The sequence below is a fragment of the Salmo salar genome, chromosome ssa19 (assembly GCF_905237065.1).
Source record: "Salmo salar chromosome ssa19, Ssal_v3.1, whole genome shotgun sequence".
Lineage (NCBI taxonomy): Eukaryota > Metazoa > Chordata > Actinopteri > Salmoniformes > Salmonidae > Salmo > Salmo salar.
This window is the reverse complement of record NC_059460.1, coordinates 60,515,455-60,578,340: the sequence shown is the minus strand read 5'-3', so window position 1 is coordinate 60,578,340 and position 62,886 is coordinate 60,515,455. Positions and strand designations below refer to the sequence as shown.

Sequence of the window (62,886 nt, the reverse complement as noted above, 5' to 3'; positions counted from 1 at the left end):
CAGATTCGCAGGGAAATTTTAAACCGCAGCACTATCCATGGTGCTGAATCTCCACTGTTGCGGTTTTTGCTAATCTGTTTATTTTAGGGCAGCATCGGAAATGTCACAATAAGCGGGTAGCCTAAAACGAATGTAATTTTCGTAAATTGACGTTTATTGGGATGAGTCTTGTCTTGGAGGCAGAACCGAGCGATTTCCTGCTAGATGGGCCAGCTGCAAAGTCATGATTAGCTATATTGTACACATTTATGAAAACAAAAATTAGCTTTTTGGTTTTAAAGGTTAGGCATTAGGGCAAGCAGTGTTAAAGTTAGGTTTAATGCAGTGCTATTATTATTATTTGAAGTTTACCTCCCGCCCCAGTAATTCACAGCTGGTTTTAAATCAGACTGGAAAAATTAGGTTAAACTATATCGCCATCTAGTGACCACAAGTGAGACAATATTTGGTTCAAGATTCCAGCACTGAAGGTGCGCGGAATCATTTCCTATTTTGGAACCGAGTCTAGTCATAATTTACTGTTGAGAGGTTGAAAAGTGGAACACAAGGTGCAATTTCGAAATGTGGTTGCACATCAGCAGTTTGTTTTCTTGGTATGTCAGTCACTCAATTACCCAATGTCTGCAAGCCTTTAAAAACATAACATTTTAGGATTGGTAAATCTAAACTTGTAGTAATCATGGTCAACCAACTGAGGACCAATGATTTTGTTATTCACTCATTCAGATATCATAAAAAAAAGCACACATTTCTCTACACCATGGCAAAATGTGTAGAATAACTTAAAAATGTTCTCTTCCCTGTCAAGAGGGGATCGAAAATGTTTCTCAAGGTGAGGCCCCCCCGAGGACTGGCGTTGCCCATACCTGATCTAAGCCAACCCGGTGTCGGTTTTGCTGCCAAACAACCGGTCTATGGAGATGGCTTGAATGGTGCCGCCTGTGCTCTCAGACGCCCTAATAGGACAGATACAAAAGTAGAAGTTGTCTAAGTGTATGGTTCCCATGGTCTAACCTCTAGCGAGATCGTGTCAGGAGGACCCTTGCTGAGTTTTGAAACTATTGTATTCTTTCTAGTGCAGCGGGAGTCTAAAGAGTACTGCATTACAGTCCAGGAGTGATAGAACAAATCCAGCAGTGAGAGGTTCTGATCAGGAAATGTTTGAGGTGGAAAAATTGGTTTATTACTCATCTGTTGATTAATGTCATATATACTGCTCAAAAAAATAAAGGGAACACTTAAACAACACAATGTAACTCCAAGTCAATCACACTTCTGTGAAATCAAACTGTCTACTAAGGAAGCAACACTGATTGACAATACATTTCACATGCTGTTGTGCAAATAGAATAGACAACAGGTGGAAATAATAGGCAATTAGCAAGACAATAAAGGAGTGGTTCTGCAGGTGGTAACCACAGACCACTTCTCAGTTCCTATGCTTCCTAGCTGATGTTTTGGTCACTTTTGAATGCTGGCGGTGCTTTCACTCTAGTGGTAGCATGAGGCGGAGTCTACAACCCACACAAGTGGCTCAGGTAGTGCAGCTCATCCAGGATGGCACATCAATGCGAGCTGTGGCAAGAAGGTTTGCTGTGTCTGTCAGCGTAGTGTCCAGAGCATGGAGGCGCTACCAGGAGACAGGCCAGTACATCAGGAGACGTGGAGGAGGCCGTAGGGGGGCAACAACCCAGCAGCAGGACCGCTACCTCCGCCTTTGTGCAAGGAGGAGCACTGCCAGAGCCCAGCAAAATGACCTCCAGCAGGCCACAAATGTGCATGTGTCTGCTCAAACGGTCAGAAACAGACTCCATGAGGGTGGTATGAGGGCCCGACATCCACAGGTGGGGGTTGTGCTTACAGCCCAACACTGTGCAGGATGTTTGGCATTTGCCAGAGAACACCAAAATTGGCAAATTCGCCACTGGCGCCCTGTGCTCTTCACAGATGAAAGCAGGTTCACACTGAGCACGTGACAGACGTGACAGTCTGGAGACGCTGTGGAGAACGTTCTGCTGCCTCCAGCATGACCGGTTTGGAGGTGGGTCAGTCATGGTGTGGCATTTCTTTGGGGGGCCGCACAGCACTCCATGTGCTCGCCAGAGGTAGCCTGACTGCCATTAGGTACCGATATGAGATCCTAAGACCCCTTTTGAGACCATATGCTGGTGTGGTTGGCCCTGGGTTCCTCCTAATGCAAGACAATGCTAGACCTCATGTGGCTGGAGTGTGTCAGCAGTTCCTGCAAGAGGAAGGCATTGATGCTATGGACTGGCCCGCCCGTTCCCCAGACCTGAATCCAAATGAGCACATCATGTCTCGCTCCATCCACCAACGCCACGTTGCACCACAGACTGTCCAGGAGTTGGCGGATGCTTTAGTCCAGGTCTGGGAGGAGATCCCTCAGGAGACCATCCGCCACCTCATCAGGAGCATGCCCAGGCGTTGTAGGGAGGTCATACAGGCACGTGGAGGCCACACACACTACTGAGCCTCATTTTGACTTGTTTTAAGGACATTACATCAAAGTTGGATCAGCCTGTAGTGTGGTTTTCCACTTTAATTTTGAGTGTGACTCCAAATCCAGACCTCCATGGGTTGATAAATTGGATTTCCATTGATTATTTGTGTGATTTTGTTGTCAGCACATTCAACTATGTAAAGAAAAAAGTATTTAATAAGATTATTTCATTCATTCAGATCTAGGATGTGTTATTTTAGTGTTCCCTTTATTTTTTTGAGCAGTGTAGTTCTGTAGAAATCCAAATGTTACATTGTCCTTTAAGCGACTTCCCCTCATATATAAATAAAGGTTTGGCACGTGTGTGAGTATTGTCTTCATCTCACATAGAAGGATCTTATTAATGTAAACTGATTACAAATGTTATGGACAAAAGGCAATTCTTCTTTTCAAAACGCAGAGGCATGAATGTATCACCACAATTTTTGTGATTGATCATCATTCCTTTCAAAAATGACAAGACAAAACTGCATTGTTAATCATTAATTTATTTAAAAACAAAACAAAAAAATGTACTCACAACTGTGCTTGAATATTGTTTTTGTTCTATGGAAGCAGGAACATAAAAAGAGTGACATGTTTTTTTAGTAGCTGGTGACTCTTCCTATGGTAAACTTGTGTTCTTGTAAGAAAATAATGACCTTTTGTTTTTAACGAGTTACTACTCTTACAGTGAGTTCTTTTAGTGGCCATGCTACATGGGCCTCAGCTAACATGCACAACATACACCAACAAAAAAAAACTACAATGTATTAAAAGGCATCATGCTCAAAGAATACAGTTAAGGTTTATTGTCTACAAAAGGTTAACGTCGTTTGTATGCATCCTTTTGGCATCAACATGTTTCCCACATTAGTGACATGATTCAACCACCATGTGCCAAAACTAAACATGTTTGAGTGCCGATTGAGCGAGAGTCTTCCAATTAACACATCTATTTGGGGGAAAGGTAAGATACAGAAGTAACAAACCCAACTTGGTTTCCTACTATCACACACACACACTAGTCTACATCTCTCAGGTTAAGTATAGAGTTCACATTTAGGTACCTATGAAATTGATGGCGACCAGCGGATACATGCACAAAGCCTTGTCTCAATTTGGGCGTGCCACAGGGGTGAGTTTGACTAACTTACAGAATCTGGGTTTATTATTGCTTTAAATACTGGTCTCTTGGAGAGACAGTCTGTACCGAGAGAGTAGATCGTTAGCTGTGATTGTGTTCTTATAGTGTGCGCTGCACACCGGTGTCCACATTCAATATCTGTACCGTGTGGCACCTAGCAAACAAGTTGCTACGAAAGTGTATTTCCCCATGTGTGGTTCCCAAAAGAAACATCCAGGCCCTGGCAACACCAAGTTTCAAAATGAGGATTTGATGCTCTGTGCTCATTTAACTCCCCTTGCGAGCCTCTGCTATTCAATGGCGTCAACTCTATCCTAATGAATACTGAAGACGTGCAATTCAAATGGAAAATGACAGTCCATATCATAATGCAGAGTTGCATTCAGGTCCAACATTTTTAAACAACCGACACCAACGCAGAGTTCCAGTGTTTAATCTAAACAGTTTTACACAACTACACTATAAATACAGGGAAATGGAATCTGCTACATTTGACATTGACTCAAGCTCAGCTTAAAGCATTGAAACTAATTTTGATGAGTTACATATCACTGTGCCTTTGCAGACCATGATTCCCAAATTAATAAACAATATCACAATAGGGATTATACACAAACCCATATTTCTCCACCTTAACACCCTACAACACCAAATTAGTATATTTCTTCAAATCAAAATTGGTAGCAATAGTGTAAACTAGACTGGTCTTGAGACGTTCCGTTTTGTCATCTCTCTAGTTCATCTTTTTCAACGTTTATGTCGTCACAGCCATCCCTTGCACTTTCATTGGCTTCCCCTCTGCTCCCATTACCTCAAACCTTCATTTTCAAACTAACTTGTGCTGCACATCGGCATGAACGACCCCAACGTCTCAGAGACCCAATATTACCAGACGGGGAGTTGGGCCCTGTTCATATACGTCTAGAACATGAATCATTCCTTCTTTCCCTCCTTAGCAAGGATGGATCAGACAGAGTAATAAAGTACAGTAGAAACCTTGCTTTCACAGATCAGAGATGTTCAAGACAGGAGAAATGCATTTCTAAAGTCTTAAAACAGTGCCCCATTATCCAGCCAGAGAGGCTAGTCCACAACAAGAAGGGTCAACACACACTTGTAAAAGGACAAGCCGTGCAGCTGATGGATTATTAGGGTCATACTCCATACCAAAGACAACCAGGAGAAATGGAGTTGGTACATCAATAGTCCCTCTATCCTAACTAGATAAAGCTTTGCGGCTTTACATGAGGCTAAAAAGCAAAAAAGGGAGACAGATCTTTTCCTCGAAGTGACAAAAAATAACCTATTCCAGCGTGCAAAGCTATCTAAGCCAATACCTCCCATCTAACTTGCTAGCTTCAGGAGGACCAGTTAGCTTGTTTGATGAACCAAATTACATATTCATCAGGTATTTACCGTTCATAACCAAAGGTCCTCCTGTGACTATGCTAACGACAGAACCTTCTCTGGAAGTTGTGCGTGGAGGCAACCATGTGAGTAACCAAGTTGCCCTAAGTAAAGTTATTCTACAGTACAGTCTTAACGAGTAAGAACAAGTAAAATTTACAGAGTAGTTTCCCATCCCACCCGCTACAAGGAAGATAAAGCGGGAGACCATAGATAAGTTCACGGAAAATGAAAGGCTAGCTATGCTGATCTTATGCCTTATGTAACTCGTATGACAGGTTTGAGGAAGTGTGCTCTGATGCGTAACATTCATGTAGATGTTGGGTAAACGCACACATCGGATCCCCCACCCCCCGTACCCAAAAATGATTCACGACAAAGTCAAAGTATACATTGCAAGAGCCTTGTATGCCATTTAAGGCTTCCAAGTACATTTAGTAATATACAACACGTGTTGTTTTAGCAACACTAAAATCAGTTATTACATTTGAATCATTTTGTAAAAAGGGTGCCAGCGCTGCAATGACCTACTTGGCTGCACTGTAACCTTTGCATGACTACAGTTTTAATACCTAAACTACATTCTCTCGTGCATGAAAAGGAAGTGCTGGATTTTGCAAGGTATCGTAATGCTTCATGACTCTTGGGAAGAGTATTTATTATTATTCTTTTTAAATATTGTGCAGCAATTAATATTTGTTCATATCAGCTCTCTGCTTTAGTTACACATTGAGAAATTCTAATTCCATTTCGGCAGATGTAAAACACTAACAAAATGTTTTACATGTAGCTACATTGCTGTTCCAAATGGCTATGGAAATCATACAACTAGGTCTTAACACCAGGAATTCATGTTGAACAGCGGTAAGTGCCTTGGAATTTGAGCCACATTTGCCAATTCAGTCAGGAAAAAAAAAGTTTGCGCGACGAGTCTGCCGATTGTCAGACATCAAAGTGGCCCATGTTCAAGGTAACACAAGGGGCAAGTTTCATGTGGTGGTTGCACCAGAATGCCCTTTCATTCATACAACATAGAAAAATAACAACACAGGAGGTTAAAGTCTTTAGAGGTCTACAGAACCATGGGCTGCCTGCTCACTGTAGATATGCCCATGGACTAAACTTGAGATGAGTAACACTTGTATATAGTGAGTTCTTTGACTTGCATGCTTTTTAAAATTTTTATAGTCTTCATTATGTCCGTTTCTAATACGTGGTTTCAGTTTCTAACGTATGGATAGGGGCCTAGCAATGAGAAAATGTTCTACATGCATTCTGGTGCAAAAAAAATGCCCTCTGCCTCTTATTTATTTATTTATTTTTTTACACCAAAGGCATTGTTTTTTTGTGTTTGTAAAGATGACATTCATTTACTGGACTGAGAGAAAAACAATATGATTAGTCCAACGAAGATGAATAAGTATTCCTATAGTTAAATGACCAATCCAATTAAAAACTGACTTTCACTGAAGGACGATTATAGAGTCAGATGAGGGACAGTTTTGTTTTTTTTCCTTTCAATCTAGCTGCACAGTTCTACAGGTGGAAGGGTCTCAACTGGAGGAGGAAGACTGACTTCAAGTCTCTTCTGGCTAATAGTGGTTTCACGAAAGGCACTTCCTGGTAAAGCTTTCCATAGAGTAGCACCTCTGATTGGTTAGAACTAGCCAGTAAAAGCCCTTGTGGAGGGGAGACAGGGTGGGTGGAGCTCGGTGGGAAGGTTGTAGGTCACAGGAGGGTGAAGCCCAGGATGTAATGCAGGAGCTTGTTCCGATTCGCCTGAGGTAGGAAGGTGCTGCTCAGCTCCACCAATGACACATGGTTCTCCCGCCTCTCCTTCAGGACCTGCAGCCATTTAAATTAGATAACACCAGAGATGGACATAAAAAAAACCCACATTTGAACAGCTTTTTGGAATTGAGATTAGAATATCAGCAGAGTTTGTTCTGCAGTGAGCCACCACTGAGTTTAGTGCGTAGATCTTTTCAGAAGTTGACTAACAGAAGACAGTCTTCAGAACTACCAAAACAGAGGGAGGATGGATGCTACATGCTAGAATCTAGCGGTCTCTCACCCCAAGTTCCTTAAACGTTCTCACGGTGTTCTTCACGAGGTAGTGTGTCGCACTTTCACCTAAGAGAAGAGAACAGAAGAGGAGAGAGAATCTTATTTCAGGTTGTTTGTCCTGGCTAAGATGATCAACCTCGGGGGCTGTATGTAGTAGTCTCAGAGTAGTGCCGATTTGGGATCAGTTTAGCCTTTTAGATGACAATGAATTAGAGTCCATAGACGTTGGGAGCTGACCCTAGATCAGCACCCCTACTCTGAGAAGCTTCATACTTATGGCCCCAGGTCTGAACATTAGTATTAAAAGTATTAAAAAGTATTAAAAGCCTTCCCTGTAGCTCAGTTGGTAGAGCATGGTGTTTGCAACACCAGGGTTGTGGGTTCGATTCCCACGGGGGGCCAGCACAGAAAAAAATAAATAAATAAATAAATGTATGAAATGTATGCATTCACTACTGTAAGTCGCTCTGGATAAGAGCGTCTGCTAAATGACAAAAAAAAAAAAAAAAAAAAAGGGGATATTTGGCAGCATTACAGTGTACGATTTGCAGAGCCCCCCCGAGGTCTTTATCTGGTAAAAGCCACAGTACAGAAAATAAAATGTCAAACAAAGGTTCGTACCGTAGGCGGCCACTCCCTTCTCGGTGCGTGTGAGCAGGTATCGGAAGAGCTGCTGCGTGTACTCGGGCTCGGCCATGGGCTGGCTCAGGCTGTGGACAAAGATGGCCGCCCCGCTGTAGGCCTCCAGTACGGGGCTGAGGAGACGCTGCAGGAAGACAAAGAACTCCTGGTGCTCGGGGGATAGGCTCACCTGTGGACACACACAGCAAATGGTCAGAGATGTATTTTTTTTAAGTTTGACACAGCTCAGGATTGTTGTGGACAAAACAGCAGCAGAAACACTGGACCTGGTGCATAAAGGTGTAGGCAATATCAGCGTGTGTAAGGGTGTATGTAGTAGGAGTTTAATGTAAGGGTGTATGAGTCAAGGTATAATTGCAGAATAACAAAAGGGCTGCATCCTATTCGATATGGATAAAAAGTAATAGCACAATAAATTGACATTTTGCTCAATAACAATGCAGCAGTTACTTCCTATTATCGCCAGGGCTCTAGACTAACTTTTTCCACTACCATTTAGTAGTAAGACAAGAAAGAAGTTAGCTATTTGAGCTAACATGATCAGGGAAAGCATGATTGATGTGTAACAAGTCAAAATAGGATCCAGATGGATCCGATTTCTTTTTGGCTCTTTAGAGATTAATATGCCTGCATCTTTTTTAGGCTATTTACCACCTGAAGAAGTGGGAACTAAAAACACATTAGCTAGATAGAGTGAGAGAGCCGACAGCTCAGTGGCGACGCGTCATTCAGGGCAAGTTGGTCTCAGCCGCACCACCATCCAGCAGATACATCGGTTTTGCATGCAATTCTGGCATTCATTCAGGCCACAACATATATCAGTTAGCAAACATGTTTCAGTTTTTTTAATTGCTTGAATAATAAAATCATACACGGCCGCTTCCCAGTTGTACTGACGTTTTGGTACATTTTCTTTGAGTAAGGCAGCTCCTGTATTCAGCTATTTCAGCCTCTTTTGAAGCTGTTACGGAGGGGCTAGCCCTCAGTTTTTCTCCGGTTGCGCGTGATAGGATGCGTGTAATTGGAGCATGCTCAAGGGATTCAGGTGGGTGAGTGAAGGATAGTGTGTGACTGCAGCACATACTGGGAGGTCCTGGCAGCTTTAGCCCCCTTGGGGTGCTGCCATAGAGTTAAATAAGAACTGCCCCACATAAAAAGCCTCAAGGTCATTGGCCACAGATAAATGCACATCTTATCTCTGGTAGCTTTGATTGAACTGAACTTCATATTTGTTTATCACTTCTTATTCAGCTAGCTGAAAAGTCATCATAGATTTTATATTTGCATGTAAAAATATATAAAAAAATAATAAATAAAATATCAGCCACCGCGGCAGCTACAGGGCAGATACTTTCTTTGGTCGGCAGCAGATTAATGCACAATTGTCCACGTGTATGGCGTCGTGTGGGCGAGCGGTTTGCCGATGTCAGTGTTGTGAACAGAGTGCCCCATGGTGGCAGTGGGATTATGGTATGGGAAGGTATAAGCTATGGACAACGAAAACAATTGCATTTTATCGATGGCAATATGAACACACAAAAATACCGTGATGAGATCCTGAGATCCATTTTTCTTTAAGGTATCTGTGACCAACAGATGCACATCCATTTCCAGTCATGTGAAATCCATATATTAAGGCCTTGTGATCCTGTGTAGCTCAGTTGGTAGAGCATGGCGCTTGCAGCGGCAGGGTTGTGGGTTCGATTCCCACGGGAGACCAGTACGAAAAAAGTATTGTTTATGTACTCACTACTAAGTCGCTCTGGATAAGTGTGTCTGCTAAATGACTAAAATGTAAAGAATTTATTTTATAGACGAATTTCCTCATGAACTGTAACTCAGTAAAATCTAATTAAATTAGCTATATCTATCAAAAATATAAATGCAACACATACATACACCACATGGACATAAGCATGTGGACACCTGCTCATCGAACATCTAATTCCAAAATCATTCATATGGAGTTGGTCCGACTTTGCTGCTATAACAGCCTCCACTCTTCAGGGAAGGCTTTCCACTAGATGTAACATTGCTGCAGAGACTTGTATCCATTCAGTCAGCCACAAGAGCATTAGTGAGGTTGGGCACTGATGTTGGGCGATTAGGCCTGGTTCGCTGCCGGCCTTCCAATTCATCCCAGAGGTGTTCGATGGAGTTGAGGCCAGGGCTCTGTGCAGGCCAGTCAAGTTCTTCCACACCGATCTCGACAAATCATTTCTGTATGGACCTCGCTTTGTGCACCGGGGCATTGTCATGCTGAAACAGGAAAGGGCCTTCTCCAAACCATTGAAGCACAGAATCATCTAGAATGTCATTGTATGCTGGAAAGTTAAGATCTCTCTTCACTGGAACTAAGGGGCCTAGCCCGAACCATGAAAAAACTGCCCCAGACCATTATTCCTCCTCCACCAAACTTTACAGTTGGTACTATGCATTGGAGCAGGTAGTGTTCTCCTGGTATCCGCCAAACACATATTAGTCTGTCGGACTGCCAGATGAAGCATGATTCATCACACCAGAGAATGCGTTTCTACTGCTCCAGAGTCCAAATGGTGGCGAGCTTAACACCACTCCAGCCGACGCTTGGCATTGCGCATGGTGATCTTAGGTTTGTGTGCGGCTGCTCAGCCATGGAAACCCATTTCATGAAGCATCTTGACAAACATTTCTTGTTCTCATGTTGCTCCCATAGGCAATTAGGAACTCTGTAGCGAGTGTTGCAAACAAGGACAGATTATTTTTATGCAATACGTGCTTCAGCACTCGGTCCCGTTCTGTAAGCTTGTGTGGCAAAACCACTTCGCGGCTGAGCCATTGTTGCTCCTAGACGTTTCCACTTCAAAATAACAGTTGACCGGTGGAGCTCTAGCAGGGCAGAAATTTGACAAACTGACTTGTTGGAAAGGTGGCATTTTCTGACGGTGCCACGTTGAAAGTCACTGAGCTCTTCAGTAAGGCCATTCTGCCAATGCTTGTCTCTGGAGATTGCATGGCTGTGTGCTTGATTTTATACATCTGTCAGCAACGGGTATAACCAAATACACTAATTTGAAGGGGTATCCAGGTTTAGTGCCAAAATAAAAAAGGCAACACTTGAGTAAATGAGGGATATAAAGTACATTGAAATCAGGTGCTTTCACACAGGTTTGGTTATTGAGTTAATTAAGCAGTTAGCATCCCATCATGCTTAGTGGTCACGTATAAAAAATTTAAAAAAGCCCAGTTGCCCATTATTTTGGATACCATGGCTAGAAGATCTCAGTGGCTTTGAAAGAGGGGTCTTAAAGGAGCATAGTGTGTGTGTGTGTGCGTCTCAGTCACCAGATCTCAACCCAATTGAAGACGTGAGATCCTGGAGCGGTGCCTGAGACGTTTTCCACCACCATCAATAATACACCAAATGATGGACTTTATCTTGGAAGAATGGAGGAGTTGCATCCCTCCAATAGAGTTTCAGACACTTGTAGAATTTATGCCAAGGTGCACTGAAGTGGTTTTGGCAGCTTGTGGTGGTCCAACGTCCTAATAAGAAACTTTATATTGGTGTATCCTTTAATTTGTCAGTTACCTGTATCTGTTGTACTACTTTTGATTGTACTATATAGGGGGAAAAAGTGCCATTTTGGACACCCAAGCTAACTGACTGGTGATCGTTTTCCAAGTTCAGTGTGGCTAGCTTACTTTGAGGTAGCGGTCCCTCTGCTCCTCTGCAAAGTCGCTGTCCTCGTCCTCCTCATCACTCCTCCACGACAGGGGCTCAGGGAACTTCTTAGGCCATGGCTCCTCGGTGGGGCTGGGGGTCAGCTCCTCCTGGTCCTCCTGGATGAATACACAGACACACACAATAACAAACGCGCGCACACACACACACACACACACACGGTTCAGAACATTTGCTAGAAAATTCTGTTAAATATAAGCATTTTCAATCACGATTTCATTTGAGCCTGAAGACCTTGTTTTGGCATTTTGCAGCCGGACAGCATGTAAAACTCACCTCTGCCACATACAGAACTCCATACTGGATCAAACGGCTGACAGCATCGTGGAACACCTGATAGATAGTCTGACAGGGCTGGAGAGGAGACAAAAGGTCACTATCGAGAGAGACACACAGTACAGATCCCACATTGATACAGCTTTCACCCTGGATGAACATGTGATATATTGTGGACCGTTAAGCAACATTTCCCCTTTACGCTCTAGTGACTAGGGTGTATCCAGATTTTCATATCGTCCTCATTCCGGGATTTACGGTATTACCATCTTAGTACACAAGGGGAGCTAAAAATGAAGAAAAAAGAAGCCTATTTAACACATTTTACTAGAGGATTTCCAGAGACGGCTAGCTAAATATGCTAATGAGCAAAAATGAAGATAATGGCAAGGACAGGCAATCCAGCTCAAAGTTACACAAGAAAGTATTCATACCCCTCGACTTATTCCAGTGTTTTACAGCCCATTTTCAAAATTGATTTAAGACATGCTTATTCCCCTCACCAAACTACACACAAAACCCTATAATGACAAAGTGAAAATATGTTTAGACATTTTTGCAAATGTATTGAACATGAAATACAGAAATCTCATTTACATAAGTAATCGCACCCAAGTCAACACTTTGTATTAGCAACTTTGGCAGCAATTACAGCTGTGAGTCTTTCTGGCTAAGTCTTTATGCGCTTTCCACATTTGACAATCATTATTTTCAAAATTCTTCAAGCGCTGTCAAATTGGTTGTTGATCATTGCTAGACAATCATTTTTAAGGTCTTGCCATCAATTTAAGTAGATTGAAGTCAAAAGTGTAACTCAGCAACATTCACGGTCTTCTTGGTCAAGTAACCAGAGTGTAGATTCGGCCTTGTATTTTAGGTTGTTGTCCTGCTGAAAGGTGAATTCTTCTCCCAGTGCCTGGTGGAAAGCACACTGAACCAGGTTTTCCTCTAAGATATGGCCTGTGCTTAGCTCCATTCCATTTTTCCCCCCTGAAAAACTCCCCAGACCTTAACAATTACAAGCATACCCATAACGTGATGCAGCCACCACTTGGCTTGAAAATATGGCGAGTGGTACTCATTAATGTGTTCTATTGGATTTACCCCAAACATAAAACTTTGTATTCAGGAAAAAAAGTTGTGTTTTGCAGTATTACTTTAGTGCCAACATTGGGAAAAAGTAAAACGGGGTGTGAATACTTTCTGAAGGCCCTGTAGGTAGTAGTAGAGTATACGATATACACCGGTATTGATGCATGGACCAGTTTGGGTTTTTACTTCACCTTCCATACCAATATTTCAATGTTTGGCTTGTTAAATGTGATACGCTACTCTGTTGTGTGTAGCATCCATTTGTATTCGTTTACTCCGGTACTTGAGTCACCCCTCTCCTCTCCTGCCCTCTCATTCCACACAGACCGACTTTCCACACAGCTCAGAAAAAAACCCTGAACATAGCCAAAGATTATAAGGTCCCCTAGGAAACACTGCTCAACACTATGGTCCCTACCCTGTCACAATAACAACTCCCTGGCTTTTTTATTCTTCACATGTCAAAAACTATATTCTAAGTGCCCACTATTATATTTTAACTACAGAATTAAAATAGTCATTCTATTTCCATGACTCCAACAGAGGCCCTGAAGGCACGGAGCTCGGCCCCAGTGATGTACTGAGCTGTATGCACTAGCATTTGTAGCGCCTTGTGGCCGGATGCCAAGCAGTTGCCAGCAGTGCAGCGGTGATGCAGTCAGTCAAAATGCTCTCAATGGTGCAGCTCTAGAACTTTGAGAAAATGTGGTCCCATGCAGAATATTTTAAGCCTCCTGAGGGGGAGCCTTTCAAAGCATTTCATGGTTACAGATGTGAGTGCTAACCAAGCAATAGTCATAGACTGGTTACCTTGGTGTTCTTGGGCACAGGGACACATTTTTGTTGAGTTTGGACAATGTGAACGAGAGACATTGTGCAAATTAACAAAGTTGATTTATGCTTGTCTGACATAAAAACAGCACCAGCTTTGGAGCAGCATGTGTTCACGCCGTCTGTGCGGAGACTGAGTCGCTAGGGCAATACCTGCTCAGCTTGGAGAAGGGCCGAGAACGGAGGAGAGAAAAACGCAAGGAAATCAAAATAGCAGTGGCAGCTGTACAGATAACTCATCCAAAGAGCTTTGACTTCTCAAACACAGCAGAAAGATAACACTATAGGATGTCCCGTCTCCTTATTAATTAGGCCACTTAGCTTACAAGCAAGTTAAACCAAATACCAGCTACAGCTTTTTCCCCATTGTGCTATTTAGAAAAACACTTGACTGGCTCAACTGTTCTGGGGAACTACGTTAAGCTTCATAACGTAAACTAATGTGACAGGTGAAATGAAGAATGCAATCTGCTTTATCTCCTAATGTATTGCACAAGTTGTCTACAGGTATTAACTCAAAAAGTAGCTACAAATATATATATTTTTATAATTCAAAATAAATTATTTTGATAGTATTGAAAAACCATCCTGTGGCCATTTCCAAATATCCAGGTATACCACCAGCCTACTCCTGACTCAAGGAAACAGTGCTTTATCTTCCCTGCTAGGTGGTGCAGTTGTATCATAGTTCTATCAAAATGGTAGAAAACACTGGTTTGGCAGAACAGAAATACTGCACAAGCAGTCTCATCTCTTCCATTTAGCACTTACTAAGGAAAACTTGGTATTTGTTTCGTTAGTCCATTGTTGATATAGTCCCAAAATGTTTTGACTGTCAGCAATCAAGTTAAGACATACAAATTATATTTCTTGAAAAGTTTTGGAACTATATCAACAGTGGACTAATGAAACAAATACCAAAATAGTTTTGGGTGTAATTTTCCTATGTACACATTTTGAACAAGATTGCGAGAGAATAACTAAAACGGAGTGGCTGTTCAAGAAGTTGTGTGCGTAAAGTAACACATGCGCAGAATGTTACAACGTTGTTAAGTGAACGGGATAGGTGTACTTGGGGGGGGGGTGTGGAGGAAGTGACTGACCGGTGCAACAGCCACTTCGTTGGTGAGGAAATGGGAGAGGCCAGCGGCCTTCCGGATCAGTCTCTCCTGACTGAGGAGGATGCTGGGCCCGCCCTGCTCCCCCTCCACCTCAGACGCCGCCTGTTCCCGTAGCAATGCCAGAGCACTGCATGCTGAGAGGGCAACATTTTTTTTTTTAAATGAAGAAAAAAAAAAAAATGAAAAAAGGGGGACACAGAACGGATGGTGAGACGTCAAAATGAAACCGGTGTTGAGACATTGATGAAAATAAAATGTACATTAGTGGAGGCAATTCAATATATTCAAGTCATGTCTGCAAATTCTCTACAAAAAAAAAAGATAAGAAATCTGTACAGAACCCAAAAGGGACTGGCCGCAACACACAATTGGGAAACACGGATAAATTGGTGTACTTTATTTCACTCAATACGTTTCCCCATGTCAAAACAGAGTGGCGGAGTACAACGTGTGGTGCCAGTACCTATGATGGCGTCCGAGATAAAGACATGGAAGAGGCCGTTGCTGTAGAAGTTGAGCTCGAACAGCGCCGGCACCGTTTTGCTCGGGGCAATGGTGAACTCCGTGTTGCGGTTGGTGCTGGTCACGTTGACACAGTTGTCCAGGAGGTGGAGAGCGTGCATGACCACGTCCTCGGAGTTGCCGGAGAAGCCCAGATCAAAGTCCCGCGACAGGATCTCCTCCTTCATGTTGAAGAAGTCCTCCACCAGCTTGGACAGTGCAACCCCCTGGAGCAAAGGGGAGACACACAGACGTGGTGAAAAATAATACTTCCACAATGTTCATTCAAAAATGTTCATTCATAAAATACTTGCAAATGTTCATTCTATACTTCCACAAAGTATATACCAAGTATACTTTGAGTAGCAATGTGTAATTTTATTGACAACTTAAAATTGTAAAATCCACATTATGACATCATACCCAGCTAGGAGTAATTCCTTTTTAGATAAAATCAACAAAGTCAAAATCTGCAATGATCGGCTCATCTCGATGTGGGTTATGACTCAAGGCCCTCAAATCAGGAAGAGCCAATAAACAGCAGTCAAGGTAGATTCAAATTATTGTTGTTGACGTCTGTTAGCAGGGAGTTAAGCATAAGCGCATCAAACCATGAATGGGGATAAATTACTTTAATGCAAGGCCTTGAATCAAAAAGTGATCGTTGGATCTTATTCTTGTGAAAAGTAGGGCTGCTTACCTGTCTGTGTCTGTAAAGGAGCAGACAGGCTACAATGTGGGTGGACATGACCGCGGAGGACTTGTTAGCCGCTGTGGGAGGGAAACAGAGATTGCATGTTATCTGACCCGGGTCATAGTCAGGAAGCCCAGATGGATGACCGAGAGAAAGGACAGTAAACAGTGAGAGACTGTCTCTAAATAACATGACAGTGTCAGCTGGCGCTAAAACAGGTCAAGGCCTGTATTCCTAAAGCGTCTCAGAGTAAGGGTGTTAATCTAGGATCAGCTTGGACTTTTAGATCATAATGAATACAATTTCATGGACATGGGGACTTGATCTTAGAACAGTACTCCTACTCTGAGCCACTGAATACGGCCCTTGTGAAATTAGTCCTTTTGAACTCTCAACTAAGTAGACGAGATCTCACGTCTTCAAGTGAGATGGAGCTCTATAAAAAGGTGGAAAATTTGTTAGGGTTTGTGATTTCTATATTGTTCTAACAAAAAGGGACAAAAAAAAAAGGGTGCAAGATAAGAGGACTGGGAATAGCCTGAACATGATAAAGAGGGAGAAAGAGCGAAAGCAAGAGATAATTAGACGTGAGGGAGAGAACTAGACGCAAGAGGGAAAGAGCAAGAGTGTGTGTGGGTTTACAAAAAGGCATCATTTAATCCAATACAGTACAATCTGACTGCAGAGAGGGTGTCTTTAGTGCCTAATCTTGGGTTTAATGTCAGTCTGGGTGTAAAACATTTACAACTGCAGCCACTGATACTGCAATTCCACCCCTGACCAGATCCTCTATCCTCCCCTCGCTGGGATTGGCTGAAAACAACATGCCATATGGCTCTGTAGCAGCTGATTGGCTGACACGAATAGGACTAGCTGAGGAGAATGCCCCTGAATGAAGCTAGGGAGAACCGGTTTGTTTTCAGACCACAGCACAAAGCAGATTGTTGTCGGGGATCATGAAAAATGAAGTTCTAAGGTCATATCCTTCAGTGTAGGTTCTAAGTATAAGGATTTGTTTAGCAAAAAAGGGGGTGCTCTTGGAGAGAGGAGTGATAAGGAAAGTCAAAGTGCAGTAAGCAGATAACAAGAGAACAAATGTGAGGGGGACTAGATAAGTGGAGATCATATGAATAACAAGAGAACAAATGTGAGGGGGACTAGATAAGTGGAGATCATATGAATAACACAGGAAATATACTTTTTACAAATGCACACATTTTACAGGTACATAAGAACACGTGTTATATTATTAAAATAAACTGAATTGGATGAAGAGTCGTGGGCTGAAGAGTGCGCTACTCTAAACCAATTATCTGTATCTGAAAATGTAATGGGAGGCAATTGAACCATCATTTGCTTACGCTTTTAGTTGGTGGCCCCACTGACGGTGCACGTGGAGAGTGGCTTCAATAAATGACTACGCTAGGACTATAATAAAGTGCATACATTTCTTTGTATGCGTTTGTGATCCCTGCAGGAACTGAAACTGCCACTGTGGTGTTGCTAGCATCGTGCTCTTACCAACTGAGCCACACAAAACCAACATAGGACTAAGACCTATAAGAGGGGGTGTTATTGTTACTTACTGAAGAGCACGTGCTTGGCCAGGTTGGCGATGACCTGTCTTCTCCAGGGTTCGTCCGACAGGTCCCTGGAATTGGGCTGCTCCTCCTGCTCGCCCTCAAACTGGGCCTGATCCGGCCTGAACCAACACAGGGAGGGGGGTGGGGGAAAAATTCTAAAAGCTTTAACAAGAGCAAGGTATTGTGTTTCACTTGAAAACAGAATAACATTTAGTAAAAATACATGGAATCAGCACTATGTCCGTAATGTGTATGTTAAATGTTTTATTATGTGGTGGTATGTAAGCCTTTGAACATATTTACTTCCCACTTGGGAATAAAGTTCAATTAAATCCAATGGAATCACGTAGGCCTGGTACAAAAGACAGTGTGTATGTTTACATACTGTGCATCGATGATGGTGGGCACCAAGGTCTGTTCCAGGGAGAGGGTGGGAGGAATATGCCGACTTTTTTGCGTGTCCAGGTACTCCTTAAGGACACAAAAAGATAGGGCGACATCTTGCATGAGTAATTGGCAGTGAGCAAAATAAACATATTTCCAATCAATTGAAAGGTGAAGGCATGGCGTCACGCCGACCCTTGAACAACCGTTGACTAAACTCCTTGTTAAATATTCACCTGTTTAACACACATCATTAACGTTTCCTATTCTAACATTTCCTATGAAATTGTGCTGTAGATTGAGTTTTACAGTATTTTTTGCACAGATCAAGGCTGGGTTTCCAGATAGCGATGGAACATAAGCTAACGAGCGTTTTGACGATGCATCATTCCTACAACGGTTGAAGATGTAACGTGCATTTCCCAAAATCCCACGGAGAGAACGTTCCATAACTGCATCGTTACTTCACAATACTGACGGAGAGAAATCACCTACAGTGCCTTCAGAATCTATTCATACCCCTTGACTTAATCCATTTTGTTATGTTACAGCATGAATACAAAATGAAATACATTTCCCCGTTCATCCATCTACACACAATACCCCATAATGACAAAGTGAAAACATGTTTTTACAATTGTTTGCACATTTATTGAAAATTAGAAATTTCTGTTTTTAATTTACATACACTACCGTTCAAAAGTTTTGGGTCACTTAGAAATGTCCTGGTTTTTGAAAGATGCATTTTTTATTTTTTTAAATAACATCAAATTGATCAGAAATACAGTGTCGACATTGTTAATGTTGTAAATTACTATTGTAGCTGGAAACAGCAGATTTTTTTATGGAATATCTACATAGGCGTACAGAGGCCCATTATCAGCAACCATCACTCCTGTGTTCCAATGGCACGTTGTGTTAGCTAATCCAAGTGTATCATTTTAAAAGGCTAATTGATCAATTGTAAACCCTTTTGCAATTATGTTAGCACAGCTGAAAAATGTTGTGATTAAAGAAACAATAAAACTTGCCTTCTTTAGACTAGTTGAGTATCTGGAGCATCAGCATTTGTGGGTTCGATTACAGGCTCAAAATGGCCAGAAACAAAGAACTTTCTTCTGAAACTCGTCAGTCTATTCTTGTTCTGAGAAATTAAGGCATTTCCATGTAAGAAATTGCCAACAAACTGAAGATCTGGGACAATACTGTGTCCTACTCCCTTCACAGAACAGCACAAACTGGCTCTAACCAAAATAGAAAGAGTGGGAGCCCCCGGTGCACAACTGAGCAAGAGGACAAGTACATTAGTGTGTCTAGTTTGAGAAACAGACGCCTCATAAGTCCTCAACTGGCAACTTCATTAAATAATAACCACAAAACACCCGTTTCAACGTCAACAGTGAAGAACTAGACACTAATGTACTTGTCCTCTTGTATTTGTCCCCTTCTAGGCCAGCGTCCCAGAGATGTCCCCAAAAAATGTTCACGATCATTATTGGGAATTGTATGTAGATGGGTGAGGGAAAATCAATTTTGAATTCAGACTAACAAAATGTGGAATAAATCAAGCAGTATGAATACTTTCTGAAGGCACTGTATATGGCTGAAAATATTAAGGCAGCTAATTCTAACGCTTACCCTAAGCTATAATAACAACGCACTAAAAATCACAGATGTGGCACATCATTGCACACAAATGTATTGAAGGAAAAATTACACCGTAGCCTACAATTAGCAAAATACACTGTTACAGACTGGGACGTGCTGTATCAAAAACGGGTGGTGGCCGATTCTTGATACACAGGAAAATGTTGAGCGTGAAAAACCTGCCAGCGTTGCAGTTCTTGACACACTCAAACCTGTGCGCCAGGCACCTACTACGTTACCCAGTTCAAAGGCACTTTAATCTTTTGTTTTGCCCCTTCACCTTCTGAATGACAAACAATCCATGTCTCAGTCCATCCACGTCTGTCTTAACAAGTGATATCACTAAGGGATCACAGCTTTCACCTGGTCAGTCTCATGGAAATAGCAGTTGTTCCTAATGTTTTGTAACTTAGGTAGCAATGGTTTGGAGCAACAGCTTGGAGATTTATCAATGCTCCTATGATGGTTCTAACAATGAATTTAGCCTTAAGATGCTTTTGGAAACCGGGTCTAGTACTCATGTGTGACAAATTTCACCCACAGTGTTTCACCAACCTTTCCACAAGTCTGCCCCACTTACACAACTTTCTTTAGGAAGTATTTAAGATGAATTTCATCTCCTCTGTGAGCGGATAAGACTGGGACGTGTTGGTTAGGCACCACACGAAAGACGACAGACTGAAACAGGTAGGGACTACCTAGACTTATCCAGTAACAAACGCTAAATATCGTTTTCTATATCGTGCCCTTAACACGACTCTGGTGCACTTTACAATGGGAGTTAGTTGACGTTTGGTAGGTTAAAAGAGGGAGTAGGCTAGTTGACATTTTCAAAGGTTCAGTTAACAGAGGAGCTTCACGGAGGTCTCGCTCTCAGTCCTCACTTTCAGAGAGAACGGCTGGGTGAAGTCCACTCTCACACAGCCGTAGTTCTTCCGCAGCATCCGCAACACTCCGCACGCAACACCCCACAGACTCTCATTCTTCTTCGGCTTCCCCTGAGGGTTGTAGACAGAAATAGAATTCACACATAGCTCTATTATACACATTTAGGGTGGTATTCAGAGATCTCCCCCCCCCCAACTACAAAACATACGCCAACACAAATCCAACACACAGAACCCATCACACACACGCGCCTTTGCCTGCCCCGCCCGCAAACACACGTCCGTACCAGCTGCTCACTGTTGTAGTTGCCCTCAAGGATGCGGTCATAGGAGATGCCCACGGGCACCACCATCACTTCGGGGATGACGCCGTTGCACAGGGCGTCCACGACGATGGAGAGCATGCCGGCGCGTGCCGGGGAGGGCTTGCCGCTGCGGGAGCGCGTGCCCTCCAGGAAGACCTCCAGGAACTGCTGCTGCCTCAGCAACTCCTCTGTGTACTAGGGGGGAGGAAAGAGATTAGCAATATGATAAATTAGCTGTTTTTGAGACATGCTTACACATGGGTTAAATCTACTCATCTAGAACTAAATTGCCAATTTCTACTCCCGGGCGCACAACACACACCAGAACAATGGACAGCCAAGTGCAACCTGGTGCATCTGACCAGAATACCAGCTGATATTTGTTAATTCTGACGATTCTGTGTTGAATTGGTGCAAGTAGCCACTCGTCGGCACCCAGCAGGTGGTCCCTATAACACACAGCGGCGAAAGCAAGAGATGCAACAGCCCCCTACTGCGGTTAACCGACCACAGTTATGGTGTGCGTGAGCTTTTGTCCCCATTCTGTAATAAATGCAATGTGTTCCAACTGGTCAACAGCGTAAAGGCTTTAGGGAAGCGATGCTTTGGCTTTAAATAGTCCCATGACATTTGACAGAGCTGGGAAATAGACCCATCATGAAACAAGAGATGCAATGATGCCAGTGGCCCTTGTATTTAGTCAGTTATTTTCCCTGCACAATTGCTTCCTCCCGGTTCATTAGATAAACAACCAAGCCCTCAGACTACCCTACAATTACAAAGTCTGATTCAACAGCAATGTGTTTGTGTGTATTTTAACAATTCTGACCATGCATTAGCCAAATAGCCTATGGAGGTCTTTGCCCTCATGCTTTTGCATAATTCACATACAGTACCAGTCAAAAGTTTGGACACGCCTGCTCATTCAAGGCTTTTTAAAAAAAACTATATTGTAAAATAATAGTGAAGACAAAACTATGAAATAACACATTTGGAATCATATAGTAACCTCCCACTAAAAGTTTAAACAAATACACAATTAATTTTATATTTGAGATTCTTCAAAGTAGCCACCCTTTGCCTTGACAGCTTTGCACACTCTTGGCATTCTCTCAACCAGCTTCATGAGGAATGCTTTTCCAATAGTCTTGAAGGAGTTCCCTCACATGCTGAGCACTTGTTGGCTGCTTTTCCTTCGCTCTGCAGTCCAACTCATCCCAAACCATCTCAACTGGGTTGAGGTCGGGTGATTGTGGAGGCCAGGTCATGTGATGCTGCACTCCATCACTCTCCTTCTTTGTCAAATAGTCCTTACACAGCCTGGAGGTGTGTTTAAGGTCATTGTCCTGTTGAAAAACAAATGATAGTCCCACTAAGCGCAAACCAGATGGGATGGTGTATCGCTGCAGAATGCTGTGGTAGCCATGCTGGTTAAGTGGGCCTTGAATTCAAAATCAGACAGTGTCACCAGCAAAGCAGCCCCACACCAATCACACCACCTCCTCCATGCTTCACGGTGGGAACCACACATGCAGAGATCATCCATTCACCTACTCCGAGTCTCACAAAGACACAGCGGTTAGAACCAAAAATCTCAAATTTGATTTCCACCGGTCTCAAATTAGATTTACACCGGTCTAATGTCCATTGCTCGTGTTTCTTTGGCCCAAGCAAGTCTCTTCTTATTGGTATCCTTTATTAGTGGCTTCTTTTCAGCAATTCGACCATGAAGGCCTGATTCACGCAGTCTCCTCTGAACAGTTGATGTTGGGATGTGTCTTACTTGAACTCTGTGAAACATTTATTTCAGCTGCAATTTCTGAGGCTGGTAACTGTAATGAACTTATCTTCTGCAGCAGAGGTAACTCTGGGTCTTCCTTTCCTGTGGCGGTCCTCATGAGAGTCAGTTTCACTATAGCCCTATGGTTTTTGCAACTGCACTCGTAGAAACTTTAAAAGTTCTTGACATTTTCCACATTGACTGACCTTCATGACTTAAAGTAATGGACTGTCATTTCTCTTTGCTTAGTTGAGCTGTTCTTGCCATAATATGGACTTGGTCTTTTACCAAATAGGGCTATCTGCTGTATACCACCCCTACCTTGTCACAACACAACTGATTGGCTCTAACGCATTAAGGAAAGAAATTCCACAAATTAACTTAAGGCACACCTGTTAATTGAAAGGCATTCCAGGTGACTACCTCATGAAGCTGGTTGAGAGAATGCCAAGAGTGTGCAAAGCTGTCAAGGCAAAGTGTGGCTACTTAGAAGATTCTCAAATATATTTTCATATTTATTTATTTTTTTAAACACTTTTGGTTACTACATGATTCCATGTGTGTTATTTCATTGTTTTGATGTCGTCACTATTATTCTACAATGTTGAAAATTTTAAATTTTTTTAGAAAAACCCTGGAATGAGCAGGTGTCCAAACGTGACCGGTACAGTACCCCCATACTTCGTTTCACGTGTTCAAGTATCCATCCCCATTTTTAAAGAGCATGTCTCTTCCAATTACCAAAGACAAGGTCCGCCAACATATTTACAATTATTCAGTCCTATATAGCCATATCAACGGCAAATGTACATTGTGACTCGCACATAGTAGCCTAATATATATAAAAAAAATAAATAAAGCTCTGGAGAAGTGTGAATGTGATACGTAAAGCTATTTAGGCTTACATGTTAGGGCTGGGCGATGTATTGAATTAATTCGATACATTTGAATGTATATTTTAGCGCGATGTTCCAAATGCCCGAATCGCAAAAATCAAGAATTTAGCCACAGACTTGTGCTAGCTGTCTAGTCTGGTTTACAAAAATGTGCAATGAGCATAACAATACACATTCATAAGGATTTGGTAAATCATTATCATTCTGAGAAATATGTATCTACTTATCCAGGTAGGCCACTTGATTACAATACCTAAATAAGTTAACAGGCTGTGTTGTCCAACAGTTGGAGACGGACAGGAGGATGTATTCATAACAGTTCAACTGTTCTACCTTGTTAGCAAAGCAAATAAATCCAAGTTGGTGGGACTTAAAATATAAAGATTAGCTGGCTACTCACTAGCACGTGGGGCTTGTGCTTGAGGGATAGAAAATGAATACGGGTCTCATGAACTATAATACCTACTACAAGAAGTTAGTCATTATTAGTGGAGGTGCATTGTGCATGGTTCTGGTTACATTTTTAACAAAATTTACATTTTTCATAGACTTGAAAGCCAAATCAGTGACTATTGCAAAAATGCAGGTTAAACTATTTAAAAAAAAAACTACAATTATTAGTGGGTCTTACGGTTGTGGAAGGCTTATAATTAGCCTAGGTATACTTTAACAATTTATTTGATTATTCCTGGCCATTTGAAATGCCGTGTATTGATCTTTAAATTGAGTAACAATGCTTATTTTTTTTAAACGATACATACCGTAAGTTACAAAGAAAATGGAGATGATTTTTAGACCATATGTCCCAGCCCTACTACATGTTGAAGCCAACTAGAACATTGTGGACTGCAAACACAACAACAATATTAAGCAAATCTGGATGCATTTCACTGTTATTATTAGTTACTGTATGCCATTTAATAAACAGTATCAACCCACAATGTCCTAGGTTGAGAACATTCCGCACCCTCCAGCCGAATTAGAGTTGATGATAACAAAGACCCTCAATAACCTACACAACTTGAGACAAAAATCGCATGCAGTATTTAGCCTCGGAGAACATGTATTGGCCAGTGAGTTGTCAAGCCCTTCACACCAACAATTTATTTATTCATTCATTCATTCATCAAAACCCAGACCTTCGCGTCACTGCCAGCTATTGCGCCCATGATTCCCGCTGTGATAATAGCAGAAATATTTCCGACAACCACTTGACCAGCGCTGCACGGCTGCGCTACGATTGCGCTAGGTTTGTTAAAATAAATCCCTCAATGTCACAAGGGAGACACAGCTAGTGCCAGTTTAGCCAGCATATCCACATTTCACCAAACATGGTATAACAGACTAAAGCCATTAGCAAAGCCCCAGAGGCACTTTACACTAAGGCAGATGACACACACATTCCTTATCTCTCATGGACAGACACACATAGTGCACTGTCAGGCTAATAAGTACCGTAAAGGGGATACCATTATCCTCTGTAGACTTACTACATATAATAGAGATCTGTACAAGACATCCTTCTTTCCGTCTGGCGTCTCGTCGAGTTTTCGCCGAATGAAGAATCCTCCCAGTTTACGTATCAACGTGCTGAAAAAAAACAAGCAAGCCCAGTCGCTCACTGAAACAATACAGTCTAATAAGAAAACTAAACCAATCCTGCATCTGGATGGTATATTTCAAAACAACTCTAATGGCTAGGCTAGCTCAATAACTCCCACATTGCACAGGTGACTTGAAATACATTTTCTTCCAAGTGCAGATCTAGGTTCAGTTTCTCCTACCTTGATTCTAACCTCATCCATTATCAGACCTGAGATCAGCTTTCACCAGGTAGTGCTAGACAGGCACAGATCTAGGATCAGTTTACCCTTCCCAAATCATTAGGCGAAGGGGACAGGAGGGGGTGGACCAAGCTCAGCAAAACAGATCTAGATCAGCATCTAGATCGGTCTTCTAGTTGAAGGCTCACCTGAATATGGGGATGTTGAGGTTGTTGCCGGCAGCGATGTGGGGGGCCTTGATGTTGTGGCAGAAGAGGATAAAGGTGATGAGCAGGTAGTCGATGTGAGACTTGTGCACGGGCAGGAAGACAAGGGGAGCGTTGTACTGCAAAACACAGAAGAAAAAACCCCACAATTTAGGCCATGGTTAAAGGGCATGGTGTTCACCCATAAAATGTATTATTTTATTCAATAGAGAACTGCATCCGAAAAACAATAGTTCAGACCCTGGTTCTCTACCATATATACAGTGTACTCAGAACCCTTCCCTTTTCCCCACATTTTGTTATGTTACAGCCTTATTCTAAAATTGATTAAATACATTTCTCAATCTACACACAATACCCTATAATGACAAAACGAAAAAAACTAGTTTAGAAATGTTTGCTAATTTATTAAAAACAAAAAACAGAAATACCTTATTTACAAAAGTATTCAGACCCTTTACTATGAGACTAGAAACTGAGCTCAGGTACATCCTGTTTCCATTAATCATCCTTGAGATGTTTCTACTTGATTGGAGTCCAAAAGGGTACCAAACCTTTCTGCAGCATTGAAGGTCCCCAAGAACACAGTGGCCTCCATTCTTAAATGGAAGAAATTTGGCACCACCAAGACTTCCTAGAGCTGCCGCCCAGCCAAACTGAGCAATCGGGGGAGAAGGGCCTTGGTCAGGGAGGTGACCAAGAACCTATGGGTCACTGACAGAGCTCCAGAGTTCCTCTGTGGAGACGGGAGAACCTTCCAGAAGGACAACCATCTCTGCAGCACTCCACCAATCAGGCCTTTATGGTAGAGTGGCCAGATGGAAGCCAACAGGCAGCTGTAGACTCTCAGACTATGAGAAACAAAATTCTCTGGTCTGATGAAACCTGGCACCATCCCTACAGAGAAGCATGGTGGTAGCAGCATGTTGCTGTGGGGATGTTTTTCAGCAGCAGGGACTGGAAGACTAGTCAGGGAAAGATGGATGGAGCAAAGTACAGAACGATCCTTGATGAATATCTGCTCCAGAGCAGTCAGAACCTCAGACTTGGGCGAAGGTTCACATTCCAACAGGACAACAACCCTAAGCACACAGCCAAGACAACGCAGGAGTGGCTTCGGGACACGTCTCGAGCCCGGACTTGAGCCAGATCTAACATCTCTGGAGAGACCTGAAAATAGCTGTGCAGGACGCTCTCCATCCAACCTGACAGAGCTTGAGAGGATCTGCAGAGAAAGGATAAACTCCCCAAATACAGGTGTGCCAAGTTTTTTGTGTCATACCCAAGAAGACTCGAGGCTGTAATCGCTGCCAAAGATGCTTCAACAAAGTACTGAGTAAAGGGTCTGAATACCTATGTAAACGTGGTACCTGTTTTTGTCATTTCATAAATTTGCTAACATTTCTAAAAACCTGTTTTTGCTTTGTCATTATGGGGCTGTGTGTGTAGATTTACAAGGGGAAAAAAACAATTTAATCAATTTTAGAAAGGCTGTAATGTAACAAAATGTGGAAAAAGTCAAGGGGTTTGAATACTTTCCTTATGCATTGTACATACAAACAAAAATATAAACTTAGTGTTGGTCCCATGTTTCATGAGTTGAAATAAAAGATCCCAGACATTTTCATTCTGCAAAGAAAGCTTATTTTTCAAATTTTGTGCAAAAATTTGTTTAGATCCCTATTAGCGAGGATTTTAGCATTTGTCGAGATAATCCATCCACCTGACAGGTGTGGCATATCAAGAAGCTGATAAAACAGCACGATCATTACACAGGTGCACCTTGTGCTGGGACAATAAAAGGCCACTAAAATGTGCAGTTTTATCACAACACAATGCCACGTCTCAAGTTTTGCAAGAGAATTCAGGGTTCATTTCTCTATCATAAACCGCCTCCGTCATTTTAGAGAATTTGGCAGTACGTCCAACCTGCCTCACAACGTGTAACCACGCCAGCCCAGGACCTCCACGTGGCTTTTTCACCTGTGGGATCTTCTGAGGGGAGGGGGAGGTGGGGTGCTGAGGAGTATTACTGTCTGTAATAAAGCCCTTGTGGGGCAAAACTCATTCTGATTGGCTGGGCCTGGCTCCCAAGTGGGTGGGCCTATGCCCAGTCATGTGAAATCCATGGATTTGGGCCTTCATACATTTATTCAAATTGGCTGATTTCCTTATATGAACTGTAACTCAGCAAAATCTTTTAAATTGTTGCGTTTATATTTTTGTTCAGTATAAAGCGAACAGACTGAATTTCCATATTTACCCTCCCCGAAAAAAAAATAATCTGTTCCAGTTTGCATTGTGAATTTTGTGAGTCTCCCCCTTTAAAATTGCCATAGAAACAGCCCCTCAACATTGATTGACCGGGGTTAGAGGAATAGAAAGCCACGGATCTGGAGATTAAAATGACGAGGGTGTCAAGCTGACGTTGATTGACCCAAAGCGTGGAAACGCCTAATGTTACCACCTCCCAATGCTGAAATATGGAAGAAATACAGCCAAGAGTAGGGCGATCTAAACTAGCAACGGTCACAACAAACTGACGTTATTATTTAATTCAACACTATTAAGTACAAGCACATTAAAGGTTGTACTATTGTAGAGAACAATCTATTGATTATTTCTATGCGATTCATAATGACAAAGGCTGAAGAAAACTAGGTTTAGACATTAATTTAGTAGCACCCTCTTGAATTTACCCATATTTCACTACATGCTAGAGCAGTGAGTGAACGCCCTATAAAAAAAGGGGAAGTTCAGGATGTTAGACGTTTCCTAACCCTGGAAGTAGTCAAGTGTATTGGCCAGGAAACATTATAATCCATGGTTTGGTTCTTTAAAACAGCCACAAACAACCTCAGCTAACTCTAGCCATCAATAGCTAACAATCAATAGAAGTGATATGGGCAATCAATGATGGTTCAAGGTGGTAAAGGTCGTGTAAACGTCATCTTAGGTTTAGCTGTCTTGACATAAGACTGACGTAGCTTTATCAACAATCAAAAAAGACGGTTAAGGTAACATTGCGGAAGCTCTGTCCCCGGGGTAGACCGTTCTGGTCAATCATGGGACCCTTTCTAAGATTTATATGGTTTAATGAAGCAAGACATTTACATAATTCCATGAACCATACAGTCAACACACGCCAACATTTGAGGTAAAGAACTCAAAATTCCATAGTGTACCTTTAATGACAAATGTTACAGATTATGCATAAAATGTTAAACTATCAAAAAGTTGTTTACGTATTCGAAAACATGAAGACATTCTTCATGCTGGCGCAACAGTATCGTGCCAGCAGTATAAAGTGTTAGCGGTGATTCTAACCTCCGTAGCAGCTTTCTTCACCATCTCCAGCTGGCCTTTGTGGATCTGGATGCTCCAGAAGAAGCCATTGAAGAGCTTGAGAAGCGCCCATCCCGTCAACCTGAAAGACAAAAATGTACAAATATGGCTCATTCAGTGGCATTGTCACTGCCAAAGTGGTGTTTTTTGGTTTTGTTTGTTTATTAACTTTCGTTGTAACAGGGACAAAACGGCATGCTATGGTCTTCCTCATTTGAGCACTGCTTACATTGATTAGAACTAGCATTTGAGGATTGATACAAATCTGTGTTATCTGATTGGCAGCAATATCCATAGACAACCATACATTTGTTTGAAAATAACCACACACTTATCAAGGACATTGTGATTCCTCAACCACGACGTCGCCCATTTTCAAATATTTCAAAAGGCCGGTGGGAACCCTGCCAGTGCCAAAGAACATTAGATGAAGTGATATGAAAGGACGCGCTGAAATGTGCTGTACCTGATGAAGGCTGGTGAGATGTTGGCCACCATCTCTTGCAGGAACCCTCTGGCTTTCCGCCTCACCTTGCTGACCGCTTTATGTTCCACCCCAGCCTCGGTGGCCGCAGGATCCAACTCAGTGGCCACCTCCACAATTGCACTCTCCACCCTGGGACAGAGAAGTACTGTCAGAGACGAGCATTCTTCTTCTACTGGAAAATCAAAAGCTAATGGAGGTTTGAAAGGCATTATACTCAGAGTTTCAAGGGAGCTATGCTCAGGATATGACAGTTTCATGGGTAACGTTCATGGGAAATTACTGTTACAAACGCACTGCTAAACTCATGAGAGTTGTCTGCTTGGTTTCTTTGGCTGTGCACCAATACACGATCTCCTTTCCGTCACTTCACGACCTCTGATATAAATACATTAGAGATGAAACCAAGGGCTGGTTTGTCTTCAAGTCTATGAAGTCAGTTCAAAAGGAGATGAGGAAGTAATTTACTGAATAATCATGGTACATCATTGTCTCTTCTTCCAAATCCCTGCTGGTTCCCTTTTCCCTTCATCCTCCCCGTCCCTCCCTCTGTGTCTCTCTGTGATACCTGCTGTTGTTGAGTACATTGTCAACCACGTTGCGGGCGAACATGTCCTTCTGGACGTCCCTCTCCAGAACAAACAGCACATAGCTGAGCCTGCGGGCCAGCCAGCCCCGATGTCTGCAAGACCACAGGGAACACTCGTCACATACTGTGCATACCCAGTAACCACAACAGACAGAGTGCACCCAATCACAAGTGTATACTATTAACATAGTTACCGTAGCATTACAGAAACAAATAAAATAAAAATGATTACATTGTAACAGCTGGAGTCCACCAAAGCACAGGATCAACTTGGGTGGAATTTAAATGTTTATATTATCTTGTACAGTAATATGGTTACAGTGAAATACTTGTCATTATTTTTTTTTAAATAGCAATTTCTACTTAGTCATTTTACAACCCTACCACCACCAAAATCCACCTGTCATAAGACTCTTGTCAAATGCACAAGTTAGTGTTTTGTTGACATGAACATATATGCATTTGTCCTGTTGTTTTGTAAGGCACAAGGCAGCCATCGCCAACTTTGGGACCACTGAGGTCAGTCACCGGATAGGAGTGGCTGGTGTCCGTTGACAGTCAATTATTCATCCTTTAGGTTTCCACTGTTTCACAGGGACACCCTGAGCTTCATAGACAAGTGGTGAGTACATGTCGTTTGAAGTACAGTACGAGTCCAGCATATCTACTACACTGTACCAGGTGTCAAACCTTCGTGCTTGAAATACGTTGAATGTCGGCACGTGTTGAACAGTGTTTGAATACACCGCCACGTGAAAAAGGTCTATTAAAGAGAGACGATCACTATGGGCTCTGACCAATGACTTAAGTGCTGTGGTGGGCTTACCTGGTGTGTGTCTCATTGATGTAAATCACGTTGCGCAGTCCTAGAGAAGGAATGCTCGAGTTGAAGAGTCTCGCCTGGAAGAAAACAGAGGAGCTCTGTCAGGTAAATCTACTGCAAGCTGGGACACTGAAACGTATGCATAAGTTAATGCTCTGGGGTTCGAAGAAATCAAATATCACCAACAGTGGCTTGGCTCTACCTAAAATGGAGGATGGAGCAGATAGGGGTGAATCATCCATAGAATCTATTCAGTGGAATACTTTTTCCCGTCCTCCAGGTGGAATTAATTAGTCCCTTCCTGATTCAGTCTTTTTCTTCTGTTTGGTGTAATGAATATGTAGACACCAAACAGAAGAAAACCTGAAATGAGTCTTTTCCCGTCACAAAACGTCATGCCCTAATGAACACAACCAAGCAATACTTGGGATCGCCAGGCTGGGGTTTGAGTAACCCAACGGCTAGACTAAAGTAAACTAGACCACGGGACGGCTCACCTGACTTTGCGGCGTGCAAGAATGGCAGCAGCGGCCCACGAACGGCCTCTTTCTGTTCAACAAGCCCTCCTTCCACGTGCTGGTCACACAGCGCAGGACAGACGGACTGGAACTGCGGTCCTGGACACAGACACTTCAGTTTGAGCCATTGTTCAAAACACAAAAGAATCCCATATAGGAAATAGATTTTTGTGCCGTGTCGGTCTTATCACACCCACACTAAAATTCTCAACCAACAGCAATTCTCCTCACTATCAGTGGTCAAGTCTTTCTTAGTGTTTCCTCTATCATTACTGAGCAAGACAGTCCTCCCTAAATTAGCTCCCACCCACCTAAAATAAAAATCCCAGCAACTAAAAAAAAAAAAACGGGGAACCACATCACTACTTCATCGTTCAATCCCATCTTACTGAGTCATCGTTAGGCTGCTTCCAGCGGCTGCCTCCCTGGTCGGCTCCATTGACCTGGAGCAGGCTGTCTGGCCCAATCGTGACGGCCACTTCCATCTCCTCCCTTTATATCACACACCAGCTAGGAATCTGCGGAATCGAGAGAGACTCACAATCACAGATCAACACAAATGCCATGAATAGAGGTCCCCACAGCCATGACCAAGCTCTAAGCCATATGGCGCTTGCATACCTAACAGAGCAGGCCAAACAATTGAGGGGGTTTGGACTGGGGTGACAGATGATAGAATTGGGGTTGTGTCAAATATAAAAAAAAAATGTCCATTTCAGATTGTAGTTATTTTTTAATTCAATTGCGCAGCTAGCAGGAGACCGTTTTCTGGACCACACATGATCATGGCAGAGTTTGAAACAAATCCCCACTGGATTGAGACAAAATGTCATGATATGTCTCCCCTGGCAGAATTATTAGCTAACATTGAATTGAGGTTTTTGGGACAGCCTTTCCATCTACCATTATCATCGCGCACCGCACACTTACAGATGGGCGTTCCTGTGTCATTGCCTCTTCAGAAAGTTGCAAGAAATACAAGTCACTGATGCATTCTGTTCATGTCTTATGATAACTTGGGCAAATAAATGTTCTAATAAGTTGAATTCCTGCTATGTTTTTTTTAATATATTGTTGTCGAATTCCGTTTTATTGCCCGATTTCGGCAATTCCGTCTGCGTCGCAGATTTTATAGGGCCCTAGAGTTGGGACTGGGAATGACAGAATTGGGGGTGTGAGTGACCTCTCCAGCTACTCAAAATAGATCATGGGGCATCACATGGCAAAAAGAGTGGAGATATTTTTTTCCCAGCCCGAGTTCTTTCCTTCACGTCCTTCATGACCTACGTATGCATTACCGCCAGAAACCAACTTGCTGACCTGTGGGCGAGAGCCTTTTCCCCTTCGGTGTCAGGTTATAGGCTACCCAGGCTCTGGCCCCTGAACACCCCCCCCCCCCCACCCCAAATGACACAGACAAATACACGCAGACCCACACACACACGTAAAAATACATGCAGATAAACTCATGTATAAACTAATAAGTTAACCTCTATATAGATTCATACATTCACATAACCGCGCATGTTGCCTTCAAGTCAAATTTATTTTCCAAGCTATAGCATACAATATATTACATACAGCAGAATTTTAAAAGGACCAAAGAGTTTGGGTTTGCTTTGTTCTTTTGTTGCCATGGAAATAGTGATACTGGTATTGTCCCAGCCCTAGTAAGAACAACTGAGCTGGCTGGTTCAGAGTCGAGGGGAAAACACACACCATCTCAGAGGGATATTTGAGGCAGAAGTGTGCGACCAGACCGAACCGCCCCACCCAACACACCTCAAATTAAAAAACAAAACTGCAAAGAATTCCAGTATACCTAGCCCATCCCTAAAGTTTAAGTGAAAGATGGAAAATGTAAGGCATTTAAGGTAGCCAGGCAGGTTGAGCCTGCTCTGTGGTTGACAGGTTAAGGTATTAAAACAATTATAATCATCTAATAGCCTTACATAGGTGCTACACTGTTTAAATGTTTTATTTTACCTGCTACACTGAAGCATAACTTTGTCCGTGTGAGCAGAGCACTATCAACCAGGCCTAGGCATTCGATAAGTATTCAGACACCTTTACATCTTGTTACGTTACAGCCTTATTCTAAAAATGTTTTTTTTTTTTTTTAAATAATCCTCAATCTACAGACAATACCCCATAAAGACAAAGCGAAAACAGGTTAAGAAATGTTTGCAAATGTATTCAATTAAAAACAGAAATACTTTTACATAAATATTCAGACCCTTTGCTATAGGACTAGAAATTGTACAACTTGGAGTCTACCTGTGGTTAAATTCAATTGATTTGACATGATTTGGAAAGGCACACACCTGTCTATATAAGGTCACACACTTGACAGTGCATGTCAGAGAAACACCATGGCATGAGGTTGAAGGAATTGTCCGTAGAGCTCCAAGACAGGATCGTGTCGAAGCACATCTGGGGAAGGGTACCAAAACATTTCTGTAGCATTGAAGGTCCCCAAGAAGACAGTGGCCTCCATTCTTAAATGGAAGAAGTTTGGAACCACCAAGACTCTTCCTAGAGCTGGCTGCCCAGCCAACCTGAGCAATCGGGGGAGAAGGGCCTTGCTCAGGGAGGTGCCCAAGAACTCAATGGTCAGTCTGACAGAGCTCCAGAGTTTGTGTAGAGACGGGAGAACCTTCCAGAAGGACAACCATCTACACAGTACTCCACCAATCAGGCCCTTTACGGTAGAGTGGCCAGACGGAAGCCACTCTTCAGTAAAAGACACGACAGCCCGCTTGGAGTTTGCCAAAAGGCACCTAAAGGACTCTCAGACGATGAGAAACAAGATTTCCTGGTCTGATGAAACCAAGATTGAAATCTTTGGCCTGGATGCCAAGCGTCACATCTAGAGGAAACCTGGCACCATCCCTATGGTGGAGCATGGTGGTGGCAGCATCTTTCTGTGGGGATGTTTTTTGGTGGCAGGGACTGGGAGACAAGTCAGGATCGAGAGATCCTTGATGAAAACCTGCTCCAGAGTACTCAGGACCTCAGACTTGGCCAAAGATTCACCTTCCACAAGAACAACAAACCTACGCATACAGCCAAGACAGCGCAGGAGTGGCTTCGGGACAAGTCTCTGTATGTCCTTGAGTGGCCCAGCCAGAGCCCGGACTTGAACCCAATCTAACATCGAGAGACCTGAAAATAGCTGTGCAGCGACGCTCCCCATCCAACCTGACAGAGCTTGAGAGGATCTGCAGAGAAGAATGGGAGAAACTCCCCAAATACAGGTGTGCCAAGCTTGTAGTGTCATACGCAAAAATATGCAAGGCTGTAATCGCTGCCAAAAGTGCTTCAACAAAGTACTGAGTAAAGGGTTTACTTACGTAAATGAGAGATTAAAAAAAATATATATATATATTAAAACTGTTTTTGCTTCGTTATTATGGGCTATTGTGTGTAGATTGAGGGGGATTTTTTCAACCCATCCATTTTAGAATAAGGCTGTAACGTAACAAAATGTGGAAAAAGTCAAGGGGTCTGAAGACTTTCCGAATGCACTGTAGATCCTTTTGATCCCGGGGATGAGCTGTGTGTCGAAATGTTGAACAAAAACCTGAAGGTAATTTTACATTACAGCAGCGCCGGCCTCTCTCGCGGAGCCGGCCTGCTCATGCCCAGGTTTCGTTTAAATGAATAGGAGAGTCTCAAAACTGAAGAACCATTTTTCACATTTTCAGGCAAGTGACTTATCTTCATGCAACCCCCCCAAAAATACTGCTGACTTGTCTGATGGGCAAGTGCCTTTCAGACTAACGCCAATCCCTGGATAGCTCAACACATTTTACCAGTAAAACGTCCATAAAGCATCTGCATGCCAATTGCCAACAACCATGTTTTGTTTCAATCAAAGCATATATTTGGCCTAATGGCGCAAGCTGCTGAGTTTGGGCCACGAGAGGAAAAATGCAAGCAGACATTGATTCAGTTTTGATCTGATGAAAATACAACAGAACAGACCATGTCTCACACCAGACAAAGACCTCCAATCACCACGGGGTGTGTGAGAACAGGCATGGAGAAGCAGCGACGGGGGCCAGAGCCTGGGTGTGTGTGTAAAGTAGCACCTGCGCCTGATTGGTTAGCTTTCGGGAAGAGGGGTCCCGACACTCCGTATTTATGGAGGGGCATGGCAGAGGCAGGGTCCACCAAACCCACGGGGCTGTGTGTGTCGTGTTTGTGTGCACGCATGTGGCGCTGCTGCTCTGTGTTTCTGAACAACACTGACAGAGAGCCTATTTAGGCTTGGCCCATCATCAAGTTTTATTATAATGTTCGAGCCCTGAATACGGATTAGCTGAAAGCTGTGGTATCAGACCATATACCACAGGTATGACAAAACATGTATTTTTACTGTTCTAATTATGTTGTTAACCAAATTATAATATCAATAAAGCACCTCGGTGGTTTGTGATATATGGCCAATATATCCCGATTAAGGGCTGTAACCAGGCACTCTACATTACACATAGTAAGAGTCCTTAGCCTTGGTATATTGGCCATGTACCACACCCTGCATGCCTTATTGCTAAATATAGCCTAGCCATTAGTGGTGAAAAAATAAAACAGTTACATGTATCGATACTTGGTAGCATTAGCTTGTGCTAGTCGGCTGTATCCGCACCATAACGCCAATATTTTTCATCGTATAGCTTGTTCTCCAAAATCTAGTGCTGAGCGATTCTCCAACATTTATACATTTTTTGGTTATTAAACAACGTTGGTTCCATTTAGTTCGTTTTTTTGGGAGCCCAACATGACATTCCTGTAGAGAAATCAAATCATTCACGAGAGAAATTAAGTCAAGGACTATGTGGGACGCTGGGCTGAAGGGAGTTGTTTTCGTTAAGCAAATATTCAACCCGGTCAGCGCAGAAATGTAGTAATTAACAACTAAGACCCTAATCCATAGTGCCTTTTCTTTCCGGCTCAGATAGAGGTATAGACTTTTACGCACACCCTTAGCGGTGGAAACCCACATCACCATAAAAGCACCATCTCAAAACTATACTGCTCAAAAAAATAAAGGGAACACTTTAACAACACATCCTAGATCTGAATGAAAGAAATAATCTTATTAAATACTTTTCTTTACATAGTTGAATGTGCTGACAACAAAATCACACAAAAATAATCAATGGAAATCCAATTTATCAACCCATGGAGGTCTGGATTTGGAGTCACACTCAAAATTAAAGTGGAAAACCACACTACAGGCTGATCCAACTTTGATGTAATGTCCTCAAAATGAGGCTCAGTAGTGTGTGCGGCCTCCACGTGCCTGTATGACCTCCCAACAACGCCTGGGCATGCTCCTGATGAGGTGGCGGATGGTCTCCTGAGGGATCTCCTCCCAGACCTGGACTAAAGCATCCGCCAACTCCTGGACAGTCTGTGGTGCAACGTGACGTTGGTGGATGGAGCGAGACATGATGTCCCAGATGTGCTCAATTGGATTCAGGTCTGGGGAAAGGGCGGGCCAGTCCATAGCATCAATGCATTCCTCTTGCAGGAACTGCTGACACACTCCAGCCACATGAGGTCTAGCATTGTCTTGCATTAGGAGGAACCCAGGGCCAACCGCACCAGCATATGGTCTCACAAGGGGTCTGAGGATCTCATCTTGGTACCTAATGGCAGTCAGGCTACCTCTGGCGAGCACATGGAGGGCTGTGCGGCCCCCCAAAGAAATGCCACCCCACACCATGACTGACCCACCGCCAAACCGGTCATGCTGGAGGATGTTGCAGGCAGCAGAACGTTCTCCACGGCGTCTCCAGACTCTGTCACGTCTGTCACATGTGCTCAGTGTGAACCTGCTTTCATCTGTGAAGAGCACAGGGCACCAGTGGCGAATTTGCCAATCTTGGTGTTCTCTGGCAAATGCCAAACGTCCTGCACGGTGTTGGGCTGTAAGCACAACCCCCACCTGTGGACGTCGGGCCCTCATACCACCCTCATGGAGTCTGTTTCTGACCGTTTGAGCAGACACATGCACATTTGTGGCCTGCTGGAGGTCATTTTGCAGGGCTCTGGCAGTGCTCCTCCTGCTCCTCCTTGCACAAAGGCGGAGGTAGGGGTCCTGCTGCTGGGTTGTTGCCCTCCTACGGCCTCCTCCACGTCTCCTGATGTACTGGCCTGTCTCCTGGTAGCGCCTCCATGCTCTGGACACTACGCTGACAGACACAGCAAACCTTCTTGCCACAGCTCGCATTGATGTGCCATCCTGGATGAGCTGCACTACCTGAGCCACTTGTGTGGGTTGTAGACTGCGTCTCATGCTACCACTAGAGTGAAAGCACCACCAGCATTCAAAAGTGACCAAAACATCAGCCAGGAAGCATAGGAACTGAGAAGTGGTCTGTGGTCCCCACCTGCAGAACCACTCCTTTATTGGGGGTGTCTTGCTAATTGCCTATAATTTCCAACTGTTGTCTATTGCATTTGCACAACAGCATGTGAAATGTATTGTCAATCAGTGTTGCTTCCTAAGTGGACAGTTTGATTTCACAGAAGTGTGATTGACTTGGCGTTACATTGTGTTTTTTAAGTGTTCCCTTTATTTTTTTGAGCAGTGTAGTTCCACTATGTGAACAGAAAAGGCTTCCACTCCTAAATGTGCAGGTGATGGGTTGTGTGAAGCGCGAAAAAAAACGTTGCTGAACGTGGTGGACCCCTACAAATCAGCCGGGCTAGACAATCTGGACCCTTAAATTATCTGCCGAAATTATTGCAACCCCTATTACTAGCCTGTTCAACCTCTCGTGTCGTCTGAGATTCCCATAGATTGGAAAGCAGCTGCTGTCATCCCCCTCTTCAAAGAAGGGGACACTCTTGACCCAAATTGCTACAGACCTATATCCATCCTACCCTGCATTTGTAAGGTCTTCGAAAGCCAAGTCAACAAACAGATTACCGACCATTTTGAATCCCACCGCACCTTCTCCGCTATGCAATCTGGTTTCAGAGCTGGTCATGGGTGCACCTCAGCCACGCTCAAGGTCCTAAACGATATCGTAACCGCCATCGATAAGAAACAATACTGTGCTGCCATATTCATTGACCTGGCCAAAGCTTTCGACTCTGTCAATCACCACATCCTCATCGGTAGACTCAATAGCCTTGATTTCTCAAACGATTGCGTCACCAACTACTTCTCTGATAGAGTTCAGTGTGTCAAATCCGAGGGCCTGTTGTCCAGACCTCTGGCAGTCTATGGGGGTGCCACAGGATTCAATTCTGGGGCCGACTCTTTTCTCTGTATACATCAATGATGTTGCTCTCGCTGCTGGTGATTCTCTGATACACCTCTACACAGACGACACCATTCTGTATACTTCTGGCCCTTCTTTGGACACTGTTTAACAACCCTCCAGACGAGCTTCAATGCCATACAACTCTCCTTACGTGGCCTCCAACTGCTCCTAAGTACAAGTAAAACTAAATGCATGCTCTTCAACCGATCGCTGCCTGCACCTGCCCGCCTGTCCAGCATCACTACTCTGGACGGTTCTGACTTAGAATATGTGGACAACTACAAATACCTAGGTGTCTGGTTAGACTGTAAACTCTCCTTCCAGACTCACATCAAACATCTCCAATCCAAAGTTAAATCTAGAATTGGCTTCCTATTTTGCAACAAAGCATCCTTCACTCATGCTGCCAAACATACCCTCGTAAAACTGACCATCCTACAGATCCTCGACTTCGGCGATGTCATTTACAAAATAGCCTCCAATACCCTACTCAACAAACTGGATGCAGTCTATCACAGTGCCATCCGTTTTGTCACCAAAGCCCCATATACTACCCACCACTGCGACCTGTACGCTCTCGTTGGCTGGCCTTCGCTTCATAATCGTTGCCAAACCCACTGGCTCCAGGTCATCTACAAGACCCTGCTAGGTAAAGTCCCCCCTTATCTCCGCTCACTGGTCACCATAGCAGCACCCACCTGTAGCACGCGCTCCAGCAGGTATAGCTCTCTGGTCACCCCCAAAGCCAATTCCTCCTTTGGCCATCTCTCCTTCCAGTTCTCTGCTGCCAATGATTGGAACGAACTACAAAAATCTCTGAAACTGGAAACACTTATCTCCCTCACTAGCTTTAACCTGTTGGGGATAGGGGGCAGTATTTGCACGGCCGGATAAAAAACACGTACCCGATTTAATCTGGTTACTACTCCTGCCCAGTAACTAGAATATGCATATCATTGTTTGATTTGGATATGATACACCCTAAAGTTTCTAAAACTGTTTGAATGGTGTCTGAGTATAACAGAACTCATTTGGCAGGCCAAAACCTGAGAAGATTCCAAACAGGAAGCGCTCTGACTATTTCTTGGCCTTCTTGATCATCTCTATCCAAAACAGGGGATCTCTGGCATAACGTGACATTTTCTAACGCTCCCATAGGCTCTCAGAAGGCGCCAGAACGTTGAATGGTGACTTTGCAGGCCATGGCTGAAAAACAGTAGCGCATTTGGATAGTGGTCGATCTGAGAACAATGAGACTGGGGCGCGTGCACGAGCCGACACCATGTTTTTATTTTTTCGTCTTTGAACGAAAACAGGGTTTCCCGGTCGGAATATTATCGCTTTTTTACGAGAAAAATCGCATAAAAATTGATTTTAAACAGCGTTTGACATGCTTCGAAGTACGGTAATGGAATATTTTGAATTTTTTTTGTCACGAAACGCGCCGGGTGCGTCACCCTTCTTTACCCTTCGGATAGTGTCTTGAACGCACGAACAAAACGCCGCTATTTGGATATAACTATGGATTATTTGGAACCAAACCAACATTTGTTATTGAAGTAGAAGTCCTGGGAGTGCATTCTGACGAAGAACAGCAAAGGTAATCCAATTTTTCTAACAGTAAATCTGAGTTTGGTGAGTACCACACTTGGTGGGTGTCAAAATAGCTAGCCTGTGATGGCCGGGCTATCTACTCAGAATATTGCAAAATGTGCTTTCACCGAAAAGCTATTTTAAAATCGGACACCGCGATTGCATAAAGGAGTTCTGTATCTATAATTCTTAAAATAATTGTTTTTTGTGAACGTTTATCGTGAGTAATTTAGTAAATTCACCGGAAGTTTGCGGTGGGTATGCTAGTTCTGAACGTGACATGCTAATGTAAAAAGCTGGTTTTTGATATAAATATGAACTTGATTGAACAAAACATGCATGTATTGTATAACATAATGTCCTAGGAGTGTCATCTGATGGAAGATCAAAGGTTAGTGCTGCATTTAGCTGTGGTTTGGGTTTATGTGACATTATATGCTAGCTTGAAAAATGGGTGTCTGATTATTTGTGGCTGGGTACTCTGCTGACAATCTAATGTTTTGCTTTCGTTGTAAAGCCTTTTTGAAAATCGGACAGTGTGGTTAGATTAACGAGAGTTGTCTTTAAAATGGTGTAAAATAGTCATATGTTTGAGAAATTGAAGTAATAGCATTTCTAAGGTATTTGAATATCGCGCCACGGGATTCCACTGGCTGTTGAGGAGGTTAAAGCAACTTGAATTGTCCTAACGGGCCTCTCTTTGGAGCCATGTTTTTACTGGTCAAACCACAACTGAGCAAGCCAAATAAAACCTTTTGATTGTACCTAATCTGACACTAGCACCTGTATTTCAGACTCTGAAAAGTTGTATTTCACAGTACGCCGTTGTATATTCCCACAGGTTTTAAAGGAATGATTGACCATTTATGGTTATTTAGGGGCGTTTCACAATGCAAATAGTCAAGGCTGTGCAGAAGCACCGAGACCGATTGGTATTTATCAATGGTCATTCCCTACCAGTGTGCGTATGACAATCGTAGGATTGTCTGATAAATCACACTTTCTATGCGTACGAACACTGAACTCCACTCATCAGTAGTAATGTAGAATAGTTTGTTGGCAATATTAATTCCTAGTTTTTTTTTTGTATTGGCTACGTCTCAAGCCACCACATCCACCTGTCGGCCTTCCGCATCTGAAGTGGAAAGCGGCAGAGTTCCAGCGCTGTTTGTCAGCGTAGGAAACATCCCAAAATTGGTCTTCTTACGAAAATGTCTACAGCCTCCAAACGGTTTGGTCCATTCTGTGGAAAGATGACTCTGAAACACAACGGTGTCCTGTTTTGTTCTACGACCCCCACAAGTGTTACTCAACTCATCTGAAGGTAACCCTGTACCAGTTTAGAAAAATGAATGGAAGTAGGTCAGTAGTTTTGTACCATAAAAAAAGGGGGTTAAGTATGTGTATATTTGCTGAGCTTTCTTAGATATAGGACAGTCAATTTAACAGGTTTTGAAATATCTGTTTTCATTTATGAATACGTTATTCAATGCATTTCTATGGGCTATTGTAGTAAAGTTCAAATTCAATATTTTATCAAAGAAATTAAATATATGTTACCTACAGGGGTTCTAAAATTCCAAATCAAATAGCTAAATGATCCATGGTATGACCATCTTAAAACAATTCCATACGTTAACTTCGTAGAATCTCCCCAAGGCTTAGATTTTTAGAGGTTAAAGGGAATGGAAAATAAAGTCAAATAAAAACTATGCAAAATATACCCAACAGAGACAATAGAATATTTTGTGAAATGAATGTTCACCATTTTGGGCTTTGGAATTTCCATTAAAAAGCTTTAAAATAATGTCATTATTTGATAATGTTTTTAAAGCGTTAAATGTGTTATCTAAACCGAAACCTGTGATAACTTTTAGAATCGAACCGATCTAAAAAAAAAAAAAAAAGAAGCAGTAAGCATCTTTTTAAATGGCGAGCTAACATGTTTTTAGAACTTTAATCTCCATGACTCTTGTCTCTCTGCAGTGAGCAAATCGCAATCTATAGAACCGTGAGAATGTTTTATAATGGCGCAAACAGAGGGCTGCCTCGCTTCTAGCTCTTGGGAAACTATGCAGTATTTTGTTTTTATGTATTATTTCTTACATTGTTAGCCCAGAAAATGTGTTATTACATACAGCCGGAAAAAACTATTGCAAAATAGAGTGGCGGTAATTCACCAGCACTACGACTTTCCAGAAGCGGATCTTTTGTTCACACCCCCCAGGGCAATTAAACTGATTCCAGAAGCCGACCATAAACAACGCCGGTGGAGGAGAGGTACTCGGAGTGGTCTTCTAGTCCGACTTAGGCACGCGCGCACAAAATCACTTCTGAGTATATTACTCACTAATGTTCAGTCTCGGGATAATAAAGTTGAGGAGCTCAGGGGAAGGATATCTTTCCAGAGGGTCATCAGGGATTGTAACACTCGGTTTCACAGAAACATGGCTCTCTCGGGATATACTGTCGGAGTCCATAAAGCCAGTTGGTTTCTCAGTTCATCGCGCAGACAGGAATACATCTCTCCGGGAAGAAGGAGGGTGTGTGTGTATGTTTCCTGATCTTACCCCTTTTTTCCTCACCCAATTTCGTGGTATCCAATTGGTAGTAGTTACAGTCTTGTTTCAGTCATGACCTTCGCCTCGGGAGAGGCGAAGGTCAAGAGCCATGCATCCTCCGAAACACAACCCAACCAAGCACTGCTTCTTGACACAATGCACATCCAACCCGGTAGCCAGCCGCACCAACGTGTCGGAGGAAACACCGACCTGGTCAGCGTGCACTGCGCCCAGCCCGACACAGGAGTCGCTAGTGCGCGATGAGACAATCCCTGTCGGCTAAACCCTCCCCAACCCGGACGACGCCGGGCGACAGAGCCTGGGCTCGAACCCAGAATCTCTGGTGGCACAGCTAGCACTGCGATGCAGTGCCTTAGACCACTGCGCCACCCGGGAGGCTTATGTTTCATGATTAACGACTCATGGTGTAATTGTGATAACACACAGGAACTCATGTCCTTTTGTTCACCCAACTCAGAATACCTAAAAAAAAATAAAAAATACAGACTTAGCTCAAGAGAATTTTCTTTGGTTATAGTCACGGCCGTGTCGATCCCCCCTCAAGCCGACACCCCGACGGCCCTCAAGGAACTACACAGGACTTTAAGCAAACCGGAAATCACATATCCTGAGGCTGCATTTATTGTAGCTGGGGATTTTAAAGCAAATGTGAGGAAAAAGGCTGCTGAAGTACTATCAACAGACTGTAGTAGAGGTCGACCGATTATGATATTCATTCGTCCAATTTTTTAAATTTATTTGTAATAATGACAATTACAACAATACTGAATGAACACTTAATATAATACATCAATAAAATCAATTTAGCCTCAAATAAATAATGAAACGTGTTCAATTTGGTTTAAATAACGCAAAAACAAAGTGTTGGAGAAGAAAGTAAAAGTGCAATATGTGCCATGTAAAAAAGCTAAGTTCCTTGCTCAGAACATATGAAAGCTGGTGGTTCCTTTTAACGTGAGTCTTCAATATTCCTAGATAAGTTTTAAGTTTTAGGTTGTAGTTATAAGACTATTTCTCTCTATACCATTTGTATTTCATATACCTTTGACTATTGGATGTTCTTATAGGCACTTTAGTATTGCCAGTGTAACAGCATAGCTTCCGTCCCTCTCCTCGCCCCTACCTGGGCTCGAACCAGAACACAACGACAGCCACCCTCGAAGCATTGTTACCCATCGCTCCACAAAAGCCGTGGCCCTTGCAGAGCAACGTTATTAGCGCGCACCCCAATAACTAGCTAGCCATTTCACATCGGTTACAGCAGCCTAATCTCGGGAGTTGATAGGCTTGAAGTCATAAACAGCTCAATGCTTGAAGCACAGCGAAGAGCTGCTGGCAAACGCATGAAAGTGCTGTTTGAATGAATGCTTACGAGCATGCGGCTGCCTACCATCGCTCAGTCAGACTGCTCTATCAAATCATAGACAACACACAGAAATACGAGCCTTAGGTCATTAATATGGTCGAATCCGGAAACTATAATTTCGAAAACAAAACGTTTATTCTTTCAGTGAAATACGGAACCGTTCTGTATTTTATCTAACGGGTGGCATCCCTAGTCTAAATATTGCTGTTACATTGTACAACCTTCAATGTTATGTCATAATTATGTACAATTCTGGCAATTTAATTACGGTCTTTGTTAGGAATAAATGGACTTCACACAGTTTGCAATGAGCCAGGCGGCCCAAACTGCTGCATATACCCTGACTGCTTGCACGGAACGCAAGAGAAGTGACACAATTTCCTTAGTTAAGAAATTCATGTTAGCAGGCAATATTAACTAAATATGCAGGTTTAAAAATATATACTTGTGTGTTGATTTTAAAGAAAGGCATTGATGTTTATGGTTAGGTACATTGGTGCAATGACGGTGCTTTTTTCGCGAATGCGCTTGTTAAATCATCACCCGTTTGGCAAAGTAGGCTGTGATTTGATGATAAATTAACAGGCACCGCATCGATTATATGTAACGCAGGACGCGCTAGTTAAACTAGTAATATCATCAACCATGTGTAGTTAACTAGTGATTATGTTAAGATTGATTGTTTTTCATAAGATAAATGTAATGCTAGCTAGCACCTTACCTTGGCTCCTTGCTGCACTCGCATAACAGGTAGTCAGCCTGCCATGCAGTCTCCTCGTGGAGTGTAACGTAATCAGCGTCCAAAAATGCTGATTGTTATGAATACTTGAAATCAGCCCTAATTAAAAACCAGCCATTCCAAAAAAAAAAAAAAAAAAAAAACGGTCGACCTCTAGACTGTAGTACACTCGACCACTGCTACTCCAACTGGCAAGATGCCTACAAGGCCCTCCCACACCCTCCTTTCGGAAAATATGACCACGAATCCATTTTGTTCCTCCCTTCCTATAGGCAGAATCTCAAACAAGAAGTACCCATGCAACGCTGGTCTGACCAATCCGAATCCACACTTCAAGATTGATCACACGGACTGGGATATGTTCCGGGTAGCTTCAAAGAATAATATTGACAATTACACTGATACGGTTTACCAGGAAGTGTATTGGAGATGTACCAATTGCCTATTAAAACCTACCCTAACCAGAAACCATGGATAGATGGTAGCATTCGCACAAAACTGAAAGCGCGAACCACTGCATTTAACCATTGTAAGGTGACTGGGATTATGGCCGAATACAAACAGTGTTGTTATTCCCTCCATAAGGCAATCACAGGCAAAACGGCAGTATCGAGACAAAGGAGTTTCAATTCAACGGCTCAGACATGAGACGTATGTGGCAGGGTCTAAAAGACAATTACGGACATCTTGCTTCCGGACAAGCTAAATACCTTCTTCACCCGCTTTGAGGATAGCAGTGCCACTGACACAGCCCACTACCAAGGATTGTGGGCTCTTCTTCTCCGTGGCCGGTGTGAGTAAGACATTTAAGTGTGTTAATCATCGCAAGGATGCCGGTCCCACAAGGGTGAGTGCTCAGCCCCCTCCTGTACTCCCTGTTCACCCATGACTGTGTGGCCATGCACGCCTCCAACTCAAATCATCAAGTCTGCAGACGACAACAGTAGTAGGCTTGATTACCAACAATGATGAGACAGCCTACAGGGAGGTGAGGGCTAGGAGTGTGGTGCCAGGAAAACAACTTCTCACTCAACGTCAGCAAAAGGAGATGATTGTGGACTTCAGGAAACCCCCTATCCACATTGACAGGACCGCAGTGGAGAAGGTGGAAATCTTAAAAGTTCTTTGGCGTACAAGTCACTAACAAACTGAAATGGTCCACCCACACAGATAGTGTGGTGAAAGCGCCTCTTCAACCTCAGGAGGCTGAAGAAATTTGGCGTGGCACCTAAAATCCTCAAACTTTTACAGACGCACAAGTGAGAGCATCCTGTCGGGTTGCATCACCGCTTGGTATGGCAACTGCACCGCCAGCGACCACAACTAAATAAGGCAGTTCTAGTTCTGTATTTTCAATATATTTGCAAACATTTCTAAAAACCTGCTTTCGCTTTGTCATTATGGGGTATTGTGTGTAGATTGATAACATTTATTTTTCCCTTATCAATTTTAGACTAAGGCTGTAACAAAACATGGGAAAAGGGGTCTGAATACTTTCCAAATGCACTGTATCGGCACCTAAGTATCGTGAGGTCCCTGGCAATCCCATGCCCTACTAGCCATAATAACAATATCCTTTGTTGACCCTTGAAATGTCCCTTTCCAAATCTCTACAATACTGGGATGATGACTTGGCAGTCTACTGCTGTTGGGCAAGGTCTTGCCTATGACTCGACATTACATTATCTAATCCGGTAATACACATGGCACGTCCAGAAATCACATTCTAACCATTTCTCTAATGGGTAAACATAGGACTTTTTTAAAATTTCACTCTGCTTTGAGTTCAAATTCAGCGGTATGTCTCATCTGATCCAAGGTCATAAATAGGGGAGAACAGGTGATTGCGTCGATATGGAATCGCCTAACCCTAGGTAAACCCCAAAACACAATTGCTCTTGCAGCTGCATTGCAATAAATGTGTTTTCTTGCTGCATAAAAAAATGTTGTTTACTTAACCCAAACCCCGGGAACCCTGTAGTGTTTACTTTGAAAAATGGCTCTTTGTTTAACAGAAAATATGGACAGAAAAATCTCTCCTCTTTTCCTCTAAAATTGAGCAAAAAAAGGGAGTTAGCCTATTCCAAGTGAGCTCAGCGAAAATACAACAGCGCACAATGAGAATACAATCTCCTCCAATCTGATACGTATCTGTAGCCAAAGTTCTTATCACATTGCCCAGGCAGTCTGGAAAGAGGAACTTTGCACTAAACAAAGAGCAACATATTCTGTACTATTGCCTTTCCCTGTAGTCCTGCAGTCAAATGAACCCACTCACTGTAACATAGCAGCAAGCCAACCTTGGGGTGACATGAGATGCAGTATCATAAAAGCCCATCGTCAGGACTTTTAGCTTGAGTCATCAACGGAACAGTGTTTGTCCTCACAAAAGCCCTTATTGCTGTACGTAAGCCGGAAGCTTAACTTTCTGGAAGAAAGGAAAGCATTCGTATAACAAGCATGAGGTTAGTTGCTACCAACCTATTTACAATGATTTATTCAGAAACGTAGGTCTGGCACAAAGCTATGGGACCGGGTGGAATTTAAGTCAAGTGAACCATCCCCCCCCCTCCTTTCCCTCCGTCACTCCCTTTGTCCCTCTGTTTTTGATGTAGGTCAATGGCAAGCCTCAGTCAGGCTGAGTGACATGTAGACTATTCTTCTGATCATTCCATTTCTTATGTTTGGCAGTTCATGCCAAGTCTATATAAAAACGGTTTCAATGAAGCTGATGCATTGGCTTGAAATACATTTCTGATCCTGAAGCAGAAAGGCTACTAGAGTTCATCAAGCCTATTACTAAAATGAACCTGGCTACAGTATAAATCCATGGGCAATATAATAGCTCAACATTCACTGTGGTAGGCTTATGCTAATCACTGTGCATTGACAAACAAGAAAACTTAATTTGTGGACAGATAGCTTGGGGAGGAATTCCTAATGTAATTAATCGGAAAAATCACGCCATGGGTAGTGCCTTCCAGTTTAGAACTAGGTCACCATCAGACGCTGAGAGAATCTCTTTATAAATGGATAGTTACACCAACAAGCGCGCATGTTTGTAAGTGTGTGAGCATGTATGTGTGTGTGTGTGGGGGGGCTAATCACTGAATAGGACATAAACTAAGCCAAACTGCTCCTGCCCAGCTCAAGCAAGCAATGAATGACATACTGAGCTTTGCTGCATTGTCCCTTTGTGTTCTTGTAGTAGGTGACCTGCACATTGATGACAGAAGTGTGACTAGAATTCTGCTGGGTTTGCAAAGGTCAATGGCCTGCCATGTTCAAACAGGGGTGGTGAGGAAATTATTGATGGTAGGACTACCACCATAACACCAAACACAGGCTTCATAACATTTTTAAAAGTATTATTTTTTTTATTACCTGGCTTCACTACTCCTGCCCCGAAAAAGCAAGGCAAACAGGGGTTTGGGACTTTGCTCATAGAAATCTTAACGCGTATGGACGCGTCACTGATCCGCTTCATTGCCTGTGGCCATCAATATTTACAAAACAATCTAAGAGAGCTATTATCATTAGTCCTATTAACAATGCTTCAATTGAAAGGACGATTGGGTCGGCAGGTAGCCTAGTGGTTAGAGCGTTGGACTAGTAACCGAAAGGTTGCAAGATCAAATCCCCGAGCTGACAAGGTAAAAATCTTTCGTTCTGCCCCTGAATTGGAAATAATAATTTGTTCTTAACTGACTTGCCAAGTTAAATAAAAGGTAAAATAAAAAATGATAGCTGTGGTACATTGACCTTTCACACATCTTGCAAGCTAGGCATAAGCTACTGCACACATCGCTTATTGGACTCATTAGCAGTTATACATATATTAATGTTTTCTTCCTAGAAAGGGACGCTGAGTAGGTCGTTTGCATGCCAAAACATCTTATCCATGCGTGGGTGGCTAGCTAGGTTAATCCGACTCACAAACTGCCTGTCAATCTTCACTAAACAGGTCAAATGAAGCCAGACAAGACAGATGCCATGGTGGGGGATCTTGACATCTTAACAAAAATGATTTCGCAATTTGTTATTGTAGTGAACATAAGTGACGTGTGAAAAACGTGAAGTAGCTTCATGGCTGAGTAAATTGCATAGGCAAGGACAGGTGCAGCGTGTTTAGCTATACAGCACAGGCTAGTTCACATTGTTGCCTGGTCATCAAATCACAGTTGGCTCGGTTGTTTAGATGGGATAGAGCTTTTGTCAAATTACGTCGAAAATCGTTTTTTGCATTTGAGCTAACCCTTTTTCTGACCTTGTTATCCTAATTATCCTAACATAATACGTTAATTATCATAACCTGCTGCGTAAGATAGAAGTTGCCTAGGTAGCGGATAGGAGAATTTACATGCACTAAACCTGTTATTAAAGTACATTTTGACAAAATCTGTATCCCTTCTAGACAAAACCAGTTGAAGCTAAGCTAACATAAGCTAGTACTATGACGCTATTTCATTCAATGGTCAACCTAATTCACTCAGGCTAGCTACCGTTAGTTTAGCTAGCATAACGGCTAGAACCACTATGCAGACAAACGCACCGACCCGTTTCATCAACGTCGTGGGACAAGCCAACACAACATTAGCTAGCGTTAAAATTTAAATAAAAAAGTTTCTCAGTCTTACCTTGTATACGACCTCTAGCTGCACCACCATGTCTTGAGAATATACCCCCGTTGGCGCAATGTTCTTCTTCGAGAGTTAATGGCAGACTATCACCAAAGATTTTTTTAAAGATAGACCAGAGCCTGTCGTTTCCAATGGGAGCAAATTAATCCTAGTTGGCCGAACAAGCAAGGAGGTGGGCAGAGACAAACACGAGAAGTGAGATCCTATTGGCGCGTTCTAGCATTTATTTGCATATTTCCATTAGGGAACGCCTACTATGTAAAGTGCGCGTGTGCAACAACTCAATTCGCCCATGCACTCCTTGTAAACGCCTTTTTTACTTTGGCAAAGTCTTCCAAACTCAGTCCACTCGGTTTGTTACAGATTCTAGTTTCGGAATCAGAAAACTGTACGGAGATCAAATGTTTATTATATGGGAAAATATGCAGAATGTCAGACAAAATCCATCTCGCTCCATCTTCTCCCACTGCCGGCCACTGGGCTTCCGCTCATCACCATATTTGGTAGTGAGTGGAAACGGGAACCGGTTGCTTCACATTTTTACATCCGGTGAAATATCTGGCCCATTGTTTTTTCTGTGCTACAACCTACTGAACAAAGGAGGTTAGTTTAGAAATCTATTTCATACTGGTGTATTGCCGCCACCTACTGTACCGGGTGAACAAGAAGAAGAAAAAAATCCATTGCAGGAAAGATGGCTCCCGCGAGAGTTTGAAAATGTTCCCATTGGTGTGGCAAAGGTTTGACGGTGCTAAATTGTTCCCTACAAGCCCCTGATCAAATTGATATATGATAGAATGCTTCCGTAGAGGCTATGTTTTTCACACCTTTATATAACTTGTTGAATAGGAGTCAATGGTCACAGGCTGATAAAGGCATATAATTAGGAATTAGAATACTTAATAGTAATTTATTAGGATCTCTATGGATAAAGGAGAAAAGTTGGAAAGTTCACATGCTCATTGAAAATTACTGTATCAAACAACAATGGAACATTCTATTGAGTGGATCTCACCTTCAAAACCATGGGATTTGGTAAATGTTTGCCATCAGATCTAATGACTTACCTAGACTGACTCATCATTGAAACAACAGTGTTACAAATAGCAGAACTACATATTTGTTTTATGGAAATTGCTCATACTGGGAAATAATAGTCCATGAGATGCCAATACAGTAGCATCTTAGTTTTCTAGAGTAGTTGCCACCTGTAATAGTCTGTTGTATAGCAATACTCATCATGCTAAAATGAAAGGTGTGCTCTGTCATTTGTTGAGTAGTCCCCAGAAAGATTTAGGTGAACACAAATTATCTCTAAAAAGGAACATTGGTGATTATAATCTACTCTGTCCCTGACCATCATGATCTTAATATTATGCTCTCTAACCGTACATGTTACAGTGAGCTCCAAAAGTATTGGGACAATGACAATTTTGTTGTTGCTTTGGCTCTGTACTTCAGCACTTTGGATTTTAAATGATACAATGACTATGATGTTAAAGTGCCGACTGTCAGCTTTAATTAGAGGGTATTTTCATCCAGAGCGACTTACAAATTGGTGCATTCACCTTATGATATCCAGTGGAACAACCACTTTACAATAGTACATCTATATATTTTTTGGGGGGAGGGTAGGGGGAAGGGTTAGAAGGATTACTTAATCCTATCCCAGGTATTCCTTAAAGAGGTGGGGTTTCAGGTGTCTCCGGAAGGTGGTGATTGACTCCGCTGTCCTGGCGTCATGAGGGAGCTTGTTCCACCATTGGGGTGCCAGAGCAGCGAACAGTTTTGACTGGGCTGAGCGGGAACTGTGCTTCCGCAGAGGTAGGGAGGCGAGCAGGCCAGAGGTGGATGAACGCAGTGCCCTTCTTTGGGTGTAGGGACTGATCAGAGCCTGAAGGTACGGAGGTGCCGTTCCTCTCACAGCTCCGTAGGCAAGCACCATGGTCTTGTAGCAGATGCGAGCTTCAACTGGAAGCCAGTGGAGTGTGCGGAGGAGCGGGGTGACGTGAGAGAACTTGGGAAGGTTGAACACCAGACGGGCTGCGGCGTTCTGGATGAGTTGTAGGGGTTTAATGGCACAGGCAGGGAGCCCCGCCAACAGCGAGTTGCAGTAATCCAGACGGGAGATGACAAGTGCCTGGATTAGGACCTGCGCCGCTTCCTGTGTGAGGCAGGGTCGTACTCTGCGAATGTTGTAGAGCATAAACCTACAGGATCGGGTCACCGCCTTGATGTTAGCGGAGAACGACAGGGTGTTGTCCAGGGTCACGCCAAGGCTCTTAGCACTCTGGGAGGAGGACACAATGGAGTTGTCAACCGTGATGGCGAGATCATGGAATGGGCAGTCCTTCCCCGGGAGGAAGAGCAGCTCCGTCTTGCCGAGGTTCAGCTTGAGGTGGTGATCCTTAGTTTGAGAAGATTGTTCCCTGATAATACAAAATTACATGAAATACCCTCAATCCTGTTGGCCCAACTAACCGCATAGGGGTCATAACATATAATGAATGCATTGATAACCACATTTAGCTAACTTTGATACGTGGCTATCATACTAAAATATGTTACATTTGTCCTTCTGGCCCATGCACTATTGGGAGAGTGTTCAGAATCATTAATTTTTCTTTTGATCAAAGTGATTGCTCATTTTTTTCCCATAAAAATGTTGACGTTAATGTCCGAGTTGTACATTTCCGGTGAAGATCCCTATACTCATGCTGCTTTAGCTGTCACCCATATTGGCTACACTAGCTAACGTTAGCTAGCCTAGTGGTTAGAGCGTTGGGTCAGTAACCGAAAGGTTGCTGGATTGAACCCCTGAGCTAACAAGGTAAAAATCTGTCGTTCTGCCCCTGAGCAAGGCAATTAACCCACTGTTCCCTGGGTGCTGAAGACGTGGATGTCGATTATGGCAGCCCCCCGCACCACTCTGAGGGGTTGGGTTAAATGCGGAAGATACATTTCAGTTGAATGCATTCAGTTGTACAACTGACGAGGTATTTCCCTTGCTGTACAGCAGTGCTCGGCAAATGGGAGCAAAGGATAGTGCATGCTCCCCTCTCCCCATTGATTGTGTAAACTGTATCACAGTCACAGGAGGTTGGGGGACACCTTAATTGAGGAGGATGTGCTCATAGTAATGGCTGGAACAGAATAAATGGAATGGTATTGAAACCATGTATTTGATACCATTCCATTTACTCCATTCCAGCCATTATTATGATCTGTCCTACCCTCAGCAGCCTCCTTTGATCACTGTGCTACTGTCACGTCCTGACCAGCAGAGGGCGTATTGCTTAGTCTAGGTCAGGATGTGGCAGGGGGTTTGTGTTTGTTAAATGTTGGGTTGATGATTGGGACTTCCAATTGAAGGCAGGTGTGTATAGTTGCCTTTGATTGGAAGTCCTATATCGGTGTGTGTGTTTGTCTTTGGGGTTGTGGGGAATTGTTCTGTGTTGAGCCTATGCTTTGCCAGACTGTTGGTTGTTTGTGCATTTGTTTTGTTGTTCATTTAGTCTGTAAATAAATACACACGATGAGCATACACACACCTGCTGCGTTTTGGTCCTCTTCTCTCCAGTACGACATTTTTAAGGATGAGTACGACTTATTCTATGACAGCTACCAACTAATCATTGTACCAATATTACAATATATTTCCCATGTAGGCTGCTATCCTACTCTAAATAAATACGTCTTGGGAGGAAAAAAGTTGGCCACGTTAGCTACCGCTGGCGACATAATGATGCTGCTGATACAGTAGGAAGCAACTCACGTCGGCAAGTGCACCTCCCCCATAGAAATAAACATAACTTTATTTTACAATTTTTCATTAGCGCCAGCCAGCCAGCACAAGTAGATGACTTGTTCAAAGTCTGAGTTCAGAGCATGAGTGTGACTTCACTTTGACATAAGCCGTAACCCTTCTAGTCATGACCGGGAAAGCTTGGAAAAAATACTACATCATAAAAAATAAAGAAAAATGAATAATCAATTCATCAAAACCCATCGCACTCGCAGTCCAAATCACATCCCTACACAGGCTCAAGGGGCCTGTGAGGGCAAAACATTAATCGACGGGATTCCTTGTGATGTCGCTGCTGTAAAATCCCCCCAGAACTTTCAGCTGCACTCACAATGACAGCTATTTTCTCTCTATTTGCGCTGTGCAGTTTATAACCATTGCAATAAACGTTACAAAGTACACATTTTTAACATGCAACATGTCAGGATCCTTCTGTTGGCAAGGAACATTTACCTGTCTGTCAAATCCAACTACCATTGTTTTTTCAACGTCACTCCCTTCTTCCCCTCTTCTCAACTCCTCCAGATAGGAGACACACTGGACAGCCCTTATTCTTGCCACCTCTGTCTCCTTCACCCTAACAGGGCAGCTCAGGACTTCGGGCACATGTTTCACCACCACAATTTCAGCATTTAACCTCAGCTGGCATACAATACTCCTCCTGTCTGCATACACTTGACACATGTCCAAATATTCTGCATTTGTCACACTGCATAGGTTTGGGCACAAAGTCTTACAGGGTATATCACATAACCCCAAAATATGACTCAATTCGAATCTCCCACGTAACTCCATTGTTCCAAAACCCTCACTCCAACAAAAAAAGTCAGAACTAGCCTTGGATTTACTAGATTTACTAGACTTTACTTCTTGTCTCATTTTTGTTCGCTACTGTAATCCATTTCTTCTCACTCGCATCTCCACTTGATGTGCCATCAGTTTTGAACAGAATATTCACTTCTGCTATCTTTCTTTCCTGGCACAATGTTTGGCTTCCAAGCTAGAAAAAATGCTCGCCTTTCTTCTTCTCTTAGGTTTTTTGGCGTACCACAATCAAAAAGGTGCATTGCCGCTACAAACTAGGCGGGGCAAAAACTGAAAACTGTTAAAAGAAATTCTAATAAAAACTGTTCACCTTTCTCCTTCAGTCAGATTCAAATGTCTACTCAAAACCCTACACAAGCTCTGGGGCCTGCAAGGTGGGAACATCTTCAGACAGTATTCCCTGCAATGTCCTGTAGATCCCAAAACCTTTTAGTCACATTCACAATCATGTCTAACTACTTTGATTTCTTGTTGGTTTTTCCTGTACAATTTATCGCCTGCACAATTAACACAACAAAATCCACCTTGTTTTTACTATCAGAGTTTCAGGATCCTTCAATTGAGAAACAAAATTCTCTGCAGGCTGCAAAACATCTATTGACATTTCTTCCTCATTTCAACTTGCTCCTTCAGCAATTTACAATGCCTTTGCACAGGAAACCTGCTGGACAGCCTAGATTCTTCCTACTTCGACCTCCTTCACTCTTACACGACACTAATGGAACTCGGGAATGTGGTTCCCACCACAATTGCAGCACTGTGTATCCACTGAGTCTTCAGCAATATGCAGTATTTATTTCCGTCTGACACACGGCCAAACTTTCTTACAATTAGGACATTGCAATGGCCTGTTCAGAAAAGCTCTCACCGCGTATCTCATATACCCCAGCTATACATGTTTGAGAGAAACTCTTCATCAAATAGTAATAATACTGATAGGCTTTCGTTCTTCCTCCATATGGTTCAGGCGAAGTGCCTCTACTACTCCTCGTATGTGGTGTTTAAGACATTGAGCTCAATTTCCACGAGACGCCAAAGATGACACCTTTTACTGCTGCCCTGCTCAGAAAGTCAAAGCTTTTCACTTCATGACAGTACCAGTCAAAAGTTTGGACACACCTACTCATTCAAGGTTTTTTTTTTAATTTTTCCTATTTTCTACATTGTAGAATAATACCAAAGACATCAAAACTATGAAATAACACATATTGAATCATATAATAACCAAAACAGTGTTAAACAAATCAATGTAGCCACCCTTTGCCATGATGACAGCTTTGCACACTCTTGGCATTCGTAAATAAGGTTGGAAAGTTATAGAAATGCATTTGTTAATGTGTACATGTTACGGCTGTCGTAGAAAGGGGACCAAAGCGCAGCGTGGTAAGTGTTCATTATTATATTCATTAAACAATGAAACACAATAACAAAGAAACAAAAACGAAAAGCCAAACAGTTCCGTCAGGTACGAATACAAAACAGAAAATAACTACCCACAAAACACAGGTGGGAAAAGGCTGCCTAAGTATGATTCCTAATCAGAGACAACGATAGACAGCTGCCTCTGATTAGGAACCATACTCGGCCCAACACAAAGAAATACAAAACATAGAATGCCCACCCCACACCCTGACCTAACCACATAGAGAAGTAAACCGTCTCTCTCAGGTCAGGGTGTGACAGTACCCCCCCCAAAGGTGCGGACTCCCGGCTGCAAATCTGAACCTATAGGGGAGGGTCCGGGTGGGCATCTATACTTGGCGGCGGCTCTGGTTCGGGGCGTAGCCCCCACACCGCCCGCTGATCCCCCCGCTTCTGTGTCGCCAGAGGAACCAGACCATGGATCATCGCCAGAGGCTCTGAACTGCTGACCGCCGCTGAAGACTCTGGGCTGCAGGCCGCCGCTGAAGACTCTGGGCTGCAGACCGCCACTGAAGACTCTGGGCTACAGACCGCCACTGAAGACTCTGGGCTGCAAACCGGCTGAGGAGGTTCCGGGCTGCAGGCCGTCTTAGGAGGCACCGTACTGGGGAGTGTCTCAGGAGACTCCGTACTGGGGAGTGTCTCAGGAGACTCCGTACTGGGGAGTGTCTCAGGAGACTCCGTACTGGGGAGCGTCGCTGGAGGCTCCGTACTGGGGACCGTAGCTGGAGGCTCCGGACTGGGGACCGTAGCTGGAGGCTCCGGACTGGGGACCGTCGCTGGAGGCTCCGGACTGGGGACCGTCGCTGGAGGCTCCGGACTGGGGACCGTAAATGCAGGCTCCGGACTGGGGACCGTAAATGCAGGCTCTGTGCCATGGATCATCACTACAGGTTCCGCGCCATGGATCATCACTGGAGGCTTTGTGCCATGGATCATCACTGGAGGCTCCGGGCCATGGATTATCACTGGAGGCTTCGTGTCATGGATCATCCCTACAGGCTTCTTGCCATGGATTATCCCTACAGGCTCCAGACCATGAATTATCACTGGAGGCTTCGTGCCATGGATCATCACTGGAGGCTTCGTGCCATGGATCATCACTGGAGGCTTCCTACGTGGAGCTGGGACCAGTCTCACCAGACTGGGGAGACGCACAGGAGACTGGGTGCGCAGAGCAGGCACAGGGTATACTGGGCCGTGGAGGCGCACTGGAGGTCTGGAGCTTAGGGCTGGCACACCCCGTCCTGGCTGGATGTTTATTTTAGCCCAGCAAGGGCGGAGCGCTGGCACAGGACGAACTGGTTTGTGCTGGTGAACGGGGGGGTCCCGTGCGTAGAGCTGGCGCAGGATAACCTGGGCCGAAGAGATGCACTGGAGACCAGGAACGCTGAGCCGGCACACTTCTTCCTGGCTGACTGCCAACTCTAGCACGGCAACTGTGAGGAGCTTGCACTGAGCGCACCGGGCTGTGAGTGCGCACTGGCGACACAGTGCGCATCACCGCATAACACGGTGCTTGCTTGGTCACTCGCTCCCCACGGTAAGCACGGGGAGTTGGCTCAGGTCTCAAACCCGACTTCGCCAATCTCCCCGTATGCCCCCTCCCCCACAATTTGTTTTTGCCGCTGCCTCTTGGGCTTCCATTGTTGCCGTGCTTGTTCCTCATAGTATCGCCGTTCCGCTTTCGCTGCCTCTATCTCCTCTTGCGGACGGCGATACTCCCCAGGCCTTGTCCAGGGTCCTGCCCCATCCAGGATTTCCTCCCAGGTCCAGTCCTCCTGACCACGCTGCTTGGTCCTTTGGTGGTGGGTAGTTCTGTTACGGCTGTCGTAATGAGGGGACCAAAGCGCAGCGTGGTAAGTGTTCATTATTATATTTATTAAACAATGAAACACTATAACAAAGAAACAAAAACGAAAAGCCAAACAGTTCCGTCAGGTAACGAATACAAAACAGAAAATAACTACCCACAAAACACAGGTGGGAAAAGGCTGCCTAAGTATGATTCCTAATCAGAGACAACGATAGACAGCTGCCTCTGATTAGGAACCATACTTGGCGCAACACAAAGAAATACAAAACATAGAATGCCCACCCCACACCCTGACCTAACAAAATAGAGAAATAAACCGTCTCTCTCAGGTCAGGGCGTGACAGTACATTCATTTTTGCCAAGTATATTCTATTACAGACCCCTTAAAGCAAACGTTTAAACTAGTCTATATTATGTGAACTGAATATATATATATATATAAATAGATATATATGAAAATGCTCCTTAAAATAGAACTTTAAGCGAGTACAAATGTTACTGTCCCTAGAACAACAAAGAAATACTTAAAAACATGTAATTTCGTCCTTGAAACATTCCATTGAAATACTGCAGAATTTAATTAATTCCTATGCAGGACTTGAGTCCTTTTGAGTCGTACCAATATGTCGAACGGTGGTGTCAAAGCCCCACATTGGTCAATACATACAGTAGAATTACCAATCTAGTGTTTGTATACATCACTGACCAGAACAGCACCTGTTCAGGCTGTCATGACTCGTGGTCAATTATGAATTTGGTCATGGTATAGTCGGAGTGAGAGAGAGGTAACAGCAGCATGCCATGTGCATGATGCTGCTGATGTGATAGCATAGACGTGTTGGTTGTTTAGCAACAAAACCAGTGGTGTAAAGTACTTAAGTAAAAATACTTTAAAGTAGCTCTACTTTACTATTTATATTTTTGACAACTTTTACTTCACGACATTCCTAAAGAAAATAATGTAGTATTTACTCCATGCATTTCCCCTGACACCCAAAAGTACTCCTTACATTTTGAATGCTTAGCAGGACAGGAAAATGGTCCAATTCACAGACTTATCAAGGGAATGTCTCTGGTTATCCCTACTGCTTTTGATCTGGAGGACTCACTAAACACAAATGTTTGTAAATTATGTCTGAGTGTTGGAGTGTGCCCCTTGCTATCCGTAACAAAAATACAGTTTGCTTAATATAGGCAATGTGAAATGATTTATATTTTTACTATTGATACTTGAGTATATTTTAGCAAGTACAGTTGAAGTCGGAAGTTTACATACACCTCAGCTAAATACATTTAAACTCAGTTTTTCACAATTCCTGACATTTAATCCTAGTAAAAATTCCCTGTCTTTCGTCAGTTAGGATAACCATGCTTAACGGTTGGGATGGTGTTCTTCGGCTTGCAAGCCTCCCCCTTTTTCCTCCAAACATAACGATGGTCATTATGGCCAAACAGTTCTATTTTTGTTTCATCAGACCAGAGGACATTTCCTCAAAAAGTATGATCTTTGCCCCCACATGCAGTTGCAAACCGTAGTCTGGCTTTTTTATGCCGGTTTTGGAGCAGTGGCTTCTTCCTTGCTGAGCGGCCTTTCAGGTTATGTCGATATAGGACTCATTTTACTGTGGATATAGATACCTCTGTACCTGTTTCCTCCAGAATCTTCACAAGGTCCTTTGCTGTTGTTCTGGGATTGATTTGCACTTTCGCACCAAAATACGTTAATCTCTAGGAGACAGAACGCTTCTCCTTGCTGAGCAGTATGACGGCTGCGTGGTCCCACGGTGTTTATACTTGCGTACTATTGTTTGTACAGATGAACGTGGTACCATAAGGCATTTGGAAATTGCTCCCAAGGATGAACCAGACTTGTGGAGGTCTACAATTTTTCTTCTGAAGTCTTGGCTGATTTCTTATGATTTTCCCATGATGTCACGCAAAGAGGCACTGAGTTTGAAGGTAGGCCTTGAAATACATCTACAGGTACACCAAAATGTACTCAAATGATGTCAATTAGCCTATCAGAAGCTTCTAAAGCCATGACATCATTTTATAGAATTTTCCAAGCTTTTTAAAGGCACAGTCAACTTAGTGTATGTAAACTTCTGACCCACTGGAATTGTGATACATTGAATGATAAGTGAAATAATCTGTCTGTAAGCAATTGTTGGAAGAATTACTTGTGTCATGCACAAAGTATATGTCCTAACCAACTTGCCAAAACTATAGTTTGTAAACAAGAAATTTGTGGAGTGGTTGAAAAACAAGTTTTAATGACTCCAACCTACGTGTATGTAAACTTCCGACTTCAACTGTATATTTAAAACCAAGTGCTTTTAGACTTTTACTCAAGTAGTATTTTACTGGGTGACTTTCACTTTTACTTGAATGATTTTCTATTAGTATCTTCACTTTTACTCAAGGATGAATGTTGTGTACTTTATCCAACACTGAACAAAACCGATGTGTGCACAACTATGGGGCAAAGAAGATGGGGTTGCTTTAGATTGTTGACAACATGTAAATTATATTTGTATCCAGATGTTTATTGAAAACATGAATACATTTGCACAGTGAGCACTTGTTGCCTCTCAAATACATCTTTACAGTTGTTGGTTAGCTTGTAAGCATTTTTTTTTGTGCCAAATTAGCATAGACATGACATGAGTGAAAACACCTCAAAACAAGACATGGTATGACATATTTTAAATAAAAACGTTATTTTAATTAATTTATTCATACTATTTCATCCTTCCACAAGATATAGTCCCAACACAAATCTAGGGTTGCTACCCAAGCTGGCTGGTCGTTTGTTCTATCAGTTTGGTTGCTAGAGACGCGACCCAGTTGTTCAGTCTTTTTGTTCTGTATCTATTGACGTGACCCAGTAATTCGTTCTAAATGTTCCATTGCCATACTGGCTGGCAACGTTCTTATCCCTTGCTTGCTAGCTAGCCAACTACGGCTAACTTACAGTCACGTCAAAAAAGTGCAGCCAGAATAACAGCAAAGTAGCAGCATTTTCATTTGTTTAAGCTGTTTTCTAGTGACATTTATTTGGATACATCCATAACAATGAGCTAATGTGGCGCAATTTGTCCTGGCATAGAAAATGTGCTCTCTTGCCAGGACAATGTTGGTAGCCAACAACACAACCAACACAATCACTTCAAACTGAAGCTGGAAAGACTGCAAACTCTCTCCACCTCATTTCTTTTTACCTTTTTTCAATTGACATTTCTTTGTTTATATCCATAAAAATGATGCCAACTGATTCATGGTTTCGACTGGCTGAGAAACCCTGCCTGCTTGTCTGTCTCGTCCCGACTCCCGACACGTTCATTACTATGGGACAGCTGGAGATCGAACTTCAATATTGAAACAATGTTGCAAATGTCGGAGAGACAGACAGCAAGGTTTACAGAAATCTGCACTGTTGAAAACTAAATGTTTGTCTAAAGGTAATGTGAGATAATGTTTAGATGCTTTTTATAGTTTATAAATTGCCTGGCTGGGCTGATGAGACAGTGTACTGCGCAGTCAGATGGAACAGAGTAAATAGTCATTTTAATGTCATATATTTAGCCGGTGGTAACTTGTGCAATAGACACCAGCTGGAATGCGGTTTTAACCCACCCGTTGTATAATTTTCCATGGCGATGAGGTGGTCGAAGTTTGCTCATTTTAGACAATTCCATTAGTCTGTAAGTGAAATATCAACCGTCCTGGGGCACAGGGCCATGCAAAACAAACTCGACCATCATTAACATCCAAAATAACAACGTTTTGTGCTTGTGTCATATTCTTTCAAATCTGAGGGTTAATTTAATTAGTTGAATTTACTTGAAAACGTAGTTTGTGACTGAGAAAGCACACAAAAGAGAATGGCAGAGATGTTGGAATGTTGACACTGAACCAAAAAGTTGATAAACAGTGCCATCTGTTGGTGTGTTCCCTCTAGTACGCTTATCCCATAATGCAATTTGTATTATTTGGAATGTACCACTGTGACAAAGGATAGTGAGACTGTACTTAATCATATTATTGTATAATCGTAACACAGGATTCAATATGTTTAACCATGTAGAAACACTCCTTTTAAATTCTACCAGACGCATATTGTTTGCTTAATTAACACGAATTAAGTTAAGCCCCGTGCACATCTCGATAATGGATAACAATATTATCTTCGTTATAATGGTAGGGCCCCATACTCCACACGCTATTCCTTTCTCTAAGATTCGCAGTCATGAGGTAAGGGTCTTGAAATATGTCATGACTTTACTCGTTTAAAATGACCCTTGTATTTCTGTTTTGGGGTAACATGAAGGCAATGAATGTGGCACAAATTCATTGAACTCATCACATGATAGCTAGCTGAAACAGTTGACGTTGCTGTACGCTGACTTGTACACGGTCGGAGATGTCATCTGACATGTCGAAACATGTCTAGTACACGAACCTAGTTATGCAAAGTTGGTAGCAAACGCAATGGTCATGCAGGATTCGGGCTTATGTAGCCAACGGGCAATAGTTTAATAGTTATGTAGACTTCTTCGTGTGATGCACAGGGAAAATGGACCACTGTCTTTTTAGCAGTTTTTTAGTAGTGTTAACTAACTTGCTAGCCAGCAGGTTACTAACGTTATCTCTCGGTAGGGGTCATCATGCATCATTTGTGGCTCTCATACTTGTGGTTGGCTAGTTAGCTACTTACTGTCATTAGCAATTTGCCCACGAGCGCCCTGCACTTTCCAGCATGTCAGTAATGTCACATTAGAAGAGAAGCAGAGTGTAATCTAATGGTTTTACAAAGCCCAACCTGGTCTCAGAGCATTTTGTATTAGTCTGTGTGTAAAGCCAAAATACAAATTTGTTAAATGTTATGTTTCATGTGGTATGCATTAAATATTTGTGAATGTCCATCCATTTTGTATATGTTACGAATGACAATTAACACGATAAGTTACGAATTGCAATTCATACAATATGTTACGAATGCAATTCATACGATATGCTACGAATTACAATTTGTGATTGCTATTGTTAGCTAGGTGGCTAACATTAGCTAGCTGGCTAACGTTAGCTAGGCTAGGGGTTAGGGGAAGGGTTAGCTAACATTGTAAGTAGTTGTAAAGTAGCTAAAATTCTAAAGTTGTCCATGATGACATTCGAACACGCAACCTTTGGGTTGCTAGAAGTTCGCCTTATAAGTCCACCCATCAACGTGATCAACCAGCCTCGATTGGTTTTTGCATTAAATTAAGTAATCTTATGTAACCATACCAAACGTAACATCATATTAATTTGAGTTTCCCGGATTTACATTTACTATGGGAGTTGCACAATTGAATGCATTCAACCAAAATGGGTCTTCCCTATTTAACCCAACCGCTCTGAATCAGTTAGTTGTTATTGTACTGTAAAACTAGCAAATACATCAGGGTATGTAGCCTGGTTGTGTTGCAAACTACCCATTGCTATTAGTTAGTAGTGCAATGCTTATTTATATGTCTGCAATTGAAGGCTATTCATTTGGATGGTAATTAAGTTTTTTTTTGCTTTACCCAGCATGCTCAGGC

General features: G+C 42.9%; 2 protein-coding genes across 3 annotated transcripts in view; one reads left to right on the top strand and one right to left on the bottom strand.

Moving 5' to 3' along the window:
* Positions 1–2,991: 2,991 nt before the first annotated feature.
* gpam (glycerol-3-phosphate acyltransferase, mitochondrial) lies at positions 2,992–49,624 on the bottom strand. Its single transcript, XM_014158745.2, has 21 exons — positions 49,434–49,624; positions 31,623–31,751; positions 31,213–31,332; positions 30,719–30,792; positions 29,872–29,985; positions 29,286–29,435; positions 28,802–28,901; positions 25,457–25,593; positions 24,975–25,074; positions 20,791–21,003; positions 20,501–20,614; positions 17,971–18,056; positions 17,589–17,704; positions 16,009–16,079; positions 15,271–15,535; positions 14,790–14,941; positions 11,764–11,841; positions 11,448–11,585; positions 7,743–7,932; positions 7,129–7,187; positions 2,992–6,899 (listed from the first exon to the last, which is right to left on the bottom strand). The coding sequence occupies exons 2-21, from the start codon at positions 31,716–31,718 to the stop codon at positions 6,783–6,785; spliced, it is 2,490 nt and encodes an 829-aa protein (XP_014014220.1). The 5' UTR covers positions 31,719–31,751; positions 49,434–49,624; the 3' UTR covers positions 2,992–6,782.
* An 11,696-nt stretch (positions 49,625–61,320) lies between these two features.
* The window catches only part of rpl19 (ribosomal protein L19), a 3,977-nt gene continuing 2,411 nt past the window's right edge, over positions 61,321–62,886 (top strand). The window contains exons 1-2 of one of the 2 annotated variants that reach the window (XM_014158480.2): positions 61,321–61,558; positions 62,876–62,886. The exon at positions 62,876–62,886 is cut by the window's right edge and continues 96 nt beyond it. In XM_014158480.2, the coding sequence (XP_014013955.1) occupies positions 61,554–61,558; positions 62,876–62,886 (16 nt within the window). In that variant the 5' untranslated portion in view covers positions 61,321–61,553. Of the gene's footprint in view, positions 61,559–61,804; positions 61,960–62,875 lie in introns of those variants that run through there. The other variant, NM_001139681.1, reaches the window with a different exon arrangement.

Bases quoted from the DNA above. Each gene is read 5' to 3' on its own strand.
- gpam (XM_014158745.2), bottom strand. From the start codon at position 31,718: ATGGAAGTGGCCGTCACGATTGGGCCAGACAGCCTGCTCCAGGTCAAT. The intron at 20,615-20,790 runs GTACGGACGTGT...TACAACCCTCAG, and splicing joins ACTACAACAGTGAGCAGCTG to GGGAAGCCGAAGAAGAATGA. The intron at 7,188-7,742 runs GTACGAACCTTT...CTCTTCTCTTAG, and splicing joins GAAGGGAGTGGCCGCCTACG to GTGAAAGTGCGACACACTAC.